Source organism: Lynx rufus, unplaced genomic scaffold, assembly GCF_022079265.1.
Source record: "Lynx rufus isolate CCGP_SWC_20201006 ecotype Redwood Valley unplaced genomic scaffold, mLynRuf1.p SCAF_1, whole genome shotgun sequence".
NCBI classification, from domain to species: Eukaryota; Metazoa; Chordata; class Mammalia; order Carnivora; family Felidae; genus Lynx; species Lynx rufus.
In genome coordinates this window covers 135,797,957-135,870,045 of record NW_025814823.1, presented here as the reverse complement: position 1 = coordinate 135,870,045, position 72,089 = coordinate 135,797,957, and the positions used below count along the sequence as shown (strand labels likewise).

Below are 72,089 nucleotides of genomic sequence, written 5' to 3'. Positions count from 1 at the left end.
ATAAAAACTTCAGTGTCTGCATGGCAAAAGAGCATCAACAATCAAAAGACAAATGACAAAATGGAAAAACCTTACATATCGATAAGTAATCAACAAAAATTTATTCAACCTAGCCATCAGAATTAAAAAATTAGGACAGCAAACAACTTAGATTATTTCTTGCCAAATTCACAGAAATTGGAGAATCATTATCTTCGGTTCTGGCAAGGAAGCAGAGAAATCCAGCACTTTTGTACATTGCTGATGACACTTGAGAGTCATCTGGCAGCACCTGCCAAAACTTAGAATGCACATACCTAGAGAACCCAGAGTACAAAAAGGAAAGCATGGTATTTAATGATCAACAGGTTTATCTGTAGGAGCGAAGAGGAAAAGCAATCTGAAGATCAACAGAACGAATAACCTATAGTTTATCCATACTATGGAATGGAAATGCCTACATACAGGTAAGGCCTATACATGTTAAAAGGAATTGCTTATATATGGAATGATTCCGTTTCTTAGAAATCCCCCTAACAACTTATTTATAAGTATATTTGTATTTATAGAAGCAAAGAAGGATACACCCCAAACTGTTGTTGGTACCTTCAGATGGATGGGATTGAGCTGTAAGAGTAGGGGGTGGGGAGTAAATTAACTTTTTTTTAGATACTTTTATGTGTTTTGAGGATCTGCTTTTATTTGATCAATCAAGAAAGTGAAAAAGTGTAGAATATAAAGTTTTTATTTTTGCAAATAAAAAAGTTGATAGTTTAAGAGATAGTGGTAGAAGTAAAAACGACTTAGAATTATGGCAGCAACCACCAGAAGAAACAGAAAACAGGAGGACTAGGGGTAAGGTGGCAGATCTTTGACAGAATAAGGCAGCATATTCTCCAAGATAATTGGGCTTACATGCAGTATGCCCTAGAGAACAGCTTTAAATGCCTTCATGACCATAGTAATTCATACAAGAATGCAAAGCCAGGTACATAAAACAAACACAAGTAACAATTATATATATGTGCTGGGTCCCAATAAACTGAAAGCACTTTTTATATTCCCCATCATATCTTTAACACACCTTTTTGGTTACCCTTGAGTAGGAAGTAGCCACATTCAAATGAGTTAAGGTGTAAGAAATAAAAAGGACCACAAACTTTATTAAAAGTAAGTAAACGTAACATATAATATGTACAGATGGCACATGGTGCCAATTTTATTTGTAGTTATTATAGTACTCCAACTCAAGTTTACAAGTTACACCTTTGCCACAGCCTTGGCTAAATCTTGAACTAGTGCAGAATTTAGTTGTGCTAGAGTGCTGATCTTAGCATGCTTAGATGTGGCATACTTGTTCTTGATAGTCTGGAAGACAAAAGCATAATAATTAATGAAGGGAAAAAGGAAAACATTGTGAGACCCAATAGTACAGAGAGTCACTTAAAATAATTCCAAGGGCAGTTGGGTGGCTCAGTTGGTTAAGCGCCTCAGTTTTCGCTCAGGTCACGGATCTCAGAATTCGTGGGACAGAGCCCTGTGTTGGGCTCCACACCGTTGCCAGCGTGGAGTCTGCTTGTTGTTCTCTTTCTCCCTCCCCCTCATTCTCTTGGTGTTCTCTCTCTCTTAAGTATTAATACACTTAAAACAATAACATTATATATATAAAAAAAAAATCAACTCCTTGAAAATAAACTATTCATTTACAGACTTGAAGTCTTAACTATTTTCACTTGTCCTCCCAACATCTTACAATGCCCCTGACTTACCATGTGCTTTGTAAGCCCACGATTCACCATGACTATATTCTTAGCCAGGTGTTGCATAACATTTAGAAGGGATTCTTCAGTGTATGACAGGTAATGCTGTAAAGTTGGTGTCTATGGCAACAAAAGTTAATGTTAGAAATGCTCATGAAGAATGGTTCTCAGAAAATTTCTGTAAGTTAGTCAAGAGTAGGGGGTAGGAAGAGGGATTCTGTAGGACTGATTATAATTGAAATTTAAGATAAATTTAAGATGACTTCTTCCCCAAATACTCTTCTTTCTTGCTTCTCCAGGACCCTGTACTTATTAAACCTATTATACACTAATGTACTCAAACCTAATTAAACTTCTTTAATTGCTGACTAGTGTACCCTCCAAAGCTGGGCTCCAAATTGTTTGACACCAACATTCGCATGCCTAATACTACTCCTAAGGCCTAGGGTAGCACATGGCACATAGGAGAAATATGTGTAGAATCAGGGAGTATGAATGGACTTCTCGCATGTCATTTGACCTGCCTGAGAGTCTTCATCTGTGTAAGGTGAAATTAGGTAACGAAGTGGGAATATCTTATGAACACATAGTACACAAGATAACATTTTTAATCATTCTCTCAGTCGATGCTCTATTTTTAGAAATCATTTGAATTGTCCTTTAATGAAAACGGTCCAGTATTAGCACAAACATCACTTAAAATTTAAAAGCTTCGGGTAATGTAAGTCTGTGGGAAGAGCTTACCCATTCACCATTGTCGAGAATTTTTAGTGCTAGGCAAAAAGCTCCTGCTGCAATCTGAGAAGGAGGAAAGTGCACCATATCGTAATCCAGCATAGTTAGCTCCATCAGGTATTTTGCCAAAGTATGTTGCTCAACATCAACCTGAAACAAAACCCACAGGTCTCTGAGCTTTTGTCAGAATTCTGTTATGGCAATAACCAGTATACCCTTAACTATCATTACAAGTATTTGTCTATAAACTCTCAAACGCTGGGGCGCCTGGGTGGCTCGGTCGGTTGAGCATCTGACTTCAGGTCAGGTCATGATCTCACAGTTTGTGAGATCAAGCCCTACGTCGGGCTCTGTGCTGACAGTTGGGAGCTTGGAGCCTGCTTCCGATTGTGTCTCTCTCTCTCTCTCTCTCTCTGCCCCTCCCCCACTCCCGCTATCTCTCTCTCAAAATAAACATTAAAAAATTTTTTTTAAACTGTCAAATTCAACTACCCATGGAAAGCCTCAATGAAAACATTAATACATAGCCTGACTGGAAATAAAGAACATCTTGATGTCTTCCTCATGTAGAGTTATAAGTCAGGTGAATCAGATCTTTGTGATTAGCAATATTTCATAATGTCCCATACTAAAGATTATCCAAGAAATCTGTACCTCTCCAATCTTAGATGCTCTCCGAAGGAAATGCAGGGGTAGAGGGCGGCCCAGACCAAAATTTAAAGATCTTAGAATCTTCATTTCCATCTGTCTGATTTGGTGCTTGGTGTAAGTGTTGTCAGTCACAAAGGCAAAGTCCCCAATTTCTGGAGGGTACATTTCTTCGTATTTACTTGCAATAAACATGGCAGTGACACCAACCAGCTGCAGCATCTTCTTGGGTACACAATTATTCTGCAATGGGAATTCCAACCTGATGAACAACTAATATGTACTTGAAAAAAAAGAGACAACATAGCTATGAAGGGAACATGGGAAAAAACATTCTAATAGCAAAATCTCAATTAATGACACTCTACCCCACAAGACAGATGTTAGCCGGAGAAGTTTGTTTCTTAGGACTCAGCTAGAACCCTGGAATGGAGAACCCTCAGGTACTGAATTATGCTCACCTGCATGAACCGATCAATAATGGAAACAGTCATGTACATGGTCTCCTGCAGTAACCTGAATTTCATTTGAACCTGTACTAGCCAGTCAATTAGGATGGCTCTCATGTTTCCAGTGACTTCACGACCCAGGAGGTATTTTGGTCTTACTGCTTGCTCTTCCTGCAAAAGAGTGCTGATTATCCTTTAGAAGCAAGACTCCCTGTGACATTTCTGATCAGAAATATTAGTCATCACAGAACAGTAATGGAGCATTTAGAATCTCTAACAGGTGTCAACTTAATTCTTCATACTGTCACTACAATCAGCTCTATCACTGAGGAAGAAAGCAAACATTAAATAGGGCAGTTTGACAGGTTTTTCATATTGGCAGATCTCACTAAGTTCAACTTACCATCACTGTTACCTGCCCACACTCTGTAACCACTTCAACCCCAAGATATCTTGCCATCATCTCAGATCTTTTCACTTAAGACTATAAACCCAGAACCTGAGCTTTATGAAGTAGAGAAAAATAGCACCAGCTATTTTCCAGATCAGCTGGAACCTATATGCTACCACTCTCCTGCTGTAGGATTTAAACCCTCAACACACCATAGGTAAAAAGAATGAACCATCAAGGACCAACGCATACATCTGCTAAACCCACCCCACCAAAGTTAGAAAACTTTAAAAAGGGAGATGAAACCCAAAGTGGAAGACTGGTCCTGGCAAGGAAGTCTTCTTACAGAACAATTGTATAGAAAATCTTTTGGATGCCCAGAAGAACCAGACAAGAGAGAAAAGATGTTAAATGGTGCTGAAAGAAGAGAATGCCTTATAAACACACAACTGGGCAAATGTGCTTGTTTGCTTTTTTGTTAGCATACAGAATGCTTCCTTGTTTTGGTGGGCAGGAGGAGCAGAGGGCATATGCCACTAATATGAAGTTTCAGAAGTGATATGAAGTGGAAGAAAACCAAAAACTTTTTTATTGTACTCTCAGACACAGAAAAATTTCCCTGGTGTTACATGCACATCAGCCACAAGGACCCAAAGTGCCTTGTGTTGCTGGTGGTTATAGTTTTTCGGCATATTCTCCATTACGGCCTACCTCCTGCCTCTAATCCTCAAACACAGAGCCTGGGAATTGCCCATCCTTAACCTATGGGCATTCATTAAGGTTCTGGGGGCACCTGGATGGCTGAGTTGGTTAAGCATCTGACTTTGGCTCAGGTCATGATCTCGTGGTTCGTTGAGTTTGAGGCCTGCATCAGGCTCTAGGCTGACAGCTCAGAGCCTGGAGCCTGCTACAGATTCTATGTCTCCCTCTCTCTGTGCCCCTCCCCAGCTTGCACTCTCTTTCTTAAAAATAAACATCAAAAAATTTTTTTTGAAAAAGAGAAAAAAAAAAAAAAAGCATTCGGGCAGTACCCAGTGTCACTTTGAATTTTCTCTGTCCAAAATGGCAAACAAAAGATATCCTTGGCTTGTCTGGGGACTTGATTTTTGGTACCCCACGAAGAAGAATTTCCAAGTGGCATCTGTTAAGAAACGCTACTTACATCCTGCTTGAATTCTTGTAAACAAAGTAAAATATCTTTAATAAAGCTAAGCACCATTTAGAAAAAACAAATATTCTGGAAGTAATACAGACCTCAAGTTGTCTCAGATAAGCATAAATATCTTTCACATATTCACTACAAAGGTTTGGATCAGCTCCATCTTCTGCATCCACATCGTTCACTGCAAGAATTACATCAGAGAAAGCCTGACACAGATATTCTTCTGCAGGGGCACATCCAGACGTTTCCATTGGGCTTGGAGATGGAGTATCAACCTTGAAATAGAGAAACCTTTTGAAATAGTAGAAAAGAGAAGCATACCATCCAGGAATGAAGGCCCAATTATTGGTACCAATTCAACAGACCAACTGCTAAAGAGACATATAATTCACAGTTCATTTCCTTAAAGGAAAATTAGTTTCTTTTCAAATTTATTCAGTTTCTCTTTAGGACATGATTAATACAAAAGTGAAATGCCCAAACAGAATGAGCCACTTTGAAATCAGTAGAACCTCGACACGAATGGGTAAAACAGAGAAAAAGCAAACAAAATCACATGTTAGACTTTCTTCTAAAGGAAATGATTAAATAACAAATCTGTTTATCAGTGTCATGTGAAGTCAATCCAAATGAATGAGTCTTTTGTCTTCATTTCAAAACATGGACTGCTTCTCACTGCCCAGGAAAACACAATGTCTGTCCTACCTACCAAGGACTAACAGAGTTCATTCGTTATCATTAACCATTTCCTTCAAGCTCCAGTTTCCCCTTTGTTCAAACATTCATTGATCATGTTCTTCTAGTCAAGCCCTGTGCAAGACATGGTCTTTACAGTGTCCTCAAAGGGATTTGAATCTATCTATCTATTTTTTAATTTATTTTTTAATGTTTATTTCTGAGACAGAGAGAGACAGAGCATGAGTGGGGGAGGGGAAGAGAGAGAGGGAGACACAGAATCCCAAGCAGGCTCCAGGCTCAGAGCTGTCAGCACAGAGCCCGACATGGGGCTTGAACTCACAAACAGTGAGATCAGGACCTGAGCCGAAGTCAATCACTCAAGTGGCTGAGCCACTCAGGCACCCCAAAGGGATTTGAATTTAGAAGACAGAAGTAAATAAAATGAGGAGATAAGAGTCTAAGAACAGGGGTGGGGAAAGTTAGGGAAAATTTCAGGAGTTGATGTTTGAGCTGTTTTGAAAGATGAAAAGATTACTAGCTAAAAGAGTGTGAGGGTAGGAAAGGCCTTTTTTAAATAAGTGGGACAGCAAAGACCATCAGTATGGGACTTTCAAGGAAACCACACATAGCTGGTATGACTGTACATGCTATAGGTTTCATGTGTCATATCCAGAATGTTAATACTAAAGCAACAGCCTCAGATCTCCCACCCTTAGATATAAGGGGCTAGGCTGAATGACTTTTACAGATCATTTTCTCAACTGGTTTTAACTACTTTGTTTTGTTTGTATGTATGTATGTATGTATGTATGTATGTATGTATGTATGTATGCAATTTTTTATTTAGGAGTGGAGCCTGTGCTTGATCCCACCACCCCGGCAGATCCTAGGACCTGAGCAGAAATCAAGAGTGGGATGCTCAATTGACTGAACCACCCAGGGGCACCTACTTTTTGTTTTTTAATTTAAAGATGCCATTGTAGGGGCACCTGGGTGGCTCAGTCTGTTAAGCGTCCGACTTTGGCTCAGGTCATCTCCAGTTTATGGTCGAGCCCCACATCGAGCCCTGCACTCTCAGTGCAGAGCCTGCTTGGGATTCACTGTCTCTCCCTCTCTCTCTGCCCCTACCCTGCTCTCTCTCATGTGCTGTCTCAAAATAAACACTGAAAAAAAAAGTATTCTTATAAAATTAGAGCTTCATTAAATGCAGTTCATTGTAAATTCAGCAAAGCCCCTTTTAGGTGCCCCGTTTCTCCTTCAAAGGAGTGGATATATTTACATGACTGATGTTTAGTTAAGTTCTTAATTTTAGTTTTTGAGGCCAAATGTTAACTCATTTTATCTACTCTGAAAATCTACATTTTTTTCTGCTTTACACTTTTATATATTCCAGTGTTACAGGCTTATTAATTATTCAGTGGCCACATTAGGGAATAAAAGGATTCAAGATCATCTGTTTCAGTCAATAAATTCTGGTCAGATGGCTTGTACCAAAGACAGTAAAATCTTTGATCCATGCACATATGATAAATCAATACCATTAATAAAGAGCGGGAGGGGCTCCTGAGTGTCTCAGTCTCTTAAGCTTCCAATGACTCTTGATTTTGGCTCAGGTCATGATCTCATGGTTCAAGGGTTTGACCCTGCAGTGGGCTCCACATTGAAAGCATGGAGCCTGCTTGGGATTCTCTCTCCCTCTCTCTGCCCCTTTGAGAGAACTTTCTCTTTCAAATAAACTTAAAATAAATAAATAAATAAATAAATAAATAAATAAATAAATAAATAAAAGGGGAGAGGCAGTATAACAAAACGATTTAGAGCCTAGGTTCTGAAGCCAGATGGCCTGGGTTTAAGTCCATATGTGTGATCAGATGTGTGACTCTAGAAAATTTGCCTAATACTTCTCTAAGCCATTATCTAAAAAGTAGAGGTAGTAATACAAGTAAGAGAATCCATACAAAGATTGGGTGAGTTATGGGGCGCCTGGGTGGCTCAGCTGGTTAAGCGTCTGACTTTGGTTCAGGTCATGATCTCTGGGTTTGTGGGTTTGAGCTCCGCATCAGGCTTTGTGCTGACAGCTCAGAGCCCAGAGCCTGCTTCGGATTCTGTGTCTCCCCCTCTCTCTGCCTCTCCCTCGCTCACACACACACTCTCTCTCTCAAAAATAAATAAACATTAAAAAAAAATTAAAAATTGGGGGAGTTAAATGTATTTGAAGTGCAGAGGCTACCTCCTGCTAAGCACTCTATAAATGTTACTATTATTACTATTTGTTCAAACACTGATTCCACGTTATTATTAAATGAGGGAAAGAAACAACCAAACCAAAGTAAGTTTACCAAAATAGGCTCCGGAGAAAGCTTTTCTTCTTTAACAGGCTCATGTTCTGGCTCTGGTTCTGGCACAGGTACAGACACAGGCTCGGGTGCTTTGTCCAGGGGTTTTGGTATTTTTTTAGCAATAACTTTTCCAGGAGCCAAAGTTTTTGCTTCCTGTGGATGAAAGAAGAAAATGAACTGTTTCTGCATCAAGGGTCACAGCTGTAAGGTGGACTCTTACCGAGAAGTTAGATCAGGAAGAGATAGTTACCTTTTTCAGAGGCAATTTGGCTTGTGGCTGTTCACTGACTTTGTTACCAATGTCTCCGAGGGCTGTTCTTGGCCTCAGTCCCGGCTTGGAGGCTGCAACAGTGGCCAGAGGCACGCGCTTTGCGCCTGCCATACTGATCTTTGCTTTATTTTCAACATTAACTTTCGTGTTCTGAAAGAAGCAAGACCACTTTCAGAGCTGGCTCAATCAGAGCGGAGTAAGTCAAGGGTCAATTAAGGTGGGGCAAGAGAGAGGCTCTCAGGACAAAAGTTGGCTGTAAAAAAAGGGTTCCCAAGGAAAACCGGGGTTCCAGGATCTACCCTTCGGTTGTGACATGTCAATTTCTTCCCAGAACCTCTTCACTCTATTCAGGGGTGGTCGGTTTAGTCCCGGCCGACCCTAAAATTCCACGAATTTACATTTGAAAGGAAATAGAAAAGCCTGCAATTGCAGACATTTTCTCTCCGGGAAGGGGGTTATGAGGTTGGTGGGTGTCGGCTCTGGGGCCCTGTATCACATTTTAAAAGAGGTTTCCTGTGGACCCTCCATCGCCCTCCCCACTCGCGGCAAGCATTTATCCAAGGCTGGTCCAGTTCTCTTTCTCTCTCCGTCGGTCCACCTAACTCCCCCACCAAGCCAGGGGCCCACCGATCCCCCCCGCCCCCGTCCTCCTCCCCAAATCGCTGCCCTGGTCCGCTCGAGAGCCTCCGGCAGGCGACAGAGGATGTGAGGACACGCAGCAAGCCAGGAAGGCCGCGTTTGTTCATCGTCCGCAGCAGCTCACCCTGGTGACCCGGAGCGCCATGGCTTCCTCTTCACCAGGCAGCAGCTCAACGGGGAGAAGCAGAGCACGGGAGCCACCGAAGAGCCGGGGACCTGAACGCACCGCAGACCAACAGTCGTTCCTCCGCAGCACGCCGGGAGGAGCAGTACCCAGCCTCAGGTTTAAACCCCGCACTGCTCCCTCCTCATTGGTCTGTTCGTGGCACTCGCTCCCTTCCCATTGGCGGCTGCCTGTTCCTCCGAGAATGCGTTTCCTGGGCGATCCCGCGGAGACGTTCGAGAGGGGGCGGGGCCAGGCCTCTGCTCTCTGGCAGCTGTGCTGCCACCTGGAGAGGCAAGCAGGCAGTGTGCCGCCGGCCTGGAGAGGAGACCTTGAGCGCAGCGGGAGCTCGCCCAGGGAGTGGCTGGTGGCCTCTGAAAAGTGCCAGTGGGGCAGCGAGAGTTGGAGAAACTGAGAAGCAGTTATGGCTGTAATCTTGCTTATTGTTACACACTTTCCTCTTCTGCAGTGGACTGTAGCAGGAAAGGCTTTAAAATACATTCTTTCATTTGATTTGAATATCTTTCATTTGTTTTCATTCCTGGGGTGGAGGAACTGAAGCTCAGAGAGGGTTTGGGTGACTTTCCCAGGATCACAAAATGAATTACGTGGGAACGAAACTTTGGCTATTTTTTGGGTCCCTGAAGTTTCCACAGCACCAATTGTATGTTAAGAATATTGTCAGCTTCGGGGCGCCTGGGTGACTCAGTCGGTTTAGCGTCCGACTTCGGCTCAGGTCAGGATCCCACGGTTCGTGGGTTCGAACCCCCGCTCCCCGTCAGGCTGTGTGCACGCCGCTCGGAGTCTGCTTTGGAGTCTGTGTCTCCCTCTCGCTCTGCTCCTCCCCCACTCACTCACTCACTCTCTCTCTCTCAAAAATAAGTAAACATTAAAAAGAATATTGTCGGCTTTTTAACCCGCCAGATTACTTTACTCTAATTGCTTCCCAAAGCCAATCTTTTATTTTAGCTTTTTATTTGAAAATGATTTCAAATTTAGGAAAGTTGCAAACAAAATTATTACAAAGAACATACATATACCTTTTGCCCAGATTCAAGTACCCTTAACATATTACTTCATTTGCTTTATCATTTATTTTTCTCTCTTTCTATATATATCTCTATGTCTCACTGTATATAAAAATTTTCTTCCTGGGGCACCTGGGTGGCTGGCTCAGCTGGTTAAGCCTCTGACTCTTGATTTCGGCTCAGGTCATGATCTCAGGATTTGCAAAATCGATCTTGCTGTCAGCACAGAGCCTTCTTGGGATTCTCTCTTCCTCTCTCTACCCCTCTCCTGCTTGCAGTCTCTCTCTCTCTCTCTCTCTGTCTCAAAATTAATAAACTCTATGAAAAATTTGTTTCTTCCTGAAACATTGGATGGTAAGTTATACATACTTACGGCCCTTTATCCCTTAATTCTTTGGTGTGCATTTCCTAAGAAAAAAGGATAATCTCATATATAACCACAATACAGTTATCAACTTCATAAGTATACTGTTTTTAATGTTTATTTTTATTTATTTATTTATTTATTTATTTATTTATTTTCAACGTTTATTTATTTTTTTGGGACAGAGAGAGACAGAGCATGAACGGGGGAGGGGCAGAGAGAGAGGGAGACACAGAATCGGAAACAGGCTCCAGGCTCTGAGCCATCAGCCCAGAGCCTGACGCGGGGCTCGAACTCCCGGACCGCGAGATCGTGACCTGGCTGAAGTCGGACGCTAACCGACTGCGCCACCCAGGCGCCCCAAATGTTTATTTTTAGAGAGAGAGTGCACATGTGCATGCACATGAGCAGGTGAAGAGCACAGAGAGAGGGAGAGAGAGAATCCCAAGCAGGCTTGGAACTATCAGCACAAAGCCTATCTCAAGGCTCAATCTCATGAACCATGAGATCATGACCTGAGCCAAAATCAAGTGTCAGCAGCTTAACCAACTGAGGTGCCTCATAAGTTTACTTTATTACAGTATTAAATGCAACCTAGTTTATATTCCAGATTTGTCAGTTGATCTAATAATGTCACTTACAGCATCTTCCCTCCTCCAGTAGAGGATGCAGTCTAGAGCCAGATGTTGCATTTAGCTTCCTTTAATCTGGAACAGTTCCCACAGCTTTTCCTACAATGCATAGGACAGCTCCCACCCTCCCAAACACATACACAAATAATTATTCAGCCCAAAATGTCAATAGTCTGGTAGAGCCAGAGTTGAGAAATCTTGCCAACTATGTACATACCTATAGACTCATTCAATATGCTAGTTTTGGGTTTTGTTTTGTTTTGTTTTGCTTAATTAGCATTAAGTACCATGGATCACCTCCTTTCTTTACAATATTTAAAAATGTGTGTGTCTTTCTCCTAAGTGAGCTAACTATACAGTGTGAAGTCAATGAACTCAATGTTCTCTCCTCTGGCCAAGTTAATAGGGCTGACTACATACCAGGCCCTGTTCTAAGTGCTAGGAATATATCTCTGAACAAAACAGAGAAGTTCCTCATTCTCACAAACCTTATATTCCAGTAAGAGGGAGATAGAAAGAGAAAGAGAGAGAGACAGAGAGAGAGAGGGAGAGAGAGAGAGAACAGGTAAATAAGTAAACAAAGTGAAAAAAAGAAAAGTCAGATACTACTAAGTGCTAGGCAGAGAATGAAAAGAAAGTGATATAAATAGAGTAACTTGGTAGCTACCTTGGACTTGGTAGTCAGGGATGGTCTGAGAAGGTGACATAATTCCTAGGTTAAGGTGAGGTTTAAATGACAAGAAGGAGAACATTCCAGATAGAGGAAATAGCCTTTTAAATACCCAGGGATAGCAATGAATTTGTCATATTCAGAAAAGCGTGTAGCTAGAGTATGGGGGATAGAGTGAAAATGAGATCGAAGAAATTAGAAAGAATAAAATTACACAAGTCTTTGTAAAGCAAGGTCAAGAGTCTGGGCTATGTAAATGCAGTGCAAGCTTTTGGAGGGTTTCAAGCCAAACTGTGGCATAATCCATCTTTCAAAAAGATTACCTTAGTTACTGTGGAGATAATGTATGTAGGTGGGGAGGAGGAGGGAAGCAGGAGGAAGGAAAAGAACAGCCAGAGGAGCCATTAAGAAACTATTGTAGGAGGGGCGCTTGGGTGGCTCAGTCAGATAAGCATGCGACTCTTGATCTCAGGGTCATGAGTTCGAGCCCAGTATTGGGCTCTGGGCTGGCAGCTCAGAGCCTGGAGCCTGCTTTGGATTCTGTGTCTCCCTCTCTTTCTGACCCTCTCCCACTTGCACTCTGTCTCCCTCTCAAAAATAAAACATTAAAAAAAATCTATTAAAAAAAAAAGACTATTTCTGGGTCTTGATGATTTACATACTTGGGGGTGAGAGAAAATGGAGTCAAGGGTAATTCCCAGGGGCGCCTGGCTGGCTCAGTCAGATAAGCATGCGACTCTTGATCTCAGGGTTTTGAGTTCAAGCCCCACATTGGTTGTAGAGATTACTTAATGAATAAAACTTTAAATAATAATAAGTAAAGTGTGACTCCCAGGTTTTGACCTGAGTAACTGAAACAGAAAGACTAAGAGAGGAGCAGCTTTTAATGGGTGGCAGGTTGTGAGTAGGAGATCAAGAATTCTGCTACATTTGGAATGCTTAAAGGTATGGGGGAGGAGAGGTCCACTAGGCAGAGCCCAGGGAGGGAGCTTAAGTCTTCTTTGGCTGTAAATGGTATTTAAATCCTAACACAGAGGAGGTCATCCAGAGAAGGAATGTAAAGAAGCCTAGATGCCAAGAGCAAGCCCTGGGGCACTCCATATTTAAAATTGAACCAAATGGGAGAAGTCCGTTAAGAAAATTGGGCAATAAGATCAGAGAGGTTGGAGATCAGTGTTGTCTCAGAGGTGTCTCAGAAAACAGAAGAAGGATAGGTGAGGAGACAATAATGCCAACATTTTGGAAGCAGGAAAGCAAATCAAAAAGTGGTAATGGAAGTACCAGAGAGCCCAAGAAAGTTGAAATCTAAGCTAGTGGTGGGAAACCAAGAAGCAAACTGAATCTTGCTATAGGCTCCGGCGGGTTTCAGGAATGGGGAGTACCAGGAGCCTATGAAAGTGGTGGTGTAGGTGGAGCTGAAACAGAATTAGTTGATTCCCTCCTACGCATTTGAGTGCGGTGAGAGCACAGCGTCTTTCTGGTCCCAGCTGACTGGAAGTTTATGTTTGGAGAGGCTGAACTAAAGGAACTCTGGACTCAGGTGCTGGGCAAGTTGAGAGAGGATGAAGTAAAATGCTCTACGCCAAATGGCGAGACCTCCAGTTCCTTTCTTCCACTCAGTCCCCTAAATGCAGGTAGCTGAACTTATATCCTCCAAAATGAGATAAGGCCTTGCCTCTCTGGGGAGTGGACCTGCCCAAGAGAAAAGAAAAATCTCAAAAATACTGATGGGTAGACTATCCAAAGAAATGGCTGGGTCACCCTGAAAGTGATGCTCATTACTTGACATGCTGGCATGCTGACACAGAGCTTCTAGTCAATTTTAGTGTTTTACTCTTAATCATTAATATACAGGGGCGCCTGAATGGCTCAGTTGGTTAAGCATCCAACTTTGGCTCAGGTCATTATCTCATGGTTTGTGAGTTCGAGCCCTGCATCAGGCTGTCTGCTGTAAGTACACAGCCTGCTACAGATCCTCTGTCCTCCTCTCTCTCTGTCCCTCCCCCACTCACACACATGTGCAGGTGTGCTCTCCCTCAAAAATAAATAAACATTTAAATAACAAACAAACTGGGGCGCCTGGGTGGCTCAGTTCAGTTAAATGTTCGACTTCAGCTCAGGTCATGATCTCACAGCTTGTGGGTTCGAACCCCACATTGGGCTCTGTGCTGAGAGTGTGGAGCCTGCTTTGAATGCTCTCTCTTTCCCTCTCTCTCTGCCCCTCCTCTGTGCTCTCTCTCTCTCTGAAAAATAAATAAGTATAAAAAAAAAAATAAGAGACAAATAAACAAAAACTATTAATAGCCAGCCATTGAGCACCAGACATTTGAGGACATGCTCCAACTTGAAAGAAAGAGACCAAAACAAACAAAAAGAAACCTCAAATGAACAAGCAATTCAAGTAGAAAGCTAAAAAATAAAAAAAAGTTACCACCCATATCATCAGAAAAATAAAAATAATGCATCCACAAGTAAGTTTATAAGACAGCACTGAAAGCTTAAAAATATGACAGCAAAAATTAAAAATGCAATAGGTTTGAAAGAGAAAGTCACAGAAATTTCCCGGGAAAAAAAGGATAAAAAGACAAAGAGATGGACTATAGAAAAGAAAAGAAAATTAGAGGATCATTCCACAAGGTCTAATATACAACTAATAGTTCCAGAAAAATAAACCAGAGAAAATTCACAGAGGATACCGTTAAATAAACAATGCAAGAAAACTTCCCAGGACCAAAGAACATAGTTTCATGAATTCACATCTGATTACTCTGCAAAATAAATGAACAAAACACTGATCCCATAACACGCTGTGCTGGCATATAACATTAAGAATAAAGGGAAGAGGGGTGCTGGGTGGCTCAGTCGGTTAAGTGTCCGACTCGACGTCAGCTCAGGTCAGGATCTCACGGTCTCTGAGTTCGAGCCCTGCGTCAGGCTCTGTGCTGACAGCTCAGAGCCTGGAGCCTGAGCAGCTCAGAGCCTGCTTCGGATTCTGTGTCTCCCTCTTTCTCTGCCCCTCCGCTGCTCGGGCTCTGTCGCTCTCTCTCTCAAGAATAAACAAACATTAAAAAAAAAATTTACGTTTATGTTTTTTTTTTTTAAGTAATTTCTATGCCCAACATGGGGCTCAAATCCATGACCCTGAGATCAGGAGTCACACGTTCCTCCGATGAGTCAGACAGGCGCCTCCAAGGCCTAATTTCAGTCCTTGTAGTAACTTCAGTTACTGTGCTGAGTTAAGGGATGCCAAGAAGGCTGAGGCAGATAAAAGGGAATGAAGAAGAGGAAGGGCCAAAGAGGCGTGAGGGAGAATGAGAGAGGGCCTGTGCTAGTCCTGGAAACTGAAGTCAGGCTTCTCTTCTGCAGTCCACTACCGATGTGATCTGACTTGCTCTGCACAGTAGTCAGTCTTTGTGGAGTGAGTAGTCTAGAAAGCTGTGTAGCCTGAGGCTCTGAGACTGTGGCTAAGTAACCTGGGGGCTGGTCCAGAGCAGAAGCTTTACAGCACAAGTTACGTCTTGCAATGGTGCCCAGCTGAACTCTACAATCAGCTGTTGGGTAGAGTCAGAGGTGGGGAGTAGATGAAAGGTGCCACTGATCCTGCAGAAACTCTGTGATGCTCCTGAGGAATCTGAAGCTCAGAGTTTAAGCCGCTTTGTCATGTGGCCAGGATGAGGACGTCTAGTTCAAAATCATCGTGAATTCCACTGATTTTTCCTATTAACAATGTATGCCTTCTTCTCCATAAAGGTTTTTCTAATCTCCCGGGAGAGTTTTCTTTCTCTTCTGAACTCAGAGCGATATTTCCTTCGTCTTTTTCCCAACATCAATCTCTTCTTTCTCATATATATATATATATATACACAATATATATACATATATACAATATATATACATATATACAATATATATACATATATATGTATATACACAATATATACATACATATATATGTATATATATAATATATATACATATATATACAATATATATACATATATACACATATATACAATATATACACATATATATGTGTGTATGTGTGTGTATATATGTATATATACATATATATATATATATATATATATATATATATATATATATATAAAACAGAGAGAGAACATCAAGCAGGAGCTGCACTGTCAGCGCAGAGCCTGACTTGGGGCTTGAACCCACGAACGCAGAAATCATGACTTGAGCTGAAATCAAGAGTCAATGCTTAATCGACTGAGTCACCCAGACACCCCTCATTCACTTATTTTTATATGCTCAGTAACTATTGCTTTACTGTAAGGACAGAGGCCCTATCAGACCTCTTTGGGTCATCCACTCTGCTTTATACACATTAGGCCATTAATGCATCTTTTATCTAAATAGGTAGGTGCCTTTAACAAAAAAGTTCCCGTACATTAATTTAGAACAATTGCCTTGGGGCCCCTGAGTGGCTCAGTTGGTTAAGTGACAGACTTTGGCTCAGGTCATGATGGCTCGTGAGTGCGAGCCCTGCCTTGGGTTCTGTGCTGACAGCTCAGAGTCTGGAGTCTGGGAGTTCCGATTCTGGGTCTCCGCCTCTCTCTGCTCCCTTCCCCCCCTCCTCTTCCCCACTCCCCGATCCTGCCCCCATCTGCTCACGATCAAGCTTCTCTCTCTCTCTCAAAAATATACATTAAAAAAATTATATAAAAAAATAGAACTATTGTCCTCGGGCGCCCGGGTGTCTCAGTAGGTTAAGCATTCAACTCTTGATTTGGGCTCAGGTCATGACCTCAGGGTTTGAATTTGAGCCCCGGGTCAGGCTCTGTGCTGGCAATGTGGATCTCCTTGGGATCCTCCCTCTCCCTCTCTCTGTGCCCCTTCCCTGCTTTCACTCTCTCTCTCCCAAAGTAAATAAATAAACCTTAAAAGAAAATAAAAAGTAAATAGAACTATTGCCTTAATTTCATAGGAATGAAAGGGATAATCTTATGTTCACTGGATCCAAACCCCATCATTTTACATCTGAGAACAAGTGACCAGCCCTTAGATCACGGCTGTGGTGATTCCTAGGCCAGTGTCCAGCCCACTGTATCAACTTGCAGCCTTTCAGATTAGGCATTCCTATCTTGCTTCTATGGAAAATCAAAGCAAACCCAAATGGGACACTCCACTTGAAAAGTATGTATCATTTAGCTAACATTTTTCACAGGGCTAGACAATAACGCCCCCATAGGATTACCTAGAGGTCTATGGTTAACTTGTACTCTGGTATTCAAGTACCCTCAGCGCTCTCCTCTTAAACCTTCTAATCACAGGCCTAAGAATTTCATATGCGAAAGCCATGATTATGCAAAACTGAAATACTAATGGGTTTACGCAGTTCACTCTGATGGAATTCAGCCCCTTGCCGTCTTATTTCCACCAGTTCTTTAGATTTGTCAAATGCCACCTCCTTCAGCTAAAAGTGACCTCTCCATACTGAATTTTACCACTCCCTTATGGCACCAAATCTCTCCAAATCTTGAATTATAGTTATTTTCATCTTATCTTCTCTGCTGTAACGAGTGTGTTGAAGAAAGGGTTTGTGTCTGATTTTTTTTTTTTTTTTTTTTACTTTAAATGGCAAACTTACAAATATGAGGCAATGAACATGTCACATAGTTCAAATCACCATCCTCTCTCACTGGGGCTTGGGCAAAAGCCTTCTAACTCTCCTCAAGGTTGCACTGTCACTCTCCCACGCTGATCCTCTTGAAACCTATCAGCTCAGTAAGTCCCTTCCTCCAAGCCCTCTACAGGCTTTCCATGTCCTGACCACACCACCTGCCTGATTTGCTTTCACACTGGTTTTCCTGCTCTTCTTCTCGCATGTTAAGCACCTCCTGCCCCAGATGCCTTGCATTTGATGCTCAGTCTAGAACACTGGGTATGGGTAGAATAGTCTAGAATTCTAGATATTGTTTGCCTCCTTACTTAAATCAGGTTCTCAGGTTTTCTTCCATGGAGATCCTCTTTGGCCATTCTCCAGCACCATGTTACTCTCTACCCTTGTGTTGTGCTCCAGTGGAGTGTTAGTCCTGAAACTGGAGTGCCTGGTTTGAAAAGTTGACTTTACCACTTACTAGGTGTATGGCTTGGGGCAAGCTAAATTAACCTTTTCCTGCCTTAGTTTCCTCATCAAGAAAGTGGGGGTAATTCTGTATTTGTTGCTTGGAACATTGCCCATCTGATACACGATAAGGGGCCAATAAGTTATTGCTTTTCTCAACTATCATAAACTGTTTTTCACATATTAGTCTGTCTCCTCTATTAGAAAGTCAGCTCCATTAGGGCAGGACTTTGTTTCACTTATGACTTTATCCCTATAGCTGTGTCTTGGTAAGAAGGACTCCCACAAATTCTTGTTGAGTATGAATGAATTTACTGAATGTCTAAAAAGCCATAAACCATTGAATGTATTATTTTCTTATGTTTCCCGTAACTAGGTGAGTATTAACATTGATAGATCTGTGTACTATACTTTGTTGCAGGGGGAAATCTCCTTGGTCTTTAAATTCAAGTGGAAAATGGCAATAAAGTGGAACAAAACGTACCTGAAAAAATCTTCTCCACCAGGCTGCATTATTGAACTAGATCAGTTAAAGCAAACTTAGTATATGATAACACCAGAGTATGAGGAGAAAAAAAATGCAGAGATGATTATGTAAACTGTTTATACAGTGCCTAGCATATAGTAGCTTCTAAATGAATACTCACTAGTAAATTATAGGTACACTTACAAAAGTGCAATAATATATGTTATAATTAAAGGATTTTGCCAATTATATACACCTATGTTAGATCTAGATATAGAACATTTCCATTACTTCAAAAAGATGCCCCTTGCCCCTTTTTCAATAAATTCTGTCTCCCCAAGCCAACCATGTGGTAGGCAGAATGAACCACTCCCCTTTAAGATGTCCTTGCTGGGGCACCTGAGTGGCTCAGTTGGTTAAGTGTCTGACTCTTGGTTTCAGCTCAGGTCAGGATCTCATGGTTGTGAGATCCAGCCTGGCGTTGGGCTCTGTGCTGGGCATGGAGCCTGCTTAAGATTCTCTCTCTCCCTTTTCCTCTGCCCCTCCTTTGCTCATGCTCCCTTGCTCTCTCTCAAAAAATAAATAAATAAATAATTAAAGAAACTTCCTTGCCCTAATGCCTACAACCTGAGAATATGAACATACTTTTGAATATGTTTCATGGATGGGCCTGGTGTAACCACATGAGTCCTTAGAAGTAGAAGAGAAAGGCAGAAAAATAGGTCAGAGAAAGATACAACAGTAGGAGAGGAAACGAAAGATTTGAGGTGAGGAGCATATGACCCATGGTACTGGGTTTGGAGGTGGAGGAAGCCAAGGAATGCAGGTGGCCTCTAGAAGCTGCGATACCAACAAAGAAACAGGGACCTCAGTCCTACAACTACAAGCACTGAATTCAGTCAACAATCTGAATGAGCAAGGAAATAGATTCTCCCAGATGCTCTTGGATTTCATATACAGGTAATCATAAAGTAAGAACTCTTGAATCTGGCTTCTTTCACTTGACATAATGTTTTTGATATTTACCTACATTTTTAGAACAGTAATTTTTTTTAACTGCTCAGTACTGTTCTGCTATGAATATGCCTCAGTTTATTTATCCATCTTGTTGACGGCTATTTGGGTTGTTTCTGGTATTTGGATATCATGACTAGGTACATTCTTATACAAGTCTTTTTGTGGACACACCTTTCTATTTCTCGGGTAAATTGGGTAAATACCCAGGAACAGAATTGCTGGGTCACAGGGGAGATATATGTTTAACTTTAAAATTGGCAAACAGTTCTCCAAAGCGGCTGCATGTTTCATGTTCCCTCCCACTTGCCTGGAGTGAGCTCACTGAACTGAGCACTTAAAATCTGTGTATTTCATTGTGTACCTAAGTGTACCTCAACTAATATATCTGAAAAGAAAAACATGTAACAGAACACTGTATTTGTATATGCAGACAATATAATATTATTCGTCTCAGAAACGGTACTGTGGATACAAGGAACAAGTAAGTCATAGAATAAATTTGATTAAAAAAATACAACTTTACCATTTTAATTTTATTATACATTATTTACTAGAAAATTTTCCTTCTGAAAGGTCACTCTGAAAAATGAACACTAGTGGTTTTATAATCGAATTCAGTTTAGCATCTATATATAATCTCTGCATATTTAACTTGCACATGAATTAGGGCTATAAGAAATGTTTGCCCCCAAATTCTTAAATTTTTAAGAATTTTATTGTCTTAAAATTCTTTTTTTTAACTGTTAGAATTCTTATTAGGTGAGATTTATTTATTTATTTGCTTGTTTACTTATAATATCTATGCCCAACACGGGGCTCAAATTCACCACCCTGAGATCAAGAGTCACATGCCCTACAAACTGAGCCAGCCAGGCACCCCTGGTTTTAAAATATTTTAAGACCTCTAACATTGCTGATGGAAGGATAAGCTGTTACAATCTCTATGGAGTACAATTTAGTAATATTTTTCACAATTATACAAGCTCTAAACCCTTTGACCTTGAACTCCTGCATGTTGGAATACATTCTACGTATTTACTTGCTCATATGCACAATATTCATGCAAAGCTACTCATATCAGCAGTCTGTAATAGCAAAACATTTGAACCAATCTAAAAAAATGCAGGGTTGCTAAATCACAGGGTTGCTACACAGCTGAGGAAAAAAGTGGGGATGCTACTTAATGTTTCAAGTATGGAATAATTTCTAAGGGAAAAATAATACATACATATATTTGCACATTCATAAGGTATTTGGAAGGATATACTAGAAACTGAAAAGTGGTAATTTCTTTTTTTTTTTTTTTTTAAATTTTTTTTTCAACGTTTTATTTATTTTTTTGGGGACAGAGAGAGACAGAGCATGAACGGGGGAGGGGCAGAGAGAGGGAGACACAGAATCGGAAACAGGCTCCAGGCTCTGAGCCATCAGCCCAGAGCCTGACGCGGGGCTCGAACTCACGCACCGCGAGATCGTGACCTGGCTGAAGTCGGACGCTTAACCGACTGCGCCACCCAGGCGCCCCTTTTTTTTTTTTTTTTTTTTTTTTTAATATTTATTTATTTTTGAGAGAGCAAGAGAGCAAGCCAGCCGGGGAGGGGAAGAGAAGGAGGGAGTCAGAATCCTAAGCAGGCTCTGCATCTCTGGGCTGTCAGCACAGATCCCAGCGCAGGGCTTGAACTCATGAACTGTGAGATCACGACCTGAGCCAAAACCAAGAGTCAGACACTTAACCAACTGTGTCACCCAGGTGCCCCAAGTGTGGTAATTTCTAGAGAGGAGGGAGAGCTGTGTATCTGAGTGACAGGTGTGAAGCTTTTTGCCATTCACTCTTTAATTTTGAACAATGTGACCATTAACTAGTAAAAACAAACGTCTCTGCATTAAAATTTTAGGGGAGAATGATAATCTAAATTTAAAGTAAAACGAATCCTATGTTACAGATATTTAATTATATATAGAGCTTCATTATTCTATTATGATTAGAAAAATGTAAAGTTTGTTAATTTTTTAAATTATTTTTTAAAATGTTTTATTTTTATTTTTAAGAAACAGAGAGTGAGCGGGGAGATAAGGAGACAGAGAATCTCAAGTGGGCTCTGCGCTTAAAGCAGAGAGCCTGATGCAGGGCTTGAACTCTCATACGACGAGATCATGACCCGAGCTGAAGTCGGATGCCACCCAGGTGCCCCAAAAGTTTTATCAATTACTATGTAAAAGGAACAATAAATCTATACTATAACAGATGTAAAGTTAATTCTAAGTGGAAATCATGAGCTCCCAAGTTGGTAATAAGGGAAAAACAATGCTTGGAATAAAGGGAAGGGGAAAAAAATTAGTAGGTGTGGTAAACAACCATAACCATTCTTCTTGGTGCAAATGAACTGTTACAGGCTACGGTTTGGGGTATTATTTTGAACTTATTCATACATTTAACATGTAGTTAATCTCTTGGGATGCTGATTTTAATAGAAAAAAACAGACAAATTGAAAGCTACCTTTAAAGGCAGATTTAAAATAGTAAGAAAACCTCAACTTTATTTAGCCCTTTTCAACTTTCAATTCATTAAGAAAATTTTTTCCTTACATTATTTGTTCATACATTATTCCTTTTGCTCCTCATAACCCTACGATTTTGAAATTTTATTCTGACTTTATGTATAAGGAAAAAAAAGATACTGAGAGAAGCTAATTTACCTCAAATCACATGGTTTTGTATGAGCTAGACCTAGTACCCTGGTGTTCTTAACACTGGTCCTACTTTCCATCTGCAATCCCTTAACCTTCAGCCCCTGCCCTCTCTCTCACCTTATCTCTCATCACAGTAATTTAACTTTCCTGCTGTTTATATGCCTCCAAAGGGAAATGACAATTTTGATAATGGTGCAATATTTATTGTACCTATCTATTTAAAAACTTTTTTAACAAACCAAAATTGCATTAAAACATCAATATGCGATTATTTTCCCACCACTCAAAAATTTTAATATGTATTGAAGATTCTGGACCAGAAAATGTGTAAAGATAAGACAAAGAATATCAAAATAACTTATAACAAATTTCTAAAACCTCTCACATATTAAAATTGGTAAGATAAAAATATGATTTACAATACATGTTTGCCATTATGGTATAGATAAGAAAATAGTAACCATACTAAAATTAATTCATCCTACTTATCAAAATTCCTATTATAAGAATGAAAATATTCACCTGTTTATAAATAGGTATTCAAAAGTGTCTTTTGAACAACATTCTTTGGTGTTCATAAAACGGCATATATTATAATATATTTATCATACAGTCTTTTCAGACTATAAATTCATTTTAAACTGGAAATGAAAAAATATAAATTAGATATTGCTATAGAAAATAGTTACAGGGTAAGTATTTTGATGTCATGGTGCCCAAATACTTATGGACAAGATTTACCTACTAAACTTTAAAATAACTACCTTTTCTTTGATATTTCTTATAGATCTACATGTTCCAGAACTTAAAAAAAAAATTACGTTAGTCTAAAGGCAGAAAATTCAAACATGAATTGACAATTATCTACGATTCTCTCAACTGGCTATTCCACAAAATATGGAGCTAACTGAATAGATGAAAACCCTAGCACTGCGTGGATACCAGCTTGATAAGCAACTTGGAATGGCAGATGCATTACAAGAAATGGAACATTCTACTACAGAGGAAGAAGACAAGTGATCGAATAATATGCACACAGCTTGGTAAAATTCTTTACCCTAATAAAGTAATTATTCATTTGCAAATATTACCAAAAGTAAAAAAAATTTATTTTACAGAGTGGTTGGTTTTCAATACATCGATAATGTTTTAATTCCCTATTCTCATTTCAGCTTGTCTCATTTCAGTGGTTGGTTTCTCCTAAATAATTTAGTTTACATTTAAAGTGGCAATACAGCTTTTACGTAATGGATTTAAGTTATAATTAGAAACCAGTTTTATATACAGAAAATCCATAAATATAGAACTTTTATTCCTATTTTATCCTAGGGCTATGCAAAAAATTGACTAAAAATTTTTCATTTGGGTCTTTGTAATAAACATGTAAATACATTATTTACAATGGAGATATTTTATGACAGAAAGTAAACACACAGAAGTAATTTTGGTCTTCACCAGAATCCATCATTATATGTTCATTTTCGAAGATGATGTGACACATGTTCAAATTTTAAGATTCTCATTATACACGTAATTCAAGAAATTACTTTACTTGTACAATTAATGCTTCATTCTGTATTTAAATTTCCTTTATGAAAGATTCCTTGATCCAATAGTAGGGAACTTTAGAATTTGTCTCAAATACAGCAAAATGTTTCTGTACAATTATGTGCAATTTTCTTCCTTCTGGCAATATTATAAATACCGAGCAATTTCATCTTCATTGTCCATACCCCAGAGGTAATCCTTGAGTTATGTCACATGATGTAAGTACCATCTTTGTAGTATTTCATGGACTCCATTTGTTTGGTCATAGCTAGAACATCATGAAATCCAGTACTTAGGCCAGACATATGTTGAAAGTATGCCTCTTTTTCCACTTGAATGGTTAAATTGTTTACTCCAGCATCTTTAAGTATTCCTGTAACCTGTTATAAAAACCCATACATTTTAAAGCATTTAGATTAGTGCATTTAGTACATATGTCTCAAATAACTGATAGGACATTTTTTTCATAGCCACAGATAGTCAAAGATAATCCCCGGGGCGCCTGGGTGGCTCAGTCAGTTGAGTATCTGATTTCGGCTCAGGTCATGATCTCACAGCTCGTGAGTTTGAGCCCTACATGAGGCTCTGTGATGACAGCTCAGAGTCTGGAGCCTGCTTCATATTCTGTCTCTGTCTCTCTGCCCCTCCCCTGCCCACGCTCTCTCTCAAATATAAATAAACATAAAAAAAAAAAAAAGATAATCCTCAAAGTAATGTTTATTATTTACTTGGTAAAATGTTAAATATAATCTTTTAGAAGACCTGTAAATTACTGACCTGACATTCCAATTTGAAAAGAAAAACAGCTTTTGTTTCCAATTTGGTATGTTTAGAAAAGGGATATTAAAACTATTTTGATTCTTACCTCCAACCATAGCATATACCTTGCCAACTTTATTGTGATTATTATTAATCTAGAGCTATATTCATAATAATTAATTTCTAGATAACCTATTGGGAACCAAGGTGGATCACAAGTGATATTTTAACATTACCTTAAGCTTGTGCTCTAAATACTAAAACTTAATTTTTATCATTTTTGGGCAGAAAACAAATCTAGATGTAAAAAATAAGGTATATTATCTTTAGACAGCCAAAAGATTGATGTTTTTGAACAGTCAAATGATTACTGAACTGTGTAATTTATGATGTGTGCAAATTTATGCATGAATTAACTCAACTGAAATTACTTTAAAAAGAAAAGCTGATCACCTGCTGTACTATTCTTTGCTCCAGCACATCGGATGCCACCTGTATATGAACTGTTCCTGCCACAACACTGGCTGAATGACGCCAAAAATGAGGGTCTCGGTATGATATTAATCCTTCAATTTTCTGTATCTGTAAGATAAAAAAAGAGGTGACATAAATGGACATAAAGCCTAATTTATTTAACACAAAGCAATCTTTTTGGTCCAGGAACCAGATGATTAAGTGTCTGACTCTCGATTTCGGCTCACGTCATGATCTCAAGGTTCATGGGATCGATCCCCACATCAGGCTCTGTGCTGACAAGTGTGGAGCCTGCTTGGGATCCTCTCTCTCCCTCTCTTAAGAAGAAAAAAAAAAGATAATAAGGAGAGCAAGGAAGTGAGAAAGGAAAGGGACAACTCACTTGAAGTAAAATATTTCCAAAAGAGTGATACCGAGGAAGACAGCTCTGAATGGGAAGTGAATAATAGTTGCACACCCATTTTCCCTTCTTGAAGAGGTACTTTACCGATGCTAAACTTTGGGATACATTCAATGGACTAAATGGTTTCCTCATGTTGATACATACATTCACGTATTATTTAGTATAGAAACATGTTCAAAAGATATCCTTTATGCTTAGTAATGGAGAACTGGTTAAAAACAGACAACACATATAATGTAATAGGACACTGTCATCAAAAATGTATTAAAGGTATTTATCAAGATGACATAATTAAATGGGGAAAAATTTACAAAGTAGCAAAAAATAGTTTTTTGCCATGTTCAAAATACCTAAAATATAGAAAAACAATTTTTAATTTTTTTTTTTTTAATGTTTATTTATTTTTGAGACAGAGAGAGACACAGCATGAACGGGGGAGGGGCAGAGAGAGAGGGAGACACAGAATCGGAAGCAGGCTCCAGGCTCTGAGCCATCAGCCCAGAGCCCGACGCGGGGCTCGAACTCGCGGACTGCGAGATCGTGACCTGAGCTGAAGTCGGACGCTTAACCGACTGCGCCACCCAGGCGCCCCAAGAAAAACAATTTTTAAAAGTGCTTCTTTCCAGGGGCACCTGGCTGGCTCAGTTGGTAGAGCATGCAACTCTTTTCTTTTTTCTTTTTAAATGTTTTTTTATTTTATTTTTAGAGAGAGTGAGAGACAGAGCGTGAACAGGGGAGGGACAGAGAGAGAAGGAGACACACAATCAGAAGCAGGCTCCAGGCTCCGACCTGTCAGCACAGAGCCTGACGTGGGGCTCGAACTCACAAACCGTGAGATCATGATCTGAGGCGAAGTCGGACACTTAACCACCTGAGCCACCCAGGTGCCCCTTTTTTTTTTTTTAAATATATTTTTTTAATTTACTTATTTTGAGAGAGACAGAGACAGCACAAATGGGGAGGGGCAGAGAGAGAGAGAGAGAGAGAACCCAAGCAGGCTCTGTGCTGTCAGCTTAGAATCTGATGTGGGCCTCGAACTCCTGAAACATGAGATCATGACCTGAGCTGAAACCAAGAGTTGGACGTTTAACCAAATGAGCCACCCAGGCACCCCTAGAGCATGCAACTCTTGATCATGAGTTTGAGCTCCACATTGGTGGCAGAGATCACTAAAATAAAATTAAAATAAAATAAAATAAAATAAAATAAAATAAAATAAAATAAAATATAAAGAGGTTTCTTTCTAGGTGGTAGAATTATATGTGATTTTGTGTGTGTGTGCTTTTCTGTATTTTGAAGTTTTCCTTTTCCCATAATGGACATACATTATTTTTGAAATAAAACTTTTTTTCACTTTTAGAATAATGTAGTATTCACTAATAACAAGAAGGTGAGGGAACTACTAATTTTATTTATGAAAACAGTGGGTTAAGATGCTATTCCTTTAATATTCAAGATGCCAACTTTTCATCAGCAGATCCTGATTTAATGTGATATGGCAAGGGTGCCTGGTTGGCTCAGTTGGTAGAGCATGTGACTCTTATCTTGAGTGAGTTTGAGCCCCACAATGGGTGAGGCTTACTTTAATTTTTTTTTTTTTCAACGTTTTATTATTTATTTTTGGGACAGAGAGAGACAGAGTATGAACGGGGGAGGGGCAGAGAGAGAGGGAGACACAGAATCAGAAACAGGCTCCAGGCTCCGAGCCATCAGCCCAGAGCCCGACGCGGGGCTCGAACTCACGGACTGCGAGATCGTGACCTGGCTGAAGTCGGACGCTTAACCGACTGCGCCACCCAGGCGCCCCTGGGTGAGGCTTACTTTAAAAGAAAATATGACATGGCAAACCACAAGCTGAAAAAAATTTCTTTTGTATTTGTTTTTTCTGTGAATTGCTGATTTATATTCTAGTCCATTTTCTTACAAGACTTTCTTTTTTAAACAAATTTGTTTTATAAAAATATTTTTTTTATTTTTAACAGAGAGAGAGAGAATGAGAATGAGAGGGGTAAGGGCAGAGAGAGGGAGACACAGAATCTGAAGCAGGCTCTAGGCTCTGAGCTGTCAGCACAGAACCTGATATGGAGCTCAAACTTACGAACTGTGAGATCATGACCTGAGCTGAAGCTGGAGCTCAACCCACTGAGCCACCCAGGCGCCTCAAGACTCTCTTGATTTTTTTTTTTAATTTTTAATTTTTTAGTGTTTATTTATTTTTTGAGAGAGACAGAATGTGAGTAGGGGAGGGGCAGAGAGAGAGGGAGTCATAGAATCTGAAGCAGGCTCCAGGCTCCAAGCTGAATGTAGGACTTGAACCCATAAGCTGTGAGATCATGACCTGAGCTGAAGTCAGCTGCCCAACCAGCTGAGGCACCCAGGCGCCCCAAGACTCTCTTAATTTAAAAAATTATGCACAGTAAGTCTCTGGTTGCTTATACGTGCTGCAAATATTTTTCTCTTGTCTGCCTTCTGTATTTCTTATTTGTTAATGGAGTCTTTTGCCAATCAACAATTTTTAACTGCTCCAATCTATAGATTTTTTTCTGTCCTTTTTTGGCTTCTGGTTTCAATTCGAACTTATTAAAAAGGCTTTCTCTACCTCTGTAGCCCTGAAAGTATTCTTCTATTTTATTTTAGTACCTTCATTATTTTTTATCTTTTACATATCCAGTACATTAGAAATACATTTTGATATTTGGTGGTAAAGAGATACAGCTTTTTATATTCCACTAAGTAGAAATATTAATTAGGTCCACCCTTTCTCCCCACTGATCTAAAATGCCAAGCTTTGCTACGTACTGAATTCCATAAATTCCTGGGTCTGTTTCTGGACCACCAATTTAAAAAAAATTGATTTATGTGTTTACTGTTGCGCAAAAACAAAACTATTATTTGTGTTGGATAATTCCGTAACTTTATAATCACCAAACAGCATCCTATTAGTTAATTCTGTAATTTATGGGTTTTTTTTTTGTTATTCTCAAGCATTAACTCTTCCAAATAAGCTTCCAAGTAATACTGGATAACAAAATAAAACAAACAAACAAAAGGAAAAAAACCCAAAAATCCCAAGGAAAGGCAACTGCACTGAGATTTAAATAAAAGAAATGCAACATCTTTACAATACTGTTTGCCATCCAAGAAAAATGTCTCCATTTATTCAGTACTTATTTTTATGTCCTTTAAATAAGACTGTATTTTCTTCACTCATATTTTTCACATTCCTAGTTGGGTCAACTTACTCAATTTCAAATGCTATTTTAAAAGGAAAAAATAGGGGCGCCTGGGTGGCGCAGTCGGTTAAGCGTCCGACTTCAGCCAGGTCACGATCTCGCGGTCCGTGAGTTCGAGCCCCACGTCAGGCTCTGGGCTGATGGCTCGGAGCCTGGAGCCTGTTTCCGATTCTGTGTCTCCCTCTCTCTCTGCCCCTCCCCTGTTCATGCTCTGTCTCTCTCTGTCCCAAAAATAAATAAAAAAACGTTGAAAAAAAAAAATTTTAAAAGGAAAAAATAGGGGCACCAGGGTGGCTCAGTCGGTGTTCATTTTCAGCTCAGGTCATGATCTCACCATTTGTGAGTTTGAGCCCCGCATTGGGCTCTCTGCTGTCAGGGCAGACCCCACTTCGAATCCTCTCTTTCCCTCTCTCTGCCCCTCCACCCGTTTGCATGCGTGCACATGCTCTCTCTCAAAAATAAAACAAAACATTAAAAAATAACAATAAAAGGAAAAAATATAGTAAAGAAATTACACACAGTACCTTTTCTAAAGCAACATGTAGTTCTTTTTCACATTCTGGTGGCAATCTCAAAAGTAGAACCTGACAGGCATCTTTAATCAGTGGAACAACACTGAGAAATATTAATACGGCAATAAAAAGAGAACAGAGGGGATCAGCAATGAACCATCCAAACTGCTCTATAAGAACTGTGGATACGATCACACCAATACTGCCAAGCGTGTCTGCCAAAACATGTAGAAATACACCTGCAAGTAAAACACATGAAAACATTAAAAATTAAAGCACATCTAATTTAGTTCTTTTATCCATTTTATAAACAATACTGGGTATCTACTATGCACCAGAAATTCTGCTAGGGGATGGTACTTAAAAAAAAAACCAACAAAAAACAAGGTCACTGCTCTCAAACAATTCACAGACCAGTGGTAAAGGGAAAAATGTAGGCAACGGTAACAGAGAGTGTTAAGTTTTATGATGGTGTGGTTTTCCTAGAAATCACACATGAGCCAAGTTTTGACATTACGCAAATTACTTCTATTAAACCATCAGAATATATAATTTAACACAGTAAGTGATAAAAATTCCCCCATGTATATTTATAATACAATAAAAATTTCCTGGTTCTTTTGTAGTGAAAGTTCATAATGACACACTCAGTGTTCCCGTTCCAAATAATATTTATGCAAATGTCACAGGAAAAGGACTCTATAATAATCTGTTTAAAAATTGACATTTATGAACCAATGTGAGCATTTTCTACAACAGATGACTTTATTTATTTATTTTTTAACCACAGATTGTTTTACAAAAATAAAGCTGTACCAGAAGCCTAATACTTAATACAAGTAAGACAGTGTCAATTCAGAACACAACTGAAAGGTAGGACAATATTTGGCAAGGACTCACCCCTCATGTTAGCATTCATGCCTCTGCCTGCAGATCCGTGGCTGTGACCATGTCCGTGGTCACTGTGTCCATGCATATGGTGGGAATGGCTGTGATCAGATGAATGACAGCTTCCCTGAGAAGCTCCATGGTTATGGTTATGGGCATGGCTAAAGGCACAGATACCAATAAGGTTTACTATCAGCCCTCCAACTGAGACTGGCTAGTAAAAGGAGAAAAGAAAACCTTCAATTTGTAGTTAAAAAAATAAATTTGTTACTTAAAAGTTACTACAGATCTAAATGTTTTTCTGTTTATGGTTTTAAAAGTATTTATGGTAAAACCTCACAAAGTTCAATAAGGAAATTCAGAAATTTTATTTACTTATTAATGTAGTTTTGTTTGGAAATCCAAAATTTTTAAAAATCGGATTTTTGAGTATTTTAGAAGAAACATTTTTAACTTCCAAAAACCAAAGTTTTGGCAAGTAGAAGGATTTGGACTTGCTTTAAGCAAGTGATTAAGAATAATATGCACCTGGTTCATGGTTTATGAATAAATAAATTATGCTAAAGTTTTGTTTTGTTTATTTAAATAGAGTTTGAAAGTACTGCTTAAGTATACACTGTAGTTGAAATCTCATTTATATTACTAGGTAAATTTCAGTTTGTAAGGCAATGATTATAATTTACTAACTAGTAGATTCCAAATACATACAGTCTTATTGTGTCTTAAATACAGTAAAATTTGCCAAAGTAAAAAAAAAAAGTATAATGGAAAAGCAAAGATATAAATGGCATTGTCTGGATTTAATAATGCCACAACAACATCCTAAAGGATACATAAAGTTACTTATCCTTGATTATCCTTACAAAATGATTTCGGGTAATAGTTAAGGGTGTTATTTAATTTATGTACGTCTACAATTTCTCCTTCAGAGAAATTCATTTGATTTATAAAAAGAATATATAAAAATAACGGGTACAGATAATTCTAATCAATTTCCAAAGGATGTAAGAGAAAAGATTTACTTTAGTAATCATATATGGAAACTATGTATTTCTTATTGTGGCTCATTTGTTTGTCAGACTTTAAAATTTTAGTTAGCTTTATGAGCTTGAAGATGGTTACTGAACTTTGAATTAAATCAAATACTGCATAAAGAGATCCCCATCATCTCAACTACTTGTCCTCTAATGATAAATACTTCATTTGTATAGATTTCACCAGAAAAAAAAAAAAAAACAACATAGAAAGTATAATCCCCCTTATAATTCTAACCCTGAGTTAGTCACTAAGAGAATAGTGTACACTCTATGCATGTACTAAAATACATACATCAATCCCCTTTTAAACCAATAATAGCATCATGTTATAATACTGCTTTGGAAATTTTTTTTTAACTTAGTACAGCTTACAAATATTTTTCATGCCTGTATATACAGATGTGCCTCATTCTTCTTACTGGGCACCTAGTTTTCTATAAACAACATCTTTATTTAATTAGTCTTTTTATTGATTTTTTTCGCCATAATGAACAATGGCACAATGAATCATGCACCTTTACACACCTGTGCAAGTATTTCTGTAATAAATATTAAAGGTTAAAGGATGTGAGCATTTAAAATTCAAAATATATTTCCAAACTGTAATCCAAAGCATTTTACTAACATATACTTCCACCAACCAGATTCATAACTACAAGCCAGGTGCTAGAATTTAACACTTAATAATAAACCATTCAGGTCCCCAAGATACTTCACTTACATCTTTAATTGTGGAAGAATGACAAAGGAGTTAACTCAATGTTGCTTAAAAAAAAAAAAAGCAAGATACAATGCGAATAGTGAGAAAGGGAAATCTAAGAAACTGAGGAAGGAAGACAGGAGTTAAGGGAAAATCTCTCACTTGAGACACACAAGCAAAGTCTTGAGGAAGGTGGAAAGGCAGATGTGAGGGAAGGGCATGCCAGCTTCAAGAAACAGCACATATAAAGGTATGGCAATACAGGGAGAACATTAAAAATTTCTAACAGTAAATAATCTGTAAGATAAAGCCTTTAAAATGATAGTATTTTTCTGATTCGCTAACATTTTGCAAATTTCCTCAGGTATTTAAAAGCACATCTTGGGGCACCTGGGTGACTCGCAAGTGTGGAACTTTTGATTTTGGCTCAGGTCATATGTCACGGTTTGTGAGATCAAGCCGCACGTCGGGCTCTGCTCTGACAGCCAGAGCCTGCTTGCAATTTTCTTTCTTCCTCTCTCTCTGCCCCTCCCCCATCCATGCTTGCTCCCTTTCAAAATAAATAAACATTAAAAAAAAAAAATAAAAGCACATCTTCATACAAAAACACTGGATAAGTCAGAAAGATATCTGTTATGTGTTAGAATGTCATCTAATATTCTGACTGCTAAAATATGAGAGAAAAGGATTAATTTCTAAGAGTCAGCAGTGTAAATGTAAATACAGGGTCAAGAGCTTATGTTAATTTAAATTATAAAAATAAAGTAAAACCTTCCTACATCAATAATTACAGGTAGTTAAACTTTAGCATGGAGAAAGCTAAAGGGGTTATGAGTAGAAAATCAAACAGGAAAAAAAGAGACTTACTGTTAACATGTGTGTGTCTAATTCCGGAGGATCAATTAATCTAGCCACTGACTCCATAAACACAAAAAAAGCTATTACCATTAGAAAAAGTCCATTAATAAATCCAGAGAGAATTTCTATTCGGCCATACCTAGAAATGTAAAAAATATTTTTAGAAAGGAAAATGACAAATATTTTTATTTTATTTTTATTTATTTATTTAAATTTTTAATGTTTATTTATTTTTGAGAGAGACAGAGTGCGAGCAGGGGAGGGGCTGAGAGAGAGGGAGACACAGAATCCAAAGCAGGCTCCAGGTTCCGAGCCATCAGCACAGGGCCTGATGTGGGGCTCGAACTCAGAAATGGTGAGATCATGATCTCAGCCAAAGTAGGCCGCTCAACCTACCCAGACGCCCCTACAAATATTTTTAAAGCATAAACATTATTATGTTACAAAAGAGGATATATAAGTCTAGATCTTCAATTATGTACATAATTAGTAAGACTAGAAAATTATCAAGATTTTAAACACCACACCAATGCTGAAAGAGTCTTTCTGTATATGTTTGTTAAAATTTTAAATATTTATCAAAGTCCTTCTTCAATGTTCTCTCTTATACAAGGCCTTGCCTAATTTATTAGCAAGAAGTTACTTCTCTCTCCTTTAAGCCTTTGATGGGCTCTGTACCTCTGTCACAACACACAGATTCTGCTTTGTACCAAAATTATTTGTATCTTTGGCCCCTCTGTCTTTCAGAATATAAACAGTTGAAAATAGCTGAATTTATCAATCTATTTAGGGTCTTATCAAAATTCATCATATAAATCAGGGATTTTAGTATTTGTTGAAATGAATTCAGTTGAAATGAATTCAGTTAATGAAAGGGCATTTCATGCATAGCCACTTCAAAGTTTGAATACTGTTTATAACAGCAAAGATGTGAATGACCATGCACATTCCATTGTCTCAAAGAAACTGTTAGGCAAAGAGCTCAAAATCTAACTAATTTTTGCTACCTCCATGTAAGATGGATTTGGCAGAGAGTATAATCTTGAGCTCACTGCCATTCAGTATCATGCTTGGTTTATTTCCTCTTACTTAATTCAAATTAAAGAAAAAAAAAAGCTCTGAAAAATTATTTGTATTAAAAGTAATACAATTGTATTTTCTGGGGTGCCTGGGTGGCTCAGTGCATGGGGGGCCAACTCTTGATTTCAGCTCAGGTAATGATCTCATCAGGCTTTGTGCTAACAGCATGGAGCCTGCTTGGGATTCTCTCTCTCCCCCTCTCTCTGCCCCTCCTCCACTCACGCATGCATGCATATTCTCTCTCCCTTTCAAAATAAATTAAAAAAAATTTTTTTTAAAATTTTATTTCCTAAGATGGAATTTGCCCTGAGAATTTTTTCATTTTGTTATATCACCTTGATGGTCAAGGTACCTACCCATAGGAGAAAATCCGAGTTGCTTTCCATCTACTCATCAGGGCTGCAAAAAGTCCCATGACCAAAGCAGAGCAGTCAAAGAGCATGTGAAATCCATCTGAGATCAGACCCAGACTATTGGTCAACACTCCATAGAATAATTCCACAAAGGTAAAAAGCTAAAATATGTTTAAAGACAAATAGGGGAGGAATGTGTTGGGAAATACTGTTTCAATACATTTATCAGAATGCAATCATGACAATTTTAACCGTTTATTACAGAAACCTTACTTGATGATATAACTGCTATTTTATTTCATTTCATATAAACTGTTAAGATACTAAATCAGATAGGTTCATCTTACACATCATTTAAAAGGAGACAGTTTCATTTATATGACTGTAGAACTCAATCAACTAGGCTACAAAATGTTAGCACTGTGGTCTGTAGTGAGATCCTGTAAGAAGTAGATAAAAATCTTTACAGGATACTATATTTACTGATTTGAAATAGTTGGGGCGCCTGGGTGGCGCAGTCGGTTAAGCCTCCGACTTCAGCCAGGTCACGATCTCGCGGTCCGTGAGTTCGAGCCCCGCGTCAGGCTCTGGGCTGATGGCTCGGAGCCTGGAGCCTGTTTCCGATTCTGTGTCTCCCTCTCTCTCTCTGCCCCTCCCCCGTTCATGCTCTGTCTCTCTCTGTCCCAAAAATAAAAAAAAAAAAAACAAAAACAAAAAAAAAAAAAAAAACAAAAAACGTTGAAATAGTACGCTAAACTGATGCAACTAAAATGCCTCAAAAGTTGCATAAGTAGTCTGAATATGATCCTGTAATCTTCCTATTACTTACAGAAAATATAGTTTTAGCCCCTGATGATCAGAAATTTTGGTAATTAATAAAATTCTACCAGAAATATCAAAATTAAAAGATTAAACTTTTTAAGGTATGTCATTAATATTTAAAAATCTTACCAGATTCAAGCACAAGAAGTAAAAGATCTGCCTAGAGTCATTTTCCTCAAGAATTTGTTTTAGTGATTCCTTAATAAACCTAGGGATCGATTGGGAGCTATGCTGAAAAGCATCACCCATGAAGTTATAAAGAGGTGTTCCTTCAGGAGAATATCCAATTAGAGTGCCTTTCTGTCCTCTCTTAGAAGGAGATGCTAAGATGTTGGCAGCTAAAAAAAGGAAAAAAAACCCATGAACATTATAAAAGCTTTAAAAGCTTAAGCTACCAAACCAACACCGTACCTGTCAGCACTAAATGCAAGCACTGAACAAATTCCCAAATTAAGTAAATGACTTCCACACAAGAATCCATAAGATGAAATTTCCTAAGGGGAAAAGTGCTCACACAAAATGAAGAATATAGCGCTCACTACCACTCCTCCGGACAGGACGTGTTCAGTGCTTTCCTGGTGTGCTGCTCTGTTCATAGCTCGAAGCTGGTCTGTTATTGGATGTGTCCAAAAGTTTCCAAAAAGTAAAGCACTAATAAAAATGGGAAAGGATCCATAGCGGGCACATTTGGAAACTTCCATTTTGACTGAACAAACAGAATCGACATAGAAATCCAGGATCATGACAAAAAAGATAACTGTTGTGAAAGGCATAATGAGAGAAAACCAAGACTCGACTTTACTCTAGAAATTAAACAGAGAAGAAAAAAAGAAATTGTCAGTACTGCACAGGTATAAAGTTCATATCTTATGTTTTAGTTAATCTCTTTATATATAAACAAATACTGTGATTAAATATGATTCATAAAATGCCAAAATATAAGAGATATAAAATATTACTGCATTTTCCTAGTAGTCCCCAAAGTATTAAAAAACAAAAGCATTATGGTTTAATAATTTTATAAATACTAAGTGATCCACAATCCTTGTGTATAAGTAACACATGGTTAAGTATTAAATTGTGTCTTTTTTTTTTAAATAAATTTTTTTTTTTGGAACCGCGACGTTTTCCAAGGCACGGGCCCCTCTCTCGGGGCGAACCCATTCCAGGGCGCCCTGCCCTTCACAAAGAAAAGAGAACTCTCCCCGGGGCTCCCGCCGGCTTCTCCGGGATCGGTTGCGTTACCGCACGTAAAATAAATTTTTTAAGTGTATTTATTTTGAGAGAGATACAGAGAGTGCTAGCTGGGGAAGAGCAGAGAGAGAGAGAGAGAGAGAGAGAGAGAAAGAGCGAGAGAGGGAGAGGGAGAAGGGGAGGGAGAGGGAGAAGGGGAGGGAGAGGGAGAGAACCAAGCAGGCTCCACAGGGTCAGTGCAGAGCCTAAACAGGGCTTGAACCCACAAAACCCCAAGATCATGACCTGAGCGAAAATCAAGAGTCAAATGCTCAACCGACCGAGCCACCCAGGTACCGTGTCTTTTTTTTTTTTTTAATGTTTATTTATTTTATTTTGAGAGAGAGAGAGAGCAAGCACACATGTACATACATGTGGGTGGGAGACGGGCAGAAAGAGAAAGGGACAGAAAATCCCAAGCAGGCTTCCCTTTCAGCATGGAGCCCAACATGGGGCTTGATCTCACGACCCTGGGATCAGGACCTGAGCCGATATCCTGAGTCGGATGCTTAACTGAGTCACTCAGGTACCTCCTAAATTATGTCTTTAACTGATTCCTTTGAGCTACAGGAATGGGAGGGATATATATATATGTGATAGTACTTGATTTATATTTTCTATAAGCAATAAAAATTCCAAAAATTTTTCAAAAATTATGAAAAAAAGCAAGGATAACTTACAACACTTGTAAGCTCGAAGTGAAATAAAATACAATGTACTGAAATGAACTAAAATTTATAAGTAACAGCAATTCATTTTACTTATGACCAATACATTCCTGCTCTTACCTCAGTTGTCACAGAAAGAACAATGACCCATGGACATAAGAGAAGCACAGAAACAAGATGGGATAAAGCTTGAAGACGCTTGGCTCCACCAACATCTATAGAGAGTTTTCTGGATGCTGTATGAAAACCAACTTTACAACACAAAGCCAGTACTAGCAATAATACTCCACCCTATAAATAAAATTACATAAGTTTGATTAGAAACACACGGTTCACTCAATCCTTCAATACATAGTATTGGAAGAAATGGAACTATTATGTTTTTTCCATATCCTAAATTACCGAACTACTTAAATGTCAGGCAGTACTGTAAATTACTGATAACTTACTTTAATGCACTTTTAAAGTTACAGTTGTGGTAATTTTTCAAAATCTCTTATGTTAGGAACAAAGAAAAGAACATACCTTGTGATCTGCCACACCTAAGAAGGCAATGGCTGTGTAAAGCATGTGAGTTAGAGCGCTGTCATGATGTCCTTCAGCTAAGTGAGTTGCAGTAAAGGAAGAAAAACCCCAAATATTAACTCTTTGAATTCTGAAGTCCTCCTAAAATTTTAGCTACATTATTTTGTGTTGACTAGAGTCTAGTTTGGGAACCCCAAACCTGACTACCTGCAACAATATATTGCCCTTAAAAACAAAACAATTAAATATTTAATTTTGGGACATAATTTATAAATTGGAATGGCTTGTATTTTTGTTGTCTCCAAAACAATTATAATAGTGCTTGAGATACAGTTGTTAAATTTCAGGAGTTAACCTTCAAAAGTATATGCATGCATACTATGAGTAGGGCAAAGGGACAAGGCCAAGGAACATTTTGGACCATTCCTACCAAGGAATTAAGGTTGCTCTTTCAGAACAAGAGGTCGAATCAATCCTAAATCTATTTCTTTTTTTTTTTTTTTTAATTTTTTTTTTTTTTCAACGTTTATTTATTTTTGGGACAGAGAGAGACAGAGCATGAACGGGGGAGGGGCAGAGAGAGAGGGAGACACAGAATCGGAAACAGGCTCCAGGCTCTGAGCCATCAGCCCAGAGCCTGACGCGGGGCTCGAACTCACGGACCGCGAGATCGTGACCTGGCTGAAGTCGGACGCTTAACCGACTGCGCCACCCAGGCGCCCCTTAAATCTATTTCTAAATCACTGACCACGTAAGCCTCAGTAAAGCAGCAAGTAGAAAGGGTTGGTGGGGCGGAGACTTATCACAAGCAATGTGGTTTTGCAGTCATGCCACCCTCTTTCAGTCTAAGAAAGTAAACTGTTGTTTAAGTAACAGGCTCTAGAACAGTATCAGTAACCAGAAGAATTAAAACTGGTGTTCCAAATTCTGCTAAGTGGAGCGGGCAAAGGGGTATGGACAGGAAGGAACAAGGCATGTCTGTTTGTAGAGGAAAAAGGGTATACTTATTTGACTGGAAAGTTGGGGTTATAGAAGAGTAGAAGCTGAACTGGAAATAACAGTTTAGAGCAAGAGAGTGATTACCAGGTTAAGGAATTTCAACTTTTTCTTTTCGGCAAGAAGATGCCAAAGATTTTTCATTAAATTTCAAAAAAAAAGTTTATATTTAATAATTGCAACTGACTTCTAAATCAAGTATTTGAATTGTTAAATTTGTTACAAGGGAGCCAACAGATTGATTTTGTTGACTGGCAAATCCTTTTTTTTTTGTTTTGTTTTAAGCACCAGGACATTCTAAAATATTCTTTCACTGTCTCTGTAGAATATATTGATTAGGATGCCATAAAATATTTAATTTAGAATAAATTTACTCATTATTTGAATACCTACATTAACTCATGGAAGTTTCATTCATGACTGATCAGTTTAATTCAATCCTTCTTGTCCCATTCTGCCAGTTTCCTATTTTCAAGACTATATAATTCCAATCTATTGCAAAAGGATACGGTGTTCAGCCATTTTAGCCATGAGATCATCATTGTCAAAAAGCAATAGGCAGATCACAGCAATAATGAAAAAAGCAGCCCCTCTTGTCTGAAAATGAAGAAAATATTACTTAGGATGACTATTTTAAGAGTTGATTTTTAAGACCATGACTATACAAATACTAAAGAAAAATTGTTTTCAAATAAATATGTGAAGAAAAAATAACATCTGACATTAAAGCCCTTCTACTATATAACATAAATAAGCAGTATTAACAGATAAAAAAAGCAAAGAGCTACAACAAATTCTGCAGAATAGTTTAAGGGCATTTAAGGCACATAATAATGATGACTTCAATTGTCTCCTTGTTCATAGGACTAGGCATGTTACCATGCACAAACCATTTATGTTTGCAGAATTAATATCCCTAAATGTTATTTTGCTTCGGGTTGAAAAGCTCAAGAAGCTACAGAATTATTAGCATGAACTTACTTTATTCTACAACATGCAAGTGATAGACAGTTAATTTACAGTTAATTATTGATAATAATATCAATATTCTAGTTATGACTCTTCTATGGAAACAGAACTAAGAGGGCACATTAAGAAAATTGGCAGTCATTTCTCATATCCAGTAAAGGTGCAGAGCATTTAAAAGCTGATAAATTTTTAAATTTTATATTCTCATTCCAGGAAAGGACTTTGATGAAAAAAAAAATCATAGGAGGAACATACTGCCTAGTTTATGCAAATACTTCAGAATTTTGGGTATAAAAGCCATCCAAATACATTATTATACATCCAAATGCATTATTATACATTCTGTATTTATAAATTTATAGGTGTACTACCACACACTTTCATTAAATAAAAGTTAAAATTTAAAGTGAGAGTCCTATTCATTAATGTGATCACCACTATACTTGATAAATTCTCTTAGAGTGGTGGATATTTTGACAAAAGTCAGTACACATAAACCACACAATATCAACGATACCCAGCTATGGAGAATGTAATTTAATCTTTTGTCAAAGAGAGCAAATGAAATTTTGTAGTGCTTCAGTCACAGCTAAGAAAAAAACCCTGCTGGTGGATAGATGCCCAGATTTGTAACACACTAATGAGAAAATATATATGATTTATACTCTCATTTCTGAGTCTAACTGCAACAAATTTTTTGTTTTTTTTTGTTTTTTTTTTTTTAATTTTTTTTTCAACGTTTTTATTTATTTTTGGGACAGAGAGAGACAGAGCATGAACGGGGGAGGGGCAGAGAGAGAGGGAAACACAGAATCGGAAACAGGCTCCAGGCTCTGAGCCATCAGCCCAGAGCCCGACGCGGGGCTCGAACTCACGGACCGTGAGATCGTGACCTGGCTGAAGTCGGACGCTTAACCGACTGCGCCACCCAGGCGCCCCAAATTTTTTGTTTTTAAGTCATTTTTATTTCTTTCTTAAAAAACATTTAGTGTGTGTGTGTGTGTTTGTGTGTGTGTGTGTGTGTGTGAGAGAGAGAGAGAGAGAGTGAGAGTGAGAGTGAGAGTGAGAGTGAGAGTGAGAGAGAGAATCTCAAGCTGGCTCCATGTTGTCAGTGCAGAACCTGACGTGGGGCTCAACCTCACATCATGAGACTGAGATCATGATGGGAGCTGAAATCAATAGTCAGATGCTCAACTGACTGAGGCATCCACGTGCCCCTAAAGTCAGTTGTATTTCTTTTGTGAGTTGTCTTTCCCTGCCCTTGGATCATTTTTACTGAGAATCTTAAGCATTTTTCTTAACTTACTTGAGTGATTTATATTTTAAAAGAAATGTAAAACTTTTACTTGTGGTAATTTTTGTTGTTATTGTTAGTTTGTTGTCTGCACAATGACTTCTGTTACATAGAAGGTTATAATCATAATGAAATCAAATTTACTGAGTTTTCCCATTGTGATTTTTTCCCACTGCTTTTATGCTCAGAAGGTTTTCTCCTCATAATTTATTTTATTTTACATATATTTATTTTATATATTATACATGTTTATATTATTCTGTGTTATATATTTATGTTATTTAATACATTTTACATATTTTAATTCTACATTTATTTTATTATATATTTGTGTCCACAAAACTCTTCAATCCACTTGACATTTTTTTATTTTTAAATATTTATTTATTTAAAATAATGAGAGAGAGAGAGAGAGAGAGAGAGAGAGAGAAAAACCCATGAGCGGGGGAGGGGCAGAGAGAGAGAGGGAGACACAGAATCCAAAGCAGGCTCTAGGCTCTAAACTGTCAGCACAGAGCCCAACGTGGGGCTTGAACTCACAAAACTGTGAGATCATGACCTGAGCTGAAGTCAGACAATTAACCAACTGAGCCACTCAGGTGCTCCACTTGACATTTATTACGGCGTAATATATGAATGGGATCAAAGAAAGAGTGGCATACAGGGTATGCCTGGGTGGATCAGTCAGTTAAGCAACTAACTCTTGATTTCAGCTCAGGTCATGATCTCATGGTTTGTGAATTCGAGCCCCTTGTTGGGCTCTGTACTGATGGCACAGAGCCTGCTTGGGATTCTCTCTCTGCCCCTCTATCTCTTCCCCTCTCCTGCTCATGCTCTCTTTCTCTCAAAATAAAATAAACATTGAAAGAAAAAAAATATTGGCATATGCTTTAATATTAATGATCCTATTTGAAATCTATGGCCTGGTAGTCTCTCTGCTCTCCTTGGCATATTACTTTGTTCACTTAATTTTATTCATGTGCCTCCAATACTCAGCTTGAAACAGCTCCTTTTAGAACACGGACTACTATACCTTATTTATCTTTATTTCTCCTTTTCCCTGTAACTGGGACAATGTACCATGCACAGAAAGCATTCAATTTGGTAAAACAGAAATACTGTAGTTTTAAGAATTTGGAATTGCAGATTTATGACTCATTTACCAAAGAAGGATAATTCTTAAGTTATTTAAGATAAAGAAGGCTTCTGGGGTACCTTCAGTAGGTTAAATGTCTGACTCTCGATTTAAGGGTCGTGAGACTGAGCCCTGAGTAGGTCTCTGCACTGAGTGTATAGCCTACTTAAGATTCTCTTCCAAGCCTTCTACCCTTCTCCCGTTCATGTGTGCACTCTCAAAAAAAAAAAAAAAAAAGATAAATAAAGCTGCCTAGTTGGCAAAATGCTCATTAGACTTTATAACAAGTTCTGAGGTATTTTCCAAAAATGACAAATAAGGGTTAAAAATGAGGTGTGCGAGGGGCACCTGAGTGGCTCAGGTGGTTAAGCAGCTGACTCCTGATTTTGGCTCAGGTCATGATCTCATGGTTCGTGAGATGGAGCACCGGGTTGGGCTCTGCACTGACAGTTCAGTGCCTGCTTCTCGCTCCCTCTCTCTCTCTGCCCCTCCTTTGCTCTTTTTCTCTCAAAATTAATTAAAAAAAAAAAAAAGAAAGAAGAAAGAATAAGGTGGGTGACAGGCTTGGCTACAGCATGATGGAGATTTTTGTGGTGATCAAACAGTTCTGAATCTTGATAAGGTCTATGGATTATATCAATGTCAATTTCTCGGTTTCCATAGCGTGTTTGAGTTGGGTAAGAAGTTACCACTGAAACTGAGTGAAGGGTGCTCTTCATGCTCTTTTTGCCACTTTCTGGGAACATATGATGATTTTGGAATAAAAAGTAAAAAAAGTTTGTAAGAAAAAGTTAAAATTAGCAGAAAAAGCCCCAGAATTCTTTTATTTATTTATTTTTGAGAGAGAGAAAGTGTGTGGGCAAGCATGGGGGGAGAGGCGGAAAGAGAGGAAGAGAGAGAGAGAGAGACTCCCAAGCAGGCTTCCAGCTGTCAGTGAGGAGACCAATGTGGGGCCCGAACTTACGAACTGGGAGATCATGATCTGAGGGAAATCAAGAGTCAGTGCTTAACTGACTGAGTCATCCAGGCGCCCCCACCCTTACATTCTTTTAAATGCTAAAAGATATTATTTAATTGCTTTAGTTAATACTTTACACATATACTTTCAATTTTCAAGTAACTAATAAAAGAAAATTATACCTTTGCTGGTCCTCCTCCAGAACTAGTGAACAAAACACTGAGTAGTGAGATGACAACAATATCACTGTGTTCAAATAGCAGCAAAGTCCTAGAAAAATACAAAAACATTATCATTCACATAAAATATATCTGATCTTTACCAAGAAGCATGAATTCAACAAGAGTAAGAGAAAATAAGTATTTATTCCTGATTTCATAAAACACTGAGAAAAATAAATAAGTACAAATGCTTTAGAATTAGCTACCTTTTGGCATTATCTACCCGGTAATACTACTTGCATGATTATATCACAACAATTTCTTGTGTACGTGTGCCAGGAAACACTTAGAAGGTTGCTCATACCAGCTTTGTTTGCAGTAGCCTCAACTTAATGCTACTGGTAAGAGAAAAATATAAATTAGAGTGTATCTATTCAATGGACTATTTTACAACAGTAAAAAATGAATAAAATTATATGAATATATTAAGAAATGGTGAATACTACACTTTAAATGTGTTATAGACTGCATGTTTGCATCCCCTCTAATTTTATATGTTGAACTCAATCCCCAGTGTGAATCCCCTCACGAATGGAATTAAAGCCCTCATATAAAAGACGATAGAGCGCTCCCTTTGCCCCTTCTGCCCTGTGAGGTTATAGAGAAACCAGGAAGCAGTGCCTCACCAGACAGTGAATCTGCCTCACCTTGATCTGAGACTTGCCAGTTTCCAGAACTGTGAGAAGTAAATTTGTGCTGTTTAAAAGCTACCCAGTCTTTGGTATTTTTGTTATAGCAGCCCAAATGGACTAAGAAAAAAGGAATGAATCTTAAGGTATGTGAATCTTATATTTAAAAATTGCCATAAAAATGAACTATATATATATAACATGCATCAAGATGGGCAAGTCTCAAACATAAATTTAAATGCAAAAAAGTACACTGTAGAACATACACGCAAAATCATCTATGTACATAAAGTAAAAAACTTGTAAACATTAAAAAAAACCACAATTAAACATTAAAAAAAAAAAGACTTAGGTACATATGTGAAAAAACTATAAACGAAACCAAGAAAATGAAAAACAAAACTTAAGATGCTGACTACACCCAAGGGTAGGGGGAGATGGGGATACAGTCAGGAGGGAAACACCAGCATTCAAAGGCATTGGTAAGGTAGGTATTTTTTTTTTTTTAAGTTTATTTATTTCAAGACAGAGAGAAAGCAGACAAGGGCAGAGAGAGGGGGAGACAGAAAATATCAAGCAGGCTTTGAACTATCAGCACAGAGCCTGATGTAGGGCTCGAACTTACAAACCATGAGATCATGACCTGAGCTGAAATCAAGGGTCAGACGCTTAACCAACTGAGCCACCCAGGATCCCCATATATATACATGTGTTATATACACATATACAGATATATATATATATATATATATATTTTTTTTTTTTTTTTTTTGAGAGAGAGAATGCACAAGTGAGCATGTGGTATAGGGGAGGGGCAGCAGGAGGGAGAGAGAGAATCTTATGCAGGCTCAACACTCAGTGAGGAGCCCCATGTGGGGCTTGATCCCACAACTGTGTGATCATGACCTGAGTCAAAATCAAGAGTCACTACCCTTAACTGACTGAACCAACCAGGTGCCCCCAAGTATTGGTAAGATTTTATTTGGGGGACTGGATGTTGGATACGTAAATGTTCACTATTATTAAACATATTTCCTCTCTTATCTGTGTGAAATATTTTAAAAACTTGAAAAACTATCACCAGCAAAAACAGGGCTTATAGGATCTAAATAGTAAGATTTTCAGCTGCTCTTTTAACACATTTTCATTTTTTCTCTTTACTCAAAAATCTATAATACAGAACACAGCAATACTAACTTTAATTCTATTAATGATTATGAGGTACGACTTAAGAAAATAAATATATCAAAAGAGTAATACCACCTGAAATGAGACAGGCTATGGAACACCAAAGAGGTCTTTTTTATTTGAGAGAGAGACAGTATGTGTGTGTGTACATGTGCATGAGGGACAGCAGCAGAGGGAAAGAGAGAGAATCCTACACTGGCTCCACAGGAAACATGGAGCCCACTGTAGGGCTTGATCCCATAATCCTGGGATCATGCCCTGAGCTGAAATCATGAGTCAGAAGCTCAACCGAATGAGCCACCCAAACACAACTCCACAAAGTCTTTCTAGTCAAGAAACTGCATGATAGTTTTTATTTTTTAAAACTTAAGTAGGCTCCATGCCCAACATGGGGCCTGAACTCACCACTTTGAGATAAAAGAGTTGCATGCTCTACCGACTGAGCCATCCAGGCACCCTGCACGATGGTTTTAATAAAAGAATGAGAGGGGCAGTGTTGGCACAGGAGCTGGCAGTGAGGGATTTTAAGGGTAGGAAGTAGAGGACTAAATAAGGAGTCAAGTAAGAATTTAACAATTTTCCCCTTCTTTCCCTACCCTAATATGTGGGGACAGTGATTTAATAACATACAGAACAAAACATAATTTCATGGAAAAGAAACTTAAAATATTAGAGATGATAATACTGTTAATCATATTCAAGCATAAAGTGAAAAAGCTCTCCCAAGCTGCGAAAATCCAGCTGCCTTACCTACCATTCCAGGATGCTGCTGCTGTCATGGACAAGGACATGACATCTGGAATTATGTATACCCTGCATCTGACGAAGTACACAGTAAACAAGCTAAAGGGACTCAAACCTGGAAGCTATTCTATTAGCCAAAAGAGGGGAAAGGATTTTCACAAAGCATTTTCCACCTATCATTTTTACTCTGTCTACCCCATTATTCTGAGTGAGATTCTTTAAAATATCCTTAATTTTATTCCTTTCCTCTCATCATCATACCCCCCTCCTCCCAACAATGGCCAGGTACTTTTTCTTATACTTTCAATCAATGAGTAAAACCCTTTAGCTACAGAGAAGCATAAAAAATGTTTATGCAGAGTTGTACATGTTACAATTCCTATTAAGTGGCCCTTAAACACCACCCCCCACCCCCGGGAATTGGTCCATTACACAAAAAGATTGCTCTATATAGATCTAGGGGAATATGAGAGTTAACTCATCTTTAATCTGATGACTGACACACTGTTGTCAAGACATTTGTTTACAACCATATTTTTTAAGAATTTTCTGTTGGTAAGAGTATTTCAGAGTAGTGAAGAAAAAAGTGTTTAAATAAAGATTTTGCTCTTCTACTGGTTGATTTTATTTACCACTTCAGACCTTTTAGTTTCTAAAATTAGTTGCTAAAAGGGATCACCAAGGGATGATAAAAAGCCACCTATGCTAAAACTTTTCTGAAACTGGATTTAAAAAAAATTTTAATGTTTATTTATTTCTGAGAGACAGAGTGCAAGCAGGGGAGGGACAGAGAGAGAGAGACACAGAATCTGAAGCAGGCTCCTCTGAGCTGTCAGCACAGAGCCTGACAAAGAGCTCAAACTGACAAGCCGTGAGAGCATGAACTGAGCCAGTCAGATGCCTAACTAAGCCACCCAGGCGCCCCTGAAACTAGATTCTTAACTATTAAAATATCATGACAGATCATGAACAATACATTAATGGTGTTCACCAAAAGCTAGACCACAAATTCAACAGGTTCTCTCCTTCCCTCCCTCTCTCCCCCACTCTATATGTTGAATTGTATCCAATGCTATACAAGTGATAGAAGCATTTGCACATAACATAAGCATTTGATATTATATATAATGGAAGAAAACTAATATTCAAAATTAAGAAACACAAACATTCAAAATATGCACTTTTACCTTAGTGGTCCACAAAGAGTGAGGCCAAAAAACCACAAGAGTGAAATGATACACCCAGCAACTGCATGCTTAAATATTTTGATCCACTATAAATGGAAACAAAAAGTTAAAAATTTTACTCATGTATGTTTTGCTATTATCTCAAAATCTTAAACAAAACACATAGGGAAAGAAAATAATGGTAGCACTTAAATATTTTAAAGGCTAAATAATTACGTATCTTGAAATTAAATAGAAAATGTTAAGATCCTTTGACTAAATCTAGATTTGTAAGACAGTAGTCTGTTTTCCATTTTCTATATTCTCATCTGTTGTTAGATTTTGAGATCTTTTTCTATAGAGTATAATTTTTTTTTTCCATTAGTTTCTCACTACTTTGCTAGGAACATGTATTGTTTTAGTCTTTAAATTCTTTTCTAGAGATATTCAGAGCTTTAATTACTTCAAAAGAGAAAAAAAGTTATGATGGGGTTTAAAATATTAATCCCATTTTTAAAACACGCATGGTCTCTAAAAGAGAGGTACCTACATTTGTCATTTTAATAAAAAATTGCAGTACAAGTTTCTAAGTTGTGGCATACAGCAAACACGTAGTAGGATATACCTCTACTGTCCAAAGAGGTGATAATATGAGGTGACTATGCAAAATGCAGGACATTTCTGCTATGTATCCTGAACTTCAGGGGTCTATAGAAAATAATAATGAAGATGAGAGTAACAGCTAATACTTACTGCATAGTCACTATATCCCAGGCACTACTTCAAGAACTTTATATGTATTAATTCATTTATTCCTCACAGCTTCATTACAATGGTATTATTAACTCCATTTCATAGGTGAAAATATTAAGGGAGAAATTAATTAACTTGTTCAAAGTAAAAGTTTGTAAGGACAGACAGAATATGCATCTGTCTGCCTCCAGAAGCCTCATTCTTAACCCCTATGCTTTATCTGCCTCCTCATGACACTTGTACTAGCTTCTTGGGTATGTCTCCATGTCTCATTCATAAATATTTCAGAATAAGGATACTGCATTACAAAAAAAGTACTGTATACCTTAATGTTTTTCTACTTTCTTCTTCGTATTTTTTTTTACCCTATGACCCAGCAATAGCACTGCTAGGAATTTACCCAAGGGATACAGGAGTACTGATGCATAGGGGCACTTGTACCCCAATGTTTATAGCAGCACTCTCAACAATAGCCAAATTATGGAAAGAGCCTAAATGTCCATCAACTGATGAATGGATAAAGAAATTGTGGTTCATATACACGATGGAGTACTACATGGCAATGAGAAAGAACGAAATATGGCCCTTTGTAGCAACGTGGATGGAACTGGAGAGTGTGATGCTAAGTGAAATAAGTCACACAGAGAAAGACAGATACCATATGTTTTCACTCTCATGTGGATCCTGAGAAACTTAACAGAAACCCATGGGGGAGGGGAAGCAAAAAAAAAAAGAGGTTAGAGTGGGAGAGAGCCAAAGCATAAGAGACTCTTAAAAGATGAGAACAAACTGAGGGTTGATGGGGGTGGGAGGGAGGGGAGGGGGGGTGATGGGTATTGAGGAGGGCACCTTTTGGGATGAGCACTGGGTGTTGTATGGAAACCAATTTGACAATAAATTTCATATATTGAAAAAAAAAAAAAAGATTTTATTTTTAAGTAATCTCTACACCTAGCATGGGGCTCGAACCCAGAACCCGGAAATCAAGAGTCACACATTCTACGGACTGAGCCAGCCAGGTACTACCCTCTTCTGCATGTTTAAACATTCTGTAATCTTAACACTTTAGTTTACTCTTAAAGCCTCAATACTGAAAGACAAATCAAGACCAGGTTAACTCTGGAAATAATCTGCTGTGTACTTAAGTCATTTTTTAAGTAACCATGCTCAAAGAAAGGGCACTGTCTCTTGGCCCACTAACTAGGAAGCTGCTAGGAAAAAAGAATTGTGCAAAAAACTCACCTGGTGTTTGGTAATACTTTTCCCAGAAGAAAATGGCTTTTGAAACAAAACCATAAAAAATGCAGTTCTGTGGATATTGAAACATTAATATATTAATATTTGTCTTATATACAAGGTGTAATCTTAAGATATTTATCTTAAACAAATACACTAGAACTTGAAAGGTATGTTACCCTCTAAAAAATTATACTGGAGAACAATATTTATTCAAATAAAGCTTCCACTGCAACATTTTGGGGAATGCTTATTTTGTAATTATCTTCAGAACCAATTCACAAGCCACAAAAGGAGTCTCAATGTTTTTTCATACTGGGAAATACCAAAAAAAAAAAAAAAAAATCTATCTTCTCCAAAATTTAATAACAAATCTTGAAATAAAAGAAATGAAGAAAGTACTTATTGTATGTCTTTAGGTTTCACATTCCCAAAATGATTATATAAAAATGCATACAACTGCTTAAAATTTCCTAGTAAAGAATCACTTTCCATAATTACTAAAATTAACTCCCAGGAGTCTTTAATAATAGACTGTTATTAACAGAAAGTGGTCACTATCAATCTCAAGATCTAGAGAAACTTTATTTACAGAGAATTTCTTGCAATATGCAGAATAATGTAAATTTATATTATATGAGGACCCTGTAGTGTGAAGGGAACATATAATGAACAAAACCCAGCACAGATTAACTTAGAAAATAAGGAACATCTGTGCCAAGACAAGTCTCAGGTAACATTCTACCTGCTGGAAGGCTGAACTACACCAGTGGTATGGTCTGGAGACTCTCTTAGGGAAACTGTAGCATCAAAACTATTTTTACAAAAATTCTAATAAATTATCTGCTCTTTTCACTTTTATGCTCTCAGGGGTATACAGTGGAGCTCTTCAGAGGTTAACTGATAAAAGAGATCCTGCAACAGACTGAACGCTGAAACAGATATGAGAACTTAGCAATCTTCTATTAAGGTGGACATTAAAAAAAATCTACAAAAACTTCATTAATGCAAAGTACAGTATAAGTCTAGTTTTGGCAAGCTAATACAGTACAATAATCATTTAAAAAATTCTCTTTGTACCTCTAACCTTAGGTATTCTATTTTTTTATTAAATTATCATACATTAGTGAGGAGGGATAAATAGCACAATATATTCTATCTAAAATTTCTTAAAGATACTCAGTTAAAACAGGAGTTTCAAATAAATAAAACATAAGGAAAACGGAATCACACACTCACCCAAGTTTTAATATAAAAATGAACTGAACAATGTGAACTGCTTTTAGGAGATCGTATGATTCAAAAAGTCCCACAGCCTTCAAAAATTTAGTCAAACATAGTAACACGATATATTTTGTTAATCTGAAAAATAAAAGCAGAAACAAGTTTCAGTATCATTAAAATCACAAGGAACTCTGTCATCTGTTCTTTTCTTATTATACAAGTATTGGGATCATTATAAAAACCTCAGATATTCATTAAAAACATCAAACAAAAGCCCAAACAACTCACCATCTACATAACTACTATTAATATTTTGGTATATATACTTGCAGATTATGTTCTTTTTAATGTTTATTTATTTATTTTGATAGAGGGTGGAGGGAGGGGCAGAGAAAGAGGGAGAGAATTCCAAGTGGGCTCTGTGCTCTCAGTGTGGAGCCTGACTCAGGGCTCGACCCCATGAACCGTGAGATCCTGACCTGTGCAGAAATCAAGAGATGGTCTCTTAACGAAGTGAGCTGCTCAGGTGCCCCCAGATTCTTTTCAATGTATAGACCATGTGTCTATGTATATGTGTGTATGTGTGTGGATAGTCTGTTGAAAAACAGACACCAAACTCTACCTGCAATGAAACTAGAAGAGCACACTGTAGGAAGAAACAGAGGAATGGTAAATGCCTTAGATTTACCCCTCCTCTGCTTTGCTATGTGGCTGCAGTGAAAGTCATGGTTGAAAAGTCAAACAACCTGCCCTACAGAGTCTTGTAAAGGCTCAGGAATCTGAAGCACCTGAGAAAGGCCTGGGGAGTTAAAAAGAGAAGCATCAAGAAGTCTTCCAAGTAGTTAGATCCCCACATTCTCACCCAGCAGAGCCAGGCAACTACCTCTCCTCAATCATGACAGGACAGATGAGGCTTAGCTTCTGGAGACGTCTAGACAAAAGGCAAAGAGAGGAGGCATGAAGTGCTAGAATAAAACCATGGAAATTAAAGGAAGTTTCTTAACACCACCCCACCTCCCCTTCCTCTTCTACCTCCAATATCCTAACGGCTGGGCTGCAATCTCCCAGCAGAACCCTTCTAGGGATCCACTAGGGTTACGCCTCACACAGGTATTCATTCTAATTAGCTTTTTAGCCCTCACTCAAATATGAATAGCAAACATAGATAATCAATCCTTTAAGATAAGCTTATGAAAGGCCAAACAAACAGAAACAACAAATTTAACAGATAAAGATATTACAGGTAATAGCAGAAAACAACAAAGAATAATAAATAATATTCTCTGAGATATAAGAAAGAATATTGCACGCATGAAAAAATTAGCTGCCATAAAAAAAAGAAAAAAGGAGCTCTTGAAAAAGAAACTAAAATTAGGGAAGAAATTACTTCAGTTTTCTAGCCTAGTAGTTTTCTTAGAACAAAACCATTATTCTTTGAATGAAACCCATTACCTGTGTGTACATTGTAACCGTGTAATATTGAACCGTGAATACTGTAATAATGAACATTATAAAACATACACAAATTAGAAATAAAAAAGAAATAAAAAGTTGAGAAATTTAATATTTTTTCCTTCACCCTAATAGGAGATCTTGTGTAAGTAATGCTCAGGAGACCATTTTTTAAGTTTACATCAAACAGGTGTTAGTACATTAAAAAGTAGGTGTAAGGGATGTCCAAGGCTAGCACACTGGCAGAGATGAGAAGTCTCTACCAATGGGAGAAAAAATTCAAAAAGCAAACAGAATTTTAAAAGAAACCTAAGTCACTCAGAGTTAAAATAATCTGACATCAATGGGGATATCAATGTATATAGGACAGTATAAAACTTGATGAATGTGAATAATCAAGTGCCATGGCAGTGAATTAACATGAAAGAGCTAAACTACATTAAACAAACAGTAATCTGATTAAGAAGACATGAAAATATAGATTTTAGGAAGATTTTGATGCAATTATTAAAATAAATTTTAGTCTTTGAAAGAATGAATCTCAGCATCTTCACCAGCCAAGATGGCTCATTTTCTGTTTTAGTCCAGATAGTATCATACTAAATTTAAAAAAAGAAAAAAAGATTTGAAGCAAAGTGGTTTTTCTTATCATGAACATAATCTGGGGGGCCTTTTATAAGTGCAAACTGGGGATTTTAACTATGTGAAAATTAATCTCCCAAAAGCTAATAAAAACGTTATTGTCAAATCATGTAAGTCACATCCTAAAGCATTCTAAAGAAGTTCCCATTTAACCCATTTGTTGATCAGTATAAACTTTCTTAAAATTTCTGTTTAAAAGATCAATCAGGGGGCGATGGGTAGCTTAGTTGGTTCAGCGTCTGACTTCTGCTCAGGTCACAATGTCACAGTTTGTGAGTTTGAGCCCCACATAAGACTGTGCTGACAGCTCACAGCCTGGAGCCTGCTTCAGATTCTGTGTCCCCTCTCTCTGATCCGCCCCCACTCATGCTGTGTTTCTGTCTCTCTCAAAAATAAACATTAAAAAAAAAAGATAAATCAGATTTTCTGGGATAATAAAAAATGTCCTATAACTTGATTATGATGGAAGTTACATAAGTTTACACATTTGTGAAAAATGCAAACTTACACCTTTAAAATAAAGTGATTTATCTATCTATCTATCTATTTATTTATTTATTTATGAGAGAGAGAGAGAGAGAGAGAGAGAGAGCAAGAGCATGAGAGAGCACATGCACACAGGCAGGGGAGAGGGACAGGAGAAAGAAGGAGAAAGAGAGAAAGAGAGAAAGAGAAAGACAGAGAGAGAGAGAGAGGCAGGAAGGGAGGGAAAATCTTACTCAGGCTCCACTCAGAGTGTGGAGCCCCAGGTGGGGCTCGACCCCACGACCTTGGGATCATGACCTGAGCTGAAATTAAGAGTCGGAAGCTCAACTGACTGAGACACCCAGGCACCCCAAGTGTGTTTTGTTTTTGTACTGTCTGTAGACTGGCTAAAAACACACAGTACAACAAAAGAAATCTACCAAATGTCTAGCAATTGTACAAGTATGAAAGTAAATGTACATTGTGCTAGAAAAAACTGAACACTAACACCTTAGAAATTCTCTAGTTCAATTCCTCTCCTGTCACAGATTGGGGAATTAAAGCCCACAAAGTTAGCTAGGGTCAAGCCCCTGTCCCTTAAGTATGCTCGCTTTATTTATTTATTTATTTATTTATTTATTTATTTAATTTTTTAAAAATTTATTTTGAATGAGAGAGCGCACAAATGAGGGAGGGGCAGAGAGAGAGGGAGAAAGAGAATTCCAAGCAGGCTTCATGATATCAGCTGAGAGACTGACAGGGGGCTCAATCCCATGAACCATGAGATCATGACCTGAGCCGAAATCAACAGTCTGTTACTTAACTGACTGAGCCACCCAGGTACCCCTTTATCTTTTAAGTAGGCTCCATGCCCAACGTGAGGCTTGAACTCACGATCCGGAGATCAACAGTCACATGCTCTACTGACTGAGCTGGCCAGGTGCCCAAGTATGCTCTTTTTAATAAGTCACACACAAAATCAAAGTTCATCCAAAGGCTTTGAGGGTTCCCATGTCAATTACACATTACACATTCATAATAATTTATTACACATTGTAATTATTACACATTTATAGTGGCTCACACAAACAGTAAAATCATCTTTAAATTATACATTTGTAGTGGCCTACACGAATAGTAAAGTCACCTTTATTAAAAAATTTTTTTTAAATTATTTTTTAGAGACAGAAAGACAGAGTGTGAGTGGGGGAGGGGCAGAGAGAGAGGGAGACAGAATCCAAGCAGGCTCCAGGCTCTGAGCTGTCAGCATAGAGCCCTCTACACAAGGCTCGAACCCATGGACTGCAAGATCATGACCTGAGTCCAAGTCAGACGCTTAACCAACTGAGCCACCCAGGAGCCCCAAAATCATCTTTAAATATGAAAGACAAAATGCACATTAAAACCTAGGATTGATTTCTATTTTGGCCCATTTAAGCTGGAGAAAAAAAGTCATATAGACTTTAGTACAGTGAACATATTAACTATATGAATGCTAAGTAAATATTCTGGTCAGGGTAGCAATTCAAAATTAACCAACGAAAATGAAAGTTGGGCTAGAAATCCACTATTAGTTCAAAACCCAGGGACCGTCATTATATGTGGTCAGCAAATGTTCGCCAAATGAAAGAATGCGAACTCTACAACTACACTTATGCGTTACAGTACCATCTCATACAGTAACATATAGAGTGCAAAAACAGAGTACCTTAAGTGGTAGTCCAAGCTTGTGGCAATCTGAACTATCAGCAACCCAGGCATGGACTCAGAATGAAAGAAAAGAATGAAATCAAGTAGAGAGGGACACTAGAAACCTCAAGGGCTTTACTCCTTAAGCTCTTAATTAGGTGTAATAATAAGGCAGTAGGATAGAAGCAAGGACACAAAGAACAACAATGTCAAGATAGGGAGAGGAAAAACAAAGACCGGGAAAACCAGACAGACATACATTAAAAATCACCAGTGTGGGAATTCTCAATGTCAGCAAAGAGCCTTGTACATTCTCCATGGGGCTAGTTAGCCATTCTTCAAATTTTGTTTGCACACGTACTATATGCCAGATGCCATATATGGCCAATGAGATCTAAGGGAAGACTGACAGGGTGGCTTCAAGTATAGCCTTCCCTCTTCCTGATAAAAGGGAAAGATCCAGCTGGAAATGCTTCTGTCTTCTTTCTGCCTTCAAGGGAGGAGCTTTATCTAAAAAATGTTATCAGAATGTTAACATTATCTAAAAAGTGTTATCCATCTTCTAACAAGCCTGAATATGAAAGCTGATACACTTAGGATGGCAGAAAGCAGAGGCAAAGAATCTGGGTCCTAGATGGTATCACTGAGGTTCTGAACAAATACCTGCAATCGCTGGTTTCTTTTATGTGAGACGAATATATCCCTATTTGTTTAAAGCTCTTAGTTTGGTTAGTTACAACTAAATATATTTCTAGGTGCTATCTGTGACTCTTAATAGAGACAACGCTCTCAAGGAGTCTGAGGCCTAAGAAAGTGAGGCAAGCAAACAAGTATTTATGCGACCCAAATAAGTAATGGGACTTTTAAAATAGATGTAGAAGCAACTAACTCTAACTTTGGAAGCAAAGGTCTGTCTTCAGAGTTTGAGATGTGTAACTGTGTATTAAAGACTACGTAGGAATTACAATGGAAGAAAAGGGAAAGGGTATTTCAAAGCAGACAGCAGCATTTGGAAAATACTAATACTAGGATTAAGCCTTCGAATAAATGTATTTAAGCTCAATTAACCAGATCATAATGACCAGAAGTTATTAAGGAAAAGGTAAGTTATCTTTAATAAAATTGTTCTGCCAAGATGGGGCAATAGGAGAAATTATTTCTAAGTTATTTTTATTATTTTTCTAAATGTTTTTATTTTTTAGAGAGAGAGTGAGAGCGAGAGCAAGAGAGAGAGAGAGAGAGAGAGAGAAAGTGTGAGTGGGGGAAGGGCAGAGACAGAGGAGGAAAGAGGACCCTAATGCAGGAATTACTTTTATAATCTCTGTAGTTTAAAAACTAAAAAAGGAATAAAGAAAATTAATGTCATCATAATAGAGGGGCACCTGGGTAGGTTCAAACTCATAAACTCATAAACCGCGAGATCATGACGTGAGCCAAAGCTCAACCGACTGAGCCACCCAGAAGCCTCTAAGTTACTTTTGTTTAAAGTATTAATAAAACTTTAAAATAAATGTTTGGTACTTCAAACACAAGATTTAGTCAGAAGGAACATTAATTTAAGTAAAATAGTTCTTGATAACTTACTACTATTATGATTTTTTATTTTTTTACCTTATATTTTTTAATGTTTATGTATTTTTTTTTTTTAATTTTTTTTTTTCAAAGTTTATTTATTTTTGGGACAGAGAGAGACAGAGCATGAACGGGGGAGGGGCAGAGAGAGAGGGAGACACAGAATCGGAAACAGGCTCCAGGCTCTGAGCCATCAGCCCAGAGCCCGACGCGGGGCTCGAACTCACGGACCGCGAGATCGTGACCTGGCTGAAGTCGGACGCTTAACCGACTGCGCCACCCAGGCGCCCCAATGTTTATGTATTTTTGAGAGAGAGAGAGTGCGAGCAGGAGAGGGGCAGAACTCACAGACTGCTAGATCATGACCTGAGCCTAAGTTGTACTCGTAACCGACTGAGTCACCCAGGTGCCCCATATTATAATCTTTTTTAAAAAAATTAATTTTTTTGAGGGGGGAGAGGCAGAAGGTGGGGGGGTGGGAAGGAGAGAACCTTAAGCAGGTTCAAGCACAGGGCTTGATCTCACAACAGAGAGATAATGACCTGAGACAAAATCAAGAGTCAGATGCTTAACCAACTGAGCTACCCAGGTGCCCCTCTATTATGATGACACTAATTTTCTTTATTCCCTTTTTAATTTTTAAACTACAGAGACTATAAAGTAATTCCTGAGAAGCTGCTTGTTATTAAAATTTTAGGTAAAATGGTTCCTAACTTCCTCCTCATAGGTGACCAACTGGTCATCCTTCCAAGCCTTTTCCTTTGCACTTCCACGTAGACACATGCATATATTATATATTGACATATTTACAATTGTACACATATTTTGATATTGCTATGTGACTTTCTGTGTAACATGTTGAAGATTTTTGCTACTATTATTAAACTAGGAAAATTATTTTAACATTTAGTTAAAAGTTGGACTCTCTGATTTTATTTTGAAAGAGAGCATTTCTTTGAGATAGAGAGAGAAAGAGAGAACACATGTGCAAGCACGGGGGAGTAGCAGAGAGAGGAGAGAGAGCAGGCTCTGCACTGTCAGCACAGAGTGCGATGTGGGGCTCGAACCCATGAACCGTAAGATCGTGACCTGAACAGAAATCAAGACTTGGATGCTCAACTGACTAAGCCACCCAGCTGCCCTGGACTCTGATTTTTAAAGTCTGAACGAAGTTTTCCTGCTGGCCTACAGATGAAACACCAGCTAAGGCGAAATAACCTTATACTAATAAGTAGGTATCTGTAGTTCATATTGTGCAGGGAAACCCTGAAAAGCTTTACTTACTAAGGAAAGATGTGGGGGTGAGGAGAGGGAGGCTCTTCAACAGGGGCAGTGGTCTTTGAGCTACTTTCTGGGCAACTCTGGGAGACATACTTAACCTACTCAAGTTATAAATCATGATTTGCCATTAACTAGTTCCATCAAACATATCACTGGTCTTTTATATATAGGATTACAAAAATCTCTGGTTCTCTAAACCTGGAATTACTGAAATTTGGGTTTGGGTCTAAATGTGTTTCTTGGGCTTTGCCCAGCGCAGCAGCTCATGGTTCTCCAGTAAACAAAAAACAAAATCAGTGCATGTAAGGCATGGGGTTTAGGATAACTGATTCCTAGTTCAGTTATTCTTTCTGTTAACTTCCGACAATAAACTTTTTTCTATATATCAGTTTCTTGATCTGTGAAACAAGGATACTATTATGTAGTCTGTAGCACTGTATTAAGGATTAAATTAGATGCTATATTCAAAGCACATCGGACACAGGTGTCCAACAATGTTGACCGTCACCCTGTTTCCTGCAAAGAGTACTTACAGAAGCCGAAAAGAAGGATTTTAAACAATTGTTTTAAATTGTGAATTTGGGCATAAAAATACCCACAAGTAAAGGATTTGTGAACTAGTTTCTGCTGCAGATTATAACTAGTATTGGATTATTAGTCTAGGCAAAGGACAATGCTTGCAACTGGGTATCTATTAAAAATGCAATCACTCCTGAGTTGAATTTTTCTAATGAACTACAAGAGCAGTTCTGCTAAGCAAAACACTGTTTACTACATCTACTTAACATAGTAATATCCTGAATAAATAATAGCTTGAAACTATTTATTTTTTTTTTTAATTTTTTTTTTTCAACGTTTATTTATTTTTGGGACAGAGAGAGACAGAGCATGAATGGGGGAGGGGCAGAGAGAGAGGGAGACACAGAATCGGAAGCAGGCTCCAGGCTCTGAGCCATCAGCCCAGAGCCCGACGCGGGGCTCGAACTCACGGACCGCGAGATCGTGACCTGGCTGAAGTCGGACGCTTAACCGACTGCGCCACCCAGGCGCCCCTCTCTCTCTCTTTAAATACATGCGTTTTTTTCCTCAACCACTTAAGAATAAGTTACGTACAACACATTTTTTACCCCTAAATTTGGATTTCCTAAGAACATGGACATTTTCTTATAAAATCAGGAAAAGTTTTCAACTTCAGAAAATTTAACATTTTTATGCTACTTCATCACCCGTGGTCTAATTTTGTCAACAGACCTATTACTGTTCTTTACAGCAATTTTTTCCCTCTACTACGAAAATCCAGACCAGAATCGCCTATTGCATTTCCCTGTCATGGTTCGGTCAATAATATGTGATGCTGTTATTTACAAGAGATTAGAAAATTAAACTTATACTACAAAAATGCAATTGATTAAAGTTCTGTTCCAGCATTTTATGTGTTCTTTCCTTTTCAGTAAAAAAAGGTGTGTTAGCAACGCTATTTCTACAGTTTCAAAGGATTTATCAAAACAATCTTTAAATCTCAAAAGGAGTAAGGAAAAAACAGAACCTCATTAAAAATGAAGACACTAAATACCAATTCCAACAAAACCGTTGGGCTGAATTCTATGCATCTTTGACACTACTTCAGAACTTAAGACAAATCAAGAAGGAGACACTCGCAAGTGGTTACTGTACTTACCCCTGCAGGTTAGTGGGAACATGGTGGGGGGGGGGGGGCTGGTAAAGTGGTATTTCCGCTTTTCATTCTAGAAATTTTTGTAGTGTTTGAGGTGGGTTTTTTTTTTTTTTGTATTTACCATGAGCACACATTTCTCATTTAATAATAAGAAAATAAAATCAGAAAGATAAAGAAAACTAGATGCCGGGCTGCATTTTTGATGTACGGGGTTAACCTGAATATCGAAGTTCATCCGTTTGTACTTTGGTTTCTTCGCCTGAAGATGGTGACACCTTCTCCTAACTTACGCAGGGAGACGCCAGAAAGGTTAAGTAGTCACTAAACTACTGTTGCAGGGAGAAAGAGCCAAGAGAAATGTTTGTCACAGACCAGAGAAACGTCTCCCGTGGGCCGGCTGGCAGAGCGAAGGTTAACGGTCTGCCTTGAACAGACCAGAAACTCCAGCAGAACGGCCCTGGGTTTTAGAGCGTTCATTCTGCAGCGGGCAACAGGGGAGCCAATGAAAGTCACAGGCACCCGAGGCAAAGGGAGAGGACGGACGGCTCCCGGCGCGCGCGAGCTGAGCTGAGGGCGCACCGGGCTGTCAATGGGACAGGAGGGACGCCGGTGCCCGCGCGCCCGGGGGGCAGCTGCCGTCCGGGTCCGCGAGTGGGAGAGCCGCTCCGGAGGCGCGAGCCGGGTGGGTCACACCTACCGAGCGCTGGGCACGTCCACCGGCCCGAGGCCACCGCCGCCGCTGGGGCTGGCTAGCACGTCCCCGCCGTATTTCTCCTCCATCCCGGGGCTCAGGAGCCGCCGCCGCTGCCCCCGCCGCGGGGTTTCCTCATGTCTCGCCGCTGCCGCGGAACAGCGGGCGCAGGCGCGTCACTCCCCCATGATAGCGGCCCCCTCGGGTCCCCACAGGCCAGGCCGCCGCCGCCGCCGCCGTCCCCGGCTCCTGCTCACTAGCACACGCGCGTCGGGACTAGGCCGCGGGCAGTTCCGGCGGCGCCGGGCTCTCCCGAGGCGCACCGGAGCGGACGTTGCCAGGCCACGTCATCGGGCCCAGCAGCCCTCACTCCCGGGGGAGTGCCCAGCCCTGCGCCTGCGCATAACAGAACACTCGCTTTCTCTTGCCCTTCCTTAGGCACCGCCTACACGGGTGACGGGATCGGATCGTCTCTCGGGATCAGCTCCTCGTATTGACGCTGCCATCGCGCTTACCTGTCCCTGCAGCGCCACCTCTGTGCCGTCAGGAATACAGCCGATTCTTGTAGCACCGCGGAAGAAGGCATAGAAAATGGACAATGTGTGATCAAATACAATACAGTATCTTTTAAAATTTGGCTGCTAGACTATGCTCCTTAATCCTGGTACATCAGTAAATCTTGGGTAGGGAGGACCAGGCCTTATTAGGGTTTTTTTTTTCTTTTCTGTTGCTAAAAATTTAGGAACGTGAGCTCTTGTGTCTGTCAGTTTCAATTGTAACTCTGCCACTTAATAATTGGTCTCTTGGCCTTTCTGTACCTCAATTTTCTTATTTGTAAAATAGGGATAGAAATATGTATGTCATAGGGTTGTTGGGAAGATTATATGTTATGTGAAAATGTCTAGAACATTTTGAAAGGTACACAGTAATCAGTGAATGTTAACTGTTATTATTACTCATAGGGGAATTTGTGGACTGGGTTGGGAGATGGAATGGAGTTTGGAGCGGTTTACAATACTGTACTTAATTTGAATATACATAAAGAGTCTTAATAACCTATAAAAGATTGAGAAATCACTGTCTGTGCCTGCTCTGGCTTCATAATCTATTGTGGAAATGTTTAGCAGTTTGCGAGCAAGGCCTGGTTCACCACAGTAAAGGTTAAAGGCACAAATGCTAAGGTTTCCCAAATAAGGTGTGATATGATTATACCTAGAAAAGACTCACTGATAGACAGAACTTGACCTGAAACTTGGATAAGATTTTAGATATGGGAGGAAAGCACTGTGGGATGACACATCCCATGTATAGAACACACAAGAATGCATGACTTAAAAAATTTTTTTTTCAATGTTTATTTTTGAGAGAGATTGCACACACAGTGCCAGCGGGAGAGGGACAGAGAGAGGGAGATATAGAATCTGAAGCAGGCTCCAGGATCAGAACGTTAGCACAGAGTCCCATGCGGGCCTTGAACTCAAGAACCGCAAGATCATCACCTGAGCTGAGGTTGGACAGTTAACCTACTGAACCACCTCACCGCCTCGTGGAATGCATGCCCTTAAAAGCTAAAGTGACTCCAGGGGTGCCTGGGTGGTCCAGTTGGTTAAGCATCTGACTTTGGTTTAGGTCATGATCTCATGGTTCTTGAGTTGAGCCCTGCATTGGGCTTCTGCTGTCAGCATAGAGCCCAAATCAGATCCTTTGTCTCCCTCTTTCTCTGCCCCTCCTGCAGATACGTGCTCTCTCTCTCTCTCTCTCTCTCTCTTTCAAAAATAACTAATAAACACTAAAAAAAAAAGAAATTCATTAAAAAAAAAGCTAAAGTGACTCCAAGTGACTTTTCTGTAGCAATTTTTGTAGAATTTTTATTTTCCAATTAGAGTGGTAGTGTTAACAAGTAACTATTGTTTTTCTAGAGCAAGTTCCATTCTTTTGGAGCCCAGAAAATGAGATAACATGACACGTGTGAGCTTGAATTCACTTGATATTTCTGATTTGGTTAGAATTATGGCACTTTTCTTTTAGGCCGATATAAGGACATTTCCTACAACTGTGGAAGTTGTAGTGGAAGGACAAGTGCCTCTATGCTATTTCCCTTTGGTCACTTCTCAATCCATTTCAACCTGGCTTCTCCATCCATCAGTACCCTGAAACAGCTCTCTCATGGATATTTTTGAGCCATATATTACCTCACCCCTCTAAAGCTGTCAACATAGATGATCTCTTTTCTTGAAACATTCCTTTTTGTCGATTTTGTGAACTCCACAATAGTTGTCTCAAAGGAAGCTCAAGTTCTTTATGTTTCAAAGTCGGTGCGTGATCTTTCCCATAAACCTGATTCTCTTCTAATGTTTTCTACCTCATTGAATGGCATCATTTATTTAGCTTAGCAAACCAACAACTTAGCTATCATCTTGAACACCTCCCCTTCCTTGTGATCTATATTGAATACATCACCAATTCATGTCATTTTTTACCTTCTCAATATTTCTTGAATCAATCTAAATTTTTCCATTTCTATTACCACCATCAAGTCAAGGCTACCATTAACTTTTGTTTCAGCCACATTAATAACCCATTCCAATTTTTTTTCAAGTAAAAAACATATTTATTTTTGAGAGACAGAGCGAGCAAGAGAGGGGCAGAGAGAGAGGGAGACACAGAAATCCGAATCCAAGGCAGGCTCCAGGCTCTGAACTGTCAGTGCAGAGCCTGACGACGTGGGACTCAAGCTCACCTGAGCTGAAGGCCAAAGCTTAACCAACTGAGCCACCCAGATGCCACAGTAACCCCTTACTCATTTTGCAAGTTCAGTCTTTTACGTTATCCAATCTGTTTTCCACATTTTGTCATAGTATGGTAATATTTTCCTAATGCAAATCTTATAATGAATTGCCTATCCCACTGCATTTCACCCTGCAGTCTTTCAGTGGCTTTCTGTTACTCTTAAAAAAACTTTTTTTAATGTCTTGTTTATTTTTGAGAGAGGAGAGAGAGAGAGCACAGGAGGGGCAGAGAGAGAGAGGGGACAGAGGGTCCAAAGCAGGCTATGTGCAGACAGCAGAGAGCCTGATGCAGGGCTTGAATTCATGAACTGTGAGATGATGATCTGAGCTGCGGTCAGACGCTTAACCAACTGAGCCACCCAGACGCTCTTTCCATTACTCTTAAGGGCCTCCATTACAAACTTGAATCAATCAGGAATTCACACTGATACCTGCAACTACAATCCAACTGTAGATGTTTCATTCTAGACTTTCCCCTTGTATTTCTACCTCTCTTCCCTGAGAATGAGAAACATGGCTCCCATTATCCTCAATATACTGCCTTATTTTCTCAGTCTTCTTGTGTGTAACCAATCTCATGATCATGTAGGTCATCTCCTCTTTGGCACAGCCAACCCATGCTAGCCTGGGAGGGCTGAGACTTCTCCCTCCCAGCTTTTATTTTTTAATCTACATTTGACTCATTTGCACACAGGGACAAATATGGAGCTGAAACATTTTCTTTCACTTTCACTGTCCATCATCTGGAAGGAGCAAGAAAGGGAACTAAATTTTTGGAGTGGCTCTTCTAAGAACCAGGTAATCTCTTATTTAATTTTTCTTTATTAATATTTTTAAAGTTTATTTATTTATTTATTTTTGAGAGAGGGAGAGAGAGAGAGAGAGAGAGAGCGAGCCAGCATGGGCAGGGGAGGAGCAGAGAGAGAGAGAGAGAGAATCCCAAGCAGGCTCTACACTGTCAGTGCAGACCCCAATGTGGGGCTCAAACTCACAAACTATGAGATCATGACCTGAGCAGAAAACAAGAATCAGAGGCTTAACCGACTGAGCTGCCCAGATACCCCTCATTTAATTTTGAGATCCTTTCAAGGTTGGCATTATTTTATGCTGCAGAGTTAAACCCAAAAAGGGTTAAGTAAATTGTCAGTTATTATATAACTAGTAAGGCAAGACTACCCTCTAGAATGGCAAAGTGCCCTTCAGTGTCAGCTGTTTTACTCCTTTCTTCCTGATCGCATGAATGACAACTGACTCCAATGTAGTAAGAGAACCAGATGGGGAGCGCCTGTTTCATAAACCGCTTGTGGGAATCTTGATTAAAGAATATGGTGGACGTTGTCATAAGGGGCAACTTAGCACCAGCTTCCTTCCTTCCAATGAATTTTGTTGAGTGCTTACCATATTCTAGGTCCACTTTCAGGTACTTGTTGCATTTCCCAGAAGCAAACTCTGAGGTAAGAATTTGAATAAAAGTGACTTACTGGTAAATATTCCCAGGAAAAGCAGGAGAGTGGGAAGGAGAACAGGAAAGAAAGACAAGTAAAGATGTGATATTAGGAAAAGTCCCACTGGGGAGCTTGGATACCGTGAAGATCACACCTCAGAGGGTCCTGATGGGGGTGAGCTGTCTTAGTGCATCTGGGCTGCTATAACAGAAGTACCATAAACTGGGTGGTTTATAAACCACACACATTTATTTCTCCTAGGTTTGGAGGCTAAGAAATCCCAGATCAGGATGCTGGCAGTGGCAGTGTTAGTATCTAGTGAAGATCCACTTCCTGGTGTCACCTTTTTGCTGTGTCCTCACATGGTGGGAGAGGTGAGCTAGCTCTCTGTGTGTTTTTTATGTATTTGTTTGTTTTAATGTTTATTTTTTTATTTTTGAGAGAGAGCGTGAGTGGGGGAGGTGCAGAGAGATGGGGGGACAGAGGATCTGATATGGGCTCCATATTGACAGCAGAGAGCCCAATGTGGGGCTTGAACCCATGAACCATGAGCTATGACCTGAGCCAAAGTCGGATGCTCAACTGACAGCCACCCAGGTGTCCCATCTATGTGGTTTTTTTTAAATAAAGGCACTAATCTGAATCATGAGGGCAGAGCATAAAAACCTAATAACCTCCCTAAGACCCAACTCTTAATATCATCACCTTGGGGGTTAGCATTTCAACATATGAATCTTGGGGGAATACAAACATTCAGACCATAATGCAAGGGAATTGGGATATTTTGGGAGTTCTCTGACAATGAGAGGATGGTACTGGTTGTTAGGAGTGCTCCTTGCATGTGTAATAATGGGAGAGGGATCCAAGGGCATATAGGCAAAGGCCTTACTGATAGTATCCACTATAAGATTACACATATTTTGGTCATTTTCCACGTGCTGTGTTCTACCGTCCCAATGTTGAAACCAGAAAACTCATAGCCTAGACTTCCTTGAAGCAAGGGTTCTGGTATATGACCTGGGTCTCATCAGTCAGACATATTCAAGTGTGACTTAACTTCAGCTGAGAAAGCAGCAAGTGGGGACACTTTTTTTCTTCTCTGGAGGAGGCGTTTAGTACTTTGAAAGCATCAATGGCAGAACTTCTGGTGTCCATTCCTAGGGGTCACTGGTGCCAAGCAGCAGTGACCGTGGTGTTGTTGGCCGAGTGACCCCCCTGGTGTGGTTGGACCTTGCTTCTGGTTGCCCAGTGGCAGAGCCTGGCTCTCTGGTCCTACAAGGTTCCGTGAATTACCCAATATCCCTTGATACATTCCTGCATGAACTAGTCAGACTGGAGGTGGTGGTTTGCAATTAAGAACACTGAATGGTACGGCTGATATGGTACCAAACCCTGACTAACAATAAGCTGCACATAGATTTTGTTAAGTGCTTTTTACTTTAGACCAAGAAACAGTACCATGCTTCTAAAAATCAACTCCTAATATGTTGCACCTTAGTGGAGAAAGCTTCCCCAAACCCACACAAGGACTTTATCTGATGCCAAACATATTTTTATCCTCTATTTGATATCAGAAAAGGAAAGTAAGACAATGTTCAGTAATTCCATATCTGTCCTGACCAGGGTAGGAAGCAGGTTGGGGTTGGAATTCTCAGAGCTATTGATATCGATATTCTCAGAGATAACGGGCTCCACACTACCATTGCAAAGCTATACAGGGAAGTAGTGTGTTGTTTTAAGGATTTGAGTTCTTAGCAGTTAGGGACTCTGTGTAATGTTTTTAGCAGACATTAAATGTGGGCAGTTAAAAATGAAAAACACTATCTACAGGAGTGACGAGGAGGATGCAAATGAGGAGATGGAGAGATATAGTTCATATTTGCACATTTTCAACTAGCAGATCAGAATTTTATTGTGAATCTTGAAGTTTCATTCAAGAATTCATTCACTAATTATGCCCCATGTGTTTCAGGAATTTATCCTTCCATTTATCCATTCATCCACCCAGCTGTCAAAAAGGAAATATTTAATGAAGGCCTACTATGTGCCAGTACCACTTATATTCCAAAGTGGAGGAAAACACAGTATTATCTTTCTTCTCAAACTGATGAGAAACTCAGCTGATAGCAACACACTTTGGGGGAAAACAAACTGAAAAGAATCTTGCCGAAAGACAATTCTGTATAGGCCTTTTGTGTTTCTGTGTGTCTTTTCAGCAAAGGCATTGACAGCCTTTGTTAGAGACTATGTTTTCAAGGATGTTTGTATAGCAAACAGCCTTGGAAGGTAGAGGTAATAACTCCTTTTGGGGCAGAGGGAAGATTTATTGCTGATCAGGATAAAAAAGATAAAGGCTCACTCTAAGACAAGGGTTGGGGAGGTTGGCTAGCAGACTCTTTAAAAAGGACTGGAATTTCCTAAACTTTCAGTTGCATGCTTAGCAACTACTTAGGGTGTGAGGCATCACCCTCATGGGATTTGAAGGTGCGGGAGGCAAGACGAAGTGGTGCAAACGTGAGGTTCATGTTACCTGTGTGGTTAACAAAGTCCTTTGTCTCTGATCCAGGAGTCTTGGTCAGACTTCTGCTGGCTTCAGGAAACTGTGGCAGGCTAATTGTGTTTGCAAGCACAGTAACATCTTAGTCCCTTCGTGGTTCTTGCCACATCTTCCCCCTACCCAAATTTTACTTATCATTTAATTAGAAAAATTCATAGTACACTGTCATGAGGGGTGTGGGTATTCAGGGGTCTTGAGGTATTCAGACTGGAAAGAGAGAAGTAAAGGTGTTGGTATTTATAGATGACATGATCTTACATGCAGAAAATATGAGGAACCCACTAAAAAAATTGGTAGAAATAAACAAGTTGAGCAAGGCTACAGGATGCAAGATCAATAAACAAAAATAAATTTCATTTCTATACATTTTTTAAAAGTTTATTTATTTTGAGAGAGAGAGAGAGAGAGAGAGAGAATGAGTTGAGGAGGGGCAGAGAAAGAGAGAGAGAATCCCAAGCAGGCTCTACACTGTCAGTGCACAGTCCAACACAGTGCTCCATATCAAGAACAGTGAGATCCTGACCAGAAAAGAAATCAAGAGTTAGACACTTAACTGACTGAGCCACCCATGTGCCCATTTCTAAACGTTTGTAATGAACAATCCAAAAATGAAATTAGGAAAACAATTCAACAATTCCATTTATAATAGCATCAAAAGAATAAAATACTTAGGAATCAATTCAACCAAAGGAGGTATAAAATATATATTTTGAAAACTGTGAATCATGTTGAAAACAATTAAAGAAAACCTAAGTTGGGATGCCTGGGTAGCTCAGTGGGTTAAGCAGCCAACTCTTTCTTTCTTTTTTTTTTTTTTTTTAAGGTTTATTTTTATTTTTGAGAGAGAGAAAGGGAGAGAGGCAGAGCATGAGTGGGGGAGTGGCAGAGAGAGAGAGGGAGACACAGAATCTGAAGCAGGCTCCAGGCTCTGAGCTCTGAGCACAGAGGCTGATGTAGGGCTCAAACTCACGAACTGTGAGATCATGACTTGAGCTGAAGTTGGATGCTTAACCCACTGAGCCATGCAGGTGCCCCAGCAGCCAACTCTTGATTTCAGTTTAGGTCATGATCTCACAGTTCATGGGTTTGAGCCCCACATCGAGGTCTGTGCTCACAGTGCAGAGCCTGCTTTGGATCCTCTGTCTCCCTCTCTCTGCCCCTCCCCTACTTGTGCTCTCTCTGTTCTCTCTCCCTCAAAAATAAATATTACAAAAATTTTTAAAGAGAACATAAATAAATGGAAAGGTGTCCATGTTCATGTTTAATATTATTGAAGTGGGCATATTCCCCAAATTGATTTACAGATTCAATACAATCCCTGTAAAAATTCTAGCTGGATTTTTGAAGAAATTGACAAGCTAATCTTAAAATTTATATGGAAATTCAAGGAACCTAAAATAGCCAAAATAATATAGAAAAAGAACAAAGTTGGAGGACTCACATTTTCCAATTTCAAAACGTACTACAAAAATACAATAATCAAAATTGTGTGGCACTGGCATAAGAATAGATATGTAAATCAAAGAAGTAGAATTGAGAGTCTAAGAAGAAACCCTCACACATAACACTCAATTGATTTCAACCAGGGTGCCAAGAGAACTCACTGGAGGTTGAATGATCTTCCCAACAAATGGTGTTGGGACAACTGGATATTCATAAGCAAAAAAAAATGAATCTGAATCCCTATCTCACACCTTGGACAAAAATTAATTTCAAATATTAAAAATCTAAATTTGAGAGCTAAAACTATAAATCTGTTAGAATAAAATATAGATATAGATCTTTATGACCTTGGATTAGGTCATGGTTTCTTGGCTGTAACAATTAAAAGCACAAGCAACCAAAGAAAAAGATAAAAAGATTAAAAAAAAAAAGAAAAAGAAAAAGATAGAGGTGCCTGGCTGACTCAGTTGGTAGAGTATCTGACTCAATCTCAGGGTCATGAATTCAAGCCTCATGTGGAGCCTACTTAAAAAAAGATGCAAAAGGAAGAATAAGTGAGACTTCATTAAAATTAAAAATTTTGTGCTTCAAAAGGGCACTATCAACAAAGTGAAAAGATAATTCACAGAATAGGAGAAAATATTTGCAACCATATGTCTGGTAAGAGTCTTATGTAGAGGCTACAACATGGATGAATCTTGAAAACATGTAAGTGAAAGAGATCAATCACAGAAGGGCACATATTGTATGATTCCATTTATATGTAATGTACACAATAAGCAAATCTAAATATAATGTAGGTTAATGATTGCCTAAGGCTAGGGAGTGATGGCTAAAGGGTAGTGTTTCTTTTGGGGGCAATAAAAAGGTTCTAATATTGATTGTGGTGATAGTTGTACAACTCTGTGAATATACTGAAAACCATTTAATTGTATGCTTTAAATAGGAGAATTGGATGGTAGATGAATTACATCTTTAAAAAATTAAAAAAAAATTTTTTAGTGTTTATTTATTTTTGAGAGAGAGAGAATGTATGAGCCAGGGAGGGTCAGACAGAGAGGGAGACACAGAATCTGAAGCAGGCTCTGAGCTGTCAGCACAGAGCCCAATGCAGGGCTCGAACTCATGAACCATGAGATCATGACCTGAGCTGAAGTCAGATGCTCAACCCACTGAGCTACCCCAGCTCCCCTGAAAAAATTTTTTTTATGTTTATTTATTTTAGAGAGAGAGAGAGAGTGAGAGTGGGCATGAGTGGGGGAGGGGCAGAGAGAGAAGGGGACAAGTGGGCTGTGCACTGACAGCCCCACATGGGGCTCAACTCAGAAACTGTGAGATCATGACCTGAGCCAAAGTTGGAGGCTTAACTGACAGAGTCACCCAGGTGCCCTGTGAATTACATCTTAATAAAGGTATTATTTAAAAGTTTGGAATGTATTTTTTGATACCTCAAAAATAAAAAAAAATAAAAAAATAAAAGGGCAAGGATTTGGGGCAATTTTATTGTTAAAACTTTTTGTGTGTCATTGTTATTTAAAAAAATTTTTTTTAAATGTTTTATTTATTTTTGAGACAGAGAGAGACAGAGCATGAGTAGGGGAGGGGCAGAGCGAGAGGACACATGGAATCCGAAGCAGACTTCAGGCTCTGAGCTGTCAGCACAGAGCCTGATGTGGGGCTCGAACTCACAAACCACGAGATCATGACCTGAGTCGAAGTCGGACGCTTAACTGACTGAGCCACCCAGGCACCCCGTGTTATTGTTATTTTTAAAAGATGTTTTATTTTATTACAAATTTTTAAAAATGTTTATTTATTTTTGAGAGACAGAAAGAGATAGAGCGCAAACAGGGGAAGGGCAGAGAGAGAAGGAGACACAGAATCTGAAGCAGGCCCCAGGCTCAGAGCTGTCAACACAGAGCCCAATGTGGGGCTCGAACTCAGGAACCACAAGATCATGACCTGAGCCCAAGTGGGATGCTTAAATGACTAAGCCACTCAGGTGTCCCTTATTATTATTATTATTATTATTATTATTATTATTATTTAGAGAGAAAGAGAGAGCAAGTGGGGGAGAGGGGGCAGAAGGAACGATAGAATCTAAAGCAGGACACCTCAGGGGAGGCTGGATCCCACGACCCTGAGCCAAAATCAAGAGTCAGATGCTCAACGGACTGAGCCACCCAGATGCCCCAGGTGATTTGTATTGTTAAACTGAATTGTAGGAGTTCTTTATATTATGCAAATACCATTCCTTTGTTAGCCAATGTTTCATAACATTTTCTTCCAGCAAAAAAAGATAAAATATAAAAAAACCCATAAACCCAATACTAATACCCAGGTATTTATACATTCTTTTAATAAAACTTCAAAAAAATAGCTCAGCTTAGATGGGAAGGTTGTTCACAAGATCTCAGTTCTGATACATTGCATGATTGCTAATTTTAAGCAACTTTTCCCTACTACTTTTGGGTCAGGGTCAATATCTTATTTTTTTCTTTTCTTTTACCTTGTAAGGTGTCTTAAAGCCAATATTTATTGAGTGATTTTTTTTTTCTGAGTTGAAATCCAGTAGTATTTTTGTTTCCTGAAGAATAGGTGTGGAAAATTTTGTCCTTAGTTACAATTTCATTACAGAGAGATGATATTAGCTCTCAGTCATTGTTAATTCGCTGTGGTTTGTTTGCTATTGAATGGTCTTCAATCAGGAGTGACAGGTGCCATACATTCAAAGAAGATTATTTCAGAGGGAATCCCTTCTTTTTTGGAACTCCTTAAAACTACCTTTCTATCACTCTCTTGGGGCACTTCTAAAAAAGATTTAATTTAAATTTTTTAAAAATTTTATGTTTATTTATTTTGAGAAAGAGAGCACAAGCATGAGCTGGGGAGGGACAGAAAGAGGAGAGAATCCCAAGTAGGCTCCACACTGTCAGTGCAGAGCCCGATGCAGGGCTCAGTGCCATGAACCTGAAGATCATGATCTGAGCTGATATCAAGAGCTGGACGCTTGGGGCGCCTGGGTGGCTCAGACAGTTGAATATCTGACTTTGGCTCAGGTCATGATCTCACGGTTCCTGAGTTTGAGCCCCATGTGCTTTGTGCTGATAGCTCAGATCCCGTAGCCTGCTTTGGATTCTGTGTCTCCCTCTCTCTCTGCCCTCCCCCCCCCCCCACATGCTCTGTTTCTCTCTCTCTCTTGCTTTCAAAAATAAATAAATAACTATTAAAAAAAATATAAAAAAGAGGTGGACACTTAACCATCTGAGCCACCCAGGTCCCCAAGATTTTATTTATTTTTAAGTAACCTCTATACCCAATGTGGGGCTTGAAGTCATAACTCTGAGATCAAGAGTCATCTGCTCCATCAACTGAGCTAGCCAGTTGGGCACTTGAAACACTGGTTATGTAGAATCTGTGTGGACTCTGGTTTGTCCCTACACTATAGGCACTTTGAGGGCAAGGGTATGTCCCACTTACACTCCCCCCCACCACACCCCCAGAATGATCATCAGGGTGCCTTGCACATAGCAGAAGCAATAAACAGTTGTTGAATTCTACATAAAGTAAAAACAAAAAGTCAAAACCCAAACACACAATATACCAAACAGACAAAAGAAAGATTAATGGGTCTTTAGTGTACACAGTTTCCTTATTTAGTAAGTGAGCTGTTCACATTTCAGACATGACTGAGATGTGAAGGCTCACTTGAAATGCCTTGCAGTTACAATGTTCTGGAACAGAGACCAGCTTCTAACACGTCAACTGTGTACCGTTGTTCTGATCAATAGAGAACGTGAAGTTATAATTTTTTGAAATTTTGCATTCCCAGGCTATACTACCCAAAAAGGTTACACTGGAGGTCCTTGAACCTGAACTAGAGGCAAAGGCAAAAACCACAGCATTATCCACTTTCAAGGAAAGTCAAAGATGGTGTAAGCAACCTGAGCCTAAATTACCTGGGTACCCATTCTCTCGTGGAAGCTGAACAAGGTTATCTAGTCACGGTCATCATAGGGTCTCTGCCATTCATTCCAGTCCATTTAACAGGTATTTTTTTTTTAACACCATATGTTTTGTGTGGCTCTGTGATAAAAACTGCCCTTAGAAAAGGAAGACTCGAACTGTTTGAAACCACTAGAGGACAGTGTAATACAACAGAATCCTCCGTGAACTTGTACAGTACTTGCTGCAAAAAGCCAGACTGGGGCAAGAAGAGCGAAGCAGGAATGACTGGGGAATGATTAGAGAAGGAAGCAGGTTTCTAGCCCGATCTATTGTCAATAAAAAATTGTGTATACTTGGGGCACCTGGCTGGCTCAGTCAGCTAACCCTTTGACCTCGGCTCAGGTCATGATCTCACGGTTTGTGAGTTCGAGCCCTGAGTCGGGCTCTGTATTGACAGCTCAGAGCCTGGAGCCTGCTTCGGATTCTGTGTCTCCCTCTCTCTGCCCCTCCCCCATTCGTGCTCTGTTTCTCTTTCTATCTCAAAAATAAATGAATGTTAAAAAAAAATTGTGTATACTGTTCTGCCTAGCACCCATTTCAAAGGCTGGTTATATATGCTGTTTCCTAAAACTAGTTTATGTTTGGCTTTTTCCTGCGTCTAGCAGAT

At 38.9% G+C, this 72,089-nt stretch overlaps 2 protein-coding genes across 2 annotated transcripts; both read right to left on the bottom strand.

Moving 5' to 3' along the window:
• Positions 1–82: 82 nt before the first annotated feature.
• CCNB1 (cyclin B1) lies at positions 83–9,297 on the bottom strand. Its single transcript, XM_047067054.1, has 9 exons — positions 9,176–9,297; positions 8,392–8,562; positions 8,142–8,294; positions 5,217–5,399; positions 3,584–3,742; positions 3,129–3,365; positions 2,484–2,624; positions 1,749–1,859; positions 83–1,347 (listed from the first exon to the last, which is right to left on the bottom strand). The coding sequence occupies exons 1-9, from the start codon at positions 9,194–9,196 to the stop codon at positions 1,240–1,242; spliced, it is 1,284 nt and encodes a 427-aa protein (XP_046923010.1). The 5' UTR covers positions 9,197–9,297; the 3' UTR covers positions 83–1,239.
• A 13,955-nt stretch (positions 9,298–23,252) lies between these two features.
• SLC30A5 (solute carrier family 30 member 5) lies at positions 23,253–59,559 on the bottom strand. The gene is made up of 16 exons (XM_047087490.1): positions 59,247–59,559; positions 49,789–49,911; positions 48,556–48,622; positions 46,582–46,667; positions 42,795–42,882; positions 38,766–38,853; positions 37,261–37,337; positions 36,856–37,026; positions 35,349–35,637; positions 34,964–35,172; positions 34,016–34,173; positions 32,589–32,718; positions 29,997–30,198; positions 29,109–29,335; positions 24,928–25,056; positions 23,253–24,095 (listed from the first exon to the last, which is right to left on the bottom strand). The coding sequence occupies exons 1-16, from the start codon at positions 59,327–59,329 to the stop codon at positions 23,925–23,927; spliced, it is 2,298 nt and encodes a 765-aa protein (XP_046943446.1). The 5' UTR covers positions 59,330–59,559; the 3' UTR covers positions 23,253–23,924.
• Between the last annotated feature and the right edge of the window lie 12,530 nt (positions 59,560–72,089).

Bases quoted from the DNA above. Each gene is read 5' to 3' on its own strand.
- SLC30A5 (XM_047087490.1), bottom strand. From the start codon at position 59,329: ATGGAGGAGAAATACGGCGGGGACGTGCTAGCCAGCCCCAGCGGCGGC. The intron at 42,883-46,581 runs GTAAAAGTGCAT...GTATTTTTCTAG, and splicing joins ACTCTTTGTGGACCACTAAG to GACTTTGCTGCTATTTGAAC. The intron at 35,173-35,348 runs GTGAGCACTTTT...TCCTTTTTTTAG, and splicing joins CGCTATATTCTTCATTTTGT to CTGCCAACATCTTAGCATCT.
- CCNB1 (XM_047067054.1), bottom strand. From the start codon at position 9,196: ATGGCGCTCCGGGTCACCAGG. The intron at 8,295-8,391 runs GTAACTATCTCT...TTTCATCCACAG, and splicing joins CCAAATTGCCTCTGAAAAAG to GAAGCAAAAACTTTGGCTCC. The intron at 3,366-3,583 runs GTGAGCATAATT...TTCCCATTGCAG, and splicing joins TTATTGATCGGTTCATGCAG to AATAATTGTGTACCCAAGAA.